Source organism: Trematomus bernacchii, unplaced genomic scaffold, assembly GCF_902827165.1.
Source record: "Trematomus bernacchii unplaced genomic scaffold, fTreBer1.1, whole genome shotgun sequence".
NCBI classification, from domain to species: domain Eukaryota; kingdom Metazoa; phylum Chordata; class Actinopteri; order Perciformes; family Nototheniidae; genus Trematomus; species Trematomus bernacchii.
The window spans coordinates 10291254-10342385 of record NW_022987313.1 but is presented as its reverse complement, the minus strand read 5'-3'; the positions used below and the strand labels follow the sequence as shown (position 1 = coordinate 10342385).

The following is a 51132-nucleotide window of genomic DNA, read 5'->3' as shown; positions in this document are numbered from 1 at the left end:
ACAAAAAACGTTTCATAACTTATTCAAACTCAACAGTGTTTTAAATCAGTATTTTGTTTTGAAGGCAAACTTCCGTATTTCCCGGTATTATTGAGCTTGCCGTTTTCTGACTTGAAGCTGTTTGTTAGGCAGCCAGTGGTTGTGGGCCCTCCACCCCCACACCCCATCCCATCAACTGGATCTGACCTCCCTTCTGGAGGGAAATTAACTAGGGTTCCCAGACTCTCCTAGTATCGTCCAAGATGCCCAGAGTTCAACCTATTAAAACTTACTTTTGAGTTAATGTAGGCTAGTTGAATGTTTAAATTAGAATCCAGGATCGAGACACCGGTCTCCAGATTGTGTAATCTTTCCCAAAGCACGTTTTGCGACATTACTTTATTGATAGAAGGGAATAAAGAGGTATAAGCCAATAGTTGCATACAGCAAAGACATACCAACACATAGAGCACAGAGAAAGAAAGACAATCTACAAATAGTAATTTTGTTTGGATCTGTAAGTATGTTGAGAATTTCAATTACTGTAGTAAGCGTACCGTTTTGTCATTTACCTGGTGACTAAGCAATGCTATTTAGCTTGCTAGAGTCTGACTGCTCCAGAGAAAGCGTAGCTATAATTTAATTGTATTGTTGCTCCACTTTAGATTCCTATTGCCATAGTGTCATCTTTTGTTTGTCCAGAGGAACATTTGGCTAATATCAGGAAGACCACTGAGAAATCAGCAGCATCCATACTCAAATTACAACACCAAAGAATATGCAGAGTGGTATGTATTTTCATGGGAATAATGGCCACCCACGAGACTGCTTTGTTTAATCAGTACAACAAAGCTATTGAGCAAATATCATGCTCTCATCAAAGTCAACAATTTTCTTGCTTGGCTAGTTAAACAGGATAATGTAATCAAGCTCGAACTAGCCTACACAGTACATTTCTCTGAGTAAAATTGACTCAAATTGAAGAAAATTTTACTCTAAAAATATAACATTTGGTCCCAACCTATATAGAGTAAAATGTACTCTTTGTTCAGAGTTGTATTTTTAGAGTTCATTTTACTCTATTATGTGCTTAGATTTGACTCTGCTTAATGGTTATTTACTCTATGTAGTGTATATTAAAAACAACTCTACTGCCATTTTACTCATAATAGAAGGTAATTTTACTCTCAATCGAACGTCATTACACTCCAAATAGAAGGTAATTTTACTCCCAATCGAACGTAATTTCACTCCAACTAGAAGGTAATTTTACTCAGAATAGAATAAATGAACCATAATGATCTTTACAATAAAAAAGGTCAATAAACCAAAGTGCTTAAGGAACATGAGTGGGCGTGTGTGAAGCTGACCATTGAGCGGCCCAACCAAGCAAGGAGGCAGAGGCAGAGAGTTCAAATACAACCCGGTGTGGGCATTTATTCCTCTTTGTGGTACAGGATACACAGCCTCAATATGACTGTCTCACGTGAACACAGTCACCAGTCACCAGTCACCAGCCACCAGGACCTCACACACACACACACACACTAACAGGAAAACAGAACCTAAATACACACAGGACTAATCAAACCAACAAGACACAGGTGAGGAGGGAGGAGAAAACACAGGGCACCAGGTGAACAGCAGACAAGACGGGAGGGGGAACACTTTTCAAACTAAAACAGGAAACAGAGACAGACAAACTAAAACATAGACAGATTGTGACAAATATATGCATAAATGACATATAATCACATGCTTCCTGTGCAATGTTTTAGCGTGGAACAAATGAATATACTTTGCCAATAATGAAGCTATATAATCCGTAACGGAGACCGAGATCTATGGCCCCGGAGATCACCTCCGTTACAGCGTGGTCATGGTTTAACTCCAATAGAATTGACTCTGCATTTTTGATCGCACTCTAGAAGCTATGAGTAATAAATACACTCCAAAATGATTAAATATCACTATTTCAGAGCAAAATAGTAATTACTCTGGAAAAAATACTCACCAATATTTCCTGTGTGAAAGCCAATAATATTTCCATGCATTTTCCTGTACACACATTCACAAATTAAAGCACAAATTGACTCTTGCAAAACCTTTTACCACATGGATCTCTATGAGGGTGTGTCAGTGATTATAGGATTTAGTTTTGTGTTTTACCAAGGTAAGGTCACACAGCCCCTTAGGATGAACATTTTGAGAAGAGGCAATTTTTTTTAGATACCCAGAAGTAGTAGTTTGCAAATAGCATGTAACTACATAACCTTTAATTAAATTTGATACATGGAAAGTTGTTCTAAGACTTGTCAGGACATGTTCCTGCGTCACTGTTAATCCCCCTGGCCCCTGCCAACAGGAAATGCTGCAACATTGGCTCAGTTATCACTAAATTACAGAGTCCCATATCCTGAAAACAAAAACACAAGTAAACTCTTTTGGATTGTCATCAGGGTTATTTAATTAAACAAATATTTGTTTTAAACAATTTGTCCCATGCAAGATACCAGATGTTGATGACATGCTTTTTATTGGCTCCAACACTGCTTTAATCCTTACCGCTGTTTTTCCACTTTGTTTTTTCACCACTGCTGTGAAGTGTTTGGGAAGGATGCTCTGATCAGAGCCGCTGTTTTCTTAAACCTTTCTTCTGTTTCATATTATATATATTATTCAACTAAGCATTCCTCATCTGATCCCCCGGTGCCCCACTTTCATCACTTACAGCGCCCTGTCTGCAGTACTCCAACGTACCCCTAGGGGTCCGCGTACCCCCATTTGACCCCCATTTGAACCACTGTCCTAGATAACCAGAGGTGGGAAGTAACTAAGTAGATTTACTCAAGTACTTAAGTACAATGTTTGAGAAACTTGTACTTTCCATTTCATGCTACTGTGTACTTCTACTGCACTACAGTTTGAAGTCATTTCCACAAGTTATCTGCTATCCAACAGTTTAAAGGATTACTTTGAAGTAGTGTGTAAATACCAGAGGTGTAAAGTAACTAAGTCCCCGTAATTCAAGTACTTTATTGTGTACTTCTACTCCTCTACAGTTCAGAGGTAAATGGTGTACTATTATACTATATATCCTAACGGACCCCTCAATAGTTCATGGTTCACAGTTTATACACCACACTATAGCCTACAAACTAAAAGTATCCCATAAAAGCAATTTTAATAACATTTAAAACATGGCTACAACAACTAAAATACCCAGATGAAATTGTCCTGGGTGAAGACATCCCCACAGTAGAGTTTTCTGTTTATATTTTAAAATTGATACAAGGTGTTGTCGGGGTAAATTAAGTAGGCTAATAGGTAATAGCAGACTTCACCATGATTCAAATGTAAACAAAGATGGATCACAGCAGTCCCGAAAAAAACAACAAAGGTGTAAACTTTTCCAATATATCCTGTAGAGCCTGACACAGGCTGATGTTATAAAGTGATTATTATCAAAGATATATAAGAATTTGTGTTTATGTTGGCAGACTTGCAATACATAATTGTAGTACATAATACATAATTTAGGCTACAGGAAAGAACTTGAGATAACTTTAAAGAAAGTGTTGCTGTTGTCCATCATTTGTCCATCTAAACGGATGACAGTAATCTGAAGCACCAGTGCAACTGAGCATGTTTTATTCATAAATAACATTTATTTAGTCCACTTATTTAACTTATGTACCTGTGTATATGTGGAAAAAAACAGCCAATACATAATTTTGTTTAGTTTTTACTCCAAACCTCAAAAGTCAATAGGGTTGTATAGAATTTGTTGACATAAAACATAAATATAATGGTTGAGAAACACAATGCAGTTCCACAAATTGATACACTTAATTAGGGCCATAAATAAAGCAAACATGTAGCTATTATGATCAAAAAATGCTGATTGGATCTTTAATGACAGAGGTGAAACAAATAGACAAGGCTAGTGTAAAACCATTACACACCTGGAATAAATGTAAAGTAATACCTTCCTATTTTATCACTTGTTAGCAGCCAAAACAAATGTAAACCCGAGTCAAAAAGGTTAGGACTTATACAACCTATTTTTCAATGTAAATGCTATGGTAAAAATGCACAAAATATCAACAGCAATTCAGAACAGAGCACAGCAGAGCAAAAACTACAATTCCCAGGTTGCAGTGCACATCCCAGTTGAAAGGTTAAAGACGTCAACCGCACGCTGCCAGGAACGAGGACAACAACAAACCCCTGAATTAGCCAAACGTTAGCATTGCGTTAAAATATCTTATTTTTCTGTGTTGATACTGTTTTTAATTTTTTGTGAAAATGTCGAAAATGGCTAAGGATATCCTAAAGATGGACCTTTATGGTTTACTCGGAATTGACATCACTGCTACACCAAAAGAGGTATGTATGTAAGCTAGCTGTTAAGCTAATTAGCTAGATAGAAATACGTTACTTTAGATCAGATGCATATCAGTCTGGAGGATGTCCTTTCGGTAGAACGTTTATCCGAGTGCTGGCTAACATTACATGTAAAAAGCGTTTGTACTTGCACAAGAACAGACTGTACGTGTGCTGCATTTCACTTCAGAAGGCTATTTTAGCTTCTGGTTACCATGCAGCTTGTAACTGTGGGTCTGTGGTTATATTTTCCATGCATGTGTACTAACGTAACATAAAATAGTATTTTCTTCTTTAAAGTGAAACACCAGGTAAGTGAAGCGAGGACTGAAATTGTAGGTCAAATGAGACCTCAAGTAGCAAAAGACACCGGCTAATGTTTGAATCGCAGAAGTGTCATACATCGTAAAGGCCACTTGGTGGCGACGTTGTTACATTTCGATACCAAATAATAAACTGTAATACAACAACTGCACGAGGTGCATTTTGAATGAGAGGTGGATTTACATTCTAGGGCTGCAACTATTTGGGAAATTGTGTTCATCTACAAGTTATTTTCACTGTTTAATAGTTTGGTTTTTGAAATGTCAAATTCAATAAATAAAAGTCAACCACAACATTGCACAGATTAGGGAGACGTCCTATGAGTTTATCATCTCAATGACACATCGAATAATAAACGAATTGTGTTAGTTTGGAACATTTACAAATAATATGGACATGAGATTTCATTAGTTTTTTCTTAATTTATTCTTAATGAATGAATTACATCTGATGAGGCCTGGTAAAATGTTGTAATACTACAGGAAGCCTTTATAAGACAAGGTTCAAGGCTTTTATTAGTCCTACGTACATAGCTATAGTGTAGTTATGACGATGAAAATCTTAGGTCACAGGCTAGATATGTATTAGTATTCAGTATCTTAAATCCACAAGCCCAAAGGGAAATTAAAAATTGTGGCAAAATGGAGGTAGGAAGTGTGTGTGTGTGTGTGTGTGTGTGTGTGTGTGTGTGTGTGTGGGTGTGTGTGTGTGTGTGTGTGTGTGTGTGTGTGTGTGTGTGTGTGTGTGTGTGTGTGTGTGTGTGTGTGTGTGTGTGTGTGTGTGTGTGTGTGTGTGTGTGTGTGTGTGTGTGTGTGTGTGTGTGTGTGTGTGTGTGTGTGTGTGTGTGTGTGTGTGTGTGTGTGGTGTGTGTGTGGTGTGTGTGGTGTGGTGTGTGTGTGTGTGTGTGTGTGTGTGTGTGTGATCAGATGGGCGATCAGATGGGCTACTTATCTCAGTCGTTTACCGCGCTTCTTCAACGCTATTATCATGCATGTTGTTTATCACAGACATGTGACGGAGCTCATCCCAGAGCCTGTGTGTGTGGGCTTAGCCACATCTTGTAAAACATGGCCTTGACGTAGGGGGATTTGCGTTCTGCTTCTCCTCCTGGTTCTATTTAGCATCTCTATTTTGTTCTGCTGTTGACCTTTTTTCTTCTAAGCTTGGCTGGCTGATAAATGCTGCGGAAACTGGCCTGTCAAAAGTCTAAGATTTAGTGACTATGAATGACTGGGGTTTGCATAATCCTTGTAGTGCTGAGGAAGACTGTTGCTAAGGCTAGCCTCCATTTAAAGAGTTATGATCTTGCATATCAGCGGGGCTTTGCTAATAATTGCCCAAGTGTGATTTACCTACCACAGATTGCCTGTTGAGACAATGTCAACAGCCAAAACCACACAAAATGTCCCATGGTCTATTCAGCTAGTCAAATTGTAGTGTACCTGTTGTGTTGCAGACTGTGACTAGATGCCTGGATGATTTACTTCCAGACGAAGCACCACAGAAAAGTGATTGCATTACACTGTAATTGCGCATTGTAAACTAATTTCTCCCAATAATGAGATTCTTCTGTTAGTTTCTGCTTTGTCAAACTCAGGATAGATTACAATTATTATTGCATTTTAAGGTACACTGCACTGGCAGGACACATCAAAATTAATGCAATTGGTGGTCATCCGGTTTTCTGGTCGTTCAACATCAGGCAGCATCGCCCAGGTGTTTTATGTTCAATGCATTGCTGCGTCTGTTATACACATAAAGTAAAGATATTACATTTATCAAACCCCTTGACATTATGAACAAAAACCTGAACAACTGATGTGTTATCAATCACAATTAGCTTGAAATCATTAATCAACATTATTTTGTAAAATGCACGTATCTTCTACTATTCCCTCAAACTTTAAAACACTATCATACTGAAAAAATCAGTCTCAGTTCGACTAGACTTAGGGATGCTCCGATCGCCAATGAATCTCCCGCCCCGGACACACAAGCACGCGGTTTGATTGGCTAGAGCTTGTACTGGCATATGATTTGATTGGCTGACGCTTCCGCCGAAGCTTCAAAAGTTGAACATTGCTCAACCTTTGAAGCGAGCAACGCGAGCAAAGCGAAGCAACGCTCCCACAATGCAGTTCGGCAAAGCGTGACGTCACCCCATTCAAAGTGAATGGGCAGAAGCGTTGAAGCTTCAACGCACGCCGCCGTGTGGACGGGCCGTGGGCTCAAGCTTGCCGTGTGTAGGGGCCGTAACGGCCCGTCCACACGGAGGCGTGCGTTGAAGCTTCAACGCTTCTGCCCATTCACTTTGAATGGGGGTGACGTAACACTTTGCCGAACTGCATTGTGGGCGCGTCGCTTCGCTGAATGGGGGTGACGTCACACTTTGCCGAACTGCATTGTGGGAGCGTCGCTTTGCTTTGCTTTGCTTTGCTTTGCTTTGCTTCGCTTCAAAAGTTGAGCAATGTTCAACTTTTGAAGCTTCGACGGAAGCGTCAGCCAATCGAATCATATGCCAGTACAAGCTCTAGCCAATCAAACCGTGGGCTTGTGTGTCCGGGGCGGGAGATTCATGTGATTGGTTGTTGGTCGAGTTTCAGACATGCCTGCCGGCAAGCTTCAACGCACGCCGCCGTATGGACGCTGCGTAACTGTCTGTTTTGCTCCGCTCACCGGTCCGTCACAGCGGGTGGAGCTGCAGGATTTCTGCTTCACACGCGTTGCATAGCCTACCACTATTTTATTGTCATTTTCGGACACCTTAAAATACTGCCAGACTGGTGAAGCCATTTTGGCAAGCTTGTTTTGCCGCGCACAGAGAAAAGTGTCAAGTATTTTAAGTCATAATATTACGTCATGCGATCGGCTCTCGCGATTGGCATTTTTAGAGAGCACCGATCGATCGGCAGAGAGTGAGTATCGGCCGATATCGATCGGCAGAGAGTGAGTATCGGCCGATATCGATCGCCGGCCGATCAATCGGAGCATCCCTAACTAGAGGTTTGGTCAGGTTCAAGCGCATAAGCACTTAGAAAGTTAATTACAGTGTTTTCTGTTTCTCTTCATTAAATCCGTTTTTTCTTCTTACTTTTAGTTCTTCTTTCCTGTGTGGTCATGCCCTCTGGCTCTGTGCCCCTCTCATTGCTCCTCTTCTTTACTTTTTCCTGTCGTGCCTTTTATTATTTTCCTCCAGCTGATAATGTCCCATAAATACAGAGCGTTGTAATTAAGGAGGATGGGCCCATGGCAGATCAGGCAGCTAATCAGCCTCACAGGCTAGGGGCCCCACCAGGGCTGTGACGAGGCTGCTCTAGGACCAGTTTGTCAACTGTAATTGGCACCAAAGCCTGGTGTAATGAGGACAAGATGTGGGCCTGCAGTTGCTGTGGCAGGCAGGGATCAGGGAGGCACACACAGTCTGTTTTTCGCCGGCACTAACCATTGGGGCTACTGTTTGACTGCTGCTGCACGATAGGAGTCTTTCCGTGATTTCTTGGTTCCTCTTTTTGCAAACTGAATCGTGTGAAATAGTTGAGATTGTTTGCCATTTAGTTTGTCTTGTGCTTAAGACAAGGAGACTGAGCATGTGACAGCCTAGAATAATTTAAAAAAAGCAAATGAAGACACAGCAAAAAAAAGTTTTCTAAGCACATGGGACAGCAGTTGGTTTCGGGCCAGGAGTTCTTCTGGGTTTCTCTTCACACAGTCTCACTCATAATTGATTTAGGAGCCAACATCTAAAAGGTCATGGTGAAATGCACACAGATAATTGCGACAGTAATTGACTGCATTAGTCCTGCAGGAGGATGCCACTCGATCTGAGAGCTCTTATCCGCACATGTGCTAGATTCTTCAAAAGTTGGCCCGCTTTGGCTTATATTTAGTAGGACCAAACGGCTTCAGGGTCTTCCAGCATCAATTAAGGCTTGCGTGTGACTGCATTGATGGGAGTAATCATGTATTATTTAACAAAACTGCTCTGGAGGCTCAGTAGAGACAAGATATCTTGGAGGACGCTAGACAAAGTGAAAAAGAAAAAGGAAAGAGGAGGAGATGGGGAGAAAAGGCGGTAGGATAATTAGCTGCAGTTTAGAGAAGCATGTGTGTTAACTACGTCTGTAAGTGAACTCAGTGAGACAAAGGTGATGACACGATACATCGCCGCTCTTCAACAAATCGATGACAGTATTTACTTGTCAAACAGCTCAGCTAACCAGAATTTTGTCCCGACAATGTCAAACATTTGCTCAGCTTTCAGCGGAGATGTGTTTTCCTTGTCAGCTGGCTGCAGGTGATAAATAACATGAGAAGTAGATGAAAGTGTGACATGAGGACACGGTATGAGGAGCTCTTAGAGGAACATAGCAGTGATATCTATGCCCCTTTTATCTCAAATCACGTCAACTTAACTTCACAGCTGCAAACTGTGTTGCTCTGTTTTGGAAATATGAATGTATCTTTCTACTATTTTACGCCTAACATTGGTTCTACCCTTTCTAAACTTGGTAACCTGTGTAATGCATAGAAGTTTGCATTGGGTTGCAGGCTTTGTCAAATTTGTATTTTGGTTGTGAGGTAACGAACTGTGGGCTTTTTGTATCAATATGCACTTAAACTGCACTGTGATGGACTACACAACTCAAGCAAGTTTTATGGAATAATAAGCAATACAATAAGGTGAAATAGATTTGAAATGAATGGAAACCAATAACTGCTTTGAGCAAGGGCAGAAAACACAATTTTAGTCAAAGACCTACAATTGTATAGTCCTTTTGTGAAGCAGACTTTCGTTCTCAAAGAACTGATTGGGCCGTATAAGGAATGGAGTTCTCCAACTGTTCTCACCACCTAGCCATTGCTCAGGATGCAATGGCTTTCATAATGACCATTCTTGCCTTTTTAACTTAATCTTGGTCCCAGAAATGAACACCATCATTCACCTGTATAGGGATGAATGATGTTACGTTTGAACTTAGGTTTAAGTTCTAATTTCCTGCAACAAGCCCCCGGTAAACTCCAAAGGGTTCACCGGGGGCTTGTTGCCTTCTTGTGATCAAGTGCAGTCTTACCTCTTGTACTTTGGAAAATTGGCATGCGGTGTAATATTCCTTAATTGACTGTCATGGAGACTCATTGGAGTTGCTGTTGAAGAATGCTTGGACACTGATGCATTACACCATTCTGTTCGGTTCCCTCACAGTTTTGTTCCCCCCCCCAGTTAAGTTAAGTCTGTATGTTTTGGCGTGCACTCTTAAGATAAAATTGTGCAAAACAACACTCAGGGAAACATTACATATGCCAGAGGACAAGGCGTCCAATGCAAACGTTTCCCAGACACGAAGAAAGTAGCTCCCAAGTTCTGGGGCCCGTAGAATGCTGGCGGGAGATTGATTTGCTCAAAGGGGGGTGTTTGAAAACGTGCAGAACGTTGGCATGGCTGATTAAAACTGGTGAGAAATGAATGTCAGTATGTGTGCTCGTGTCTGAGTTTGGATATAGGGGAGCTATATGTGCCAAGTTCTTAGCATGCAATGCATACATGCGAGCGTGTGTTTTTGAGGTTTTGAAAGCTTCAGCGCCGCGCTCTACAGCCCCCTCTGGTCTCCACGGAAAGTTTCCCTGCTTCCCTTCTGTCTCCAGAGGAGCAGTGATCTAATGAAAACCACCTTGTCATTAACGTGTCCCTAGAAGGACCAATGAATGGTTAAAATTCCAAGCAGTGACCCAGGGTTAAAAAATCAGCTATAACTAAAACCTCATATGACATTACAATACTCCGAAGTATTGTTTAGTTTTTCCACTTTGGTTCTCCGAACCCCCCAAAAGTTTTGGCTACCTGCCTAAGATATTAATGGCAGCTTTCTCAGATTTGTTATAGACAATGGCACTCTGTTTGTGTATGTTATTGTAACGTTTTTTTAAAGTTTGAATAAAGATGGTCTAATACTAGGCTGCAACTTAAGGCCACATTTATCTTGCACGCTGGCAATGTGCCTGGGAACAGTTTGGAATTCTTGTCCAAGTAATTGACTTTGTGTGCCGAGGTGGTTAGATTCCATTAACAACATGTCAGAAGGACACGAAGCAGAGGATCAGCTCAGGTGTTGATTTGATTCAAACAATACTATCGCAGATTTGTATTTGAACGCGGACCACATTCCAATCCCCAGTGCTTTCATGTCAGACTGTTACCACTTCTGCCATTATTTCAATGGGACCATCATTTCTTTTTAATTCAGACTTTGGTTTTCTGGGGCAAGGATGACAGGATAAAGATAATTGGTACTGAGAGTAAGAATGTAACTTTCACATGGCCAAAATCTGTGCTTAAGTGGATGATTCTTTCTCTTTGTGTCCTAATCAACGTTTTCCACTCTTCATAACTCTAGGGCTTCTTCTGTTTTTCACTTAGATCAAGAAAGCTTATCGACAGAAAGCCTTGACATGCCATCCAGACAAGAACCCAGACAACCCAAAAGCAGGTGAGTGCGGTAGTCATTGTGTTTATCTGTGTGTGTTTCTTTTCACCTCCTCACAATTCTGAGCCTCATCTCTCTGTCAGTCACCCTATTCAACTGGAACAAGAGCTATTAGAAGCTTATGCAATTTCTGCATTGTTTTCTAAAGAATTAGGGTTAATCGCCTGACCGACTGGCCACCATGCTTCAGAACCAAAAAACGAATGCTCCCTGAAGTAGTAATGCTCTCATCAAGTCGTACCCTGCCAGACGGCCTAGCCACAGCTCTCTGTGGGACGTCTAACCAGCGCCTGTCTCTCCCGCCGGCTTTCTAGCCAGACGGGACCAGCCAAACACCGGCAGCCCAACCATCACCACCAGCGTTTCCACACTCCATCCCTCTTTGGCTTGAGTCCTTCTGCACGCCTGTCGCCAACCAGCATGTCTACAATTAGACCAGGAAATCTCAGCGTAGCTTTTAGTCGAGAGGAAGGGGGAAAAAAAGGAAACCTTGGACAAAAGACTGATCACGAGGCATGTTTTCAAGTGCGGTTTATGCGGTTGCTGGATGGTTCAGACAATTCCTGATTATGTCAGGAGGAAGAAAAAAACTGGGAAATTGGTATGGTTTGTGGGGTTGAGAGGGATAATACAAAAGCAGGGGGTCGGTTTCCCAGAAATGTAAAAGAAGTGGTTTGGAGGGCCTCAGCGCTTGAACCCGCTCATGGACAAACTCTGTCTCTATCGCACGAAAAAGAGGCAAGACTCTGGATTTGCTGCTCGTCAGGGGGAAGCTTGTATGCATGTAAGAGGTGACTTAGGGGTCATGATTCCTCAGACTGCAGACAACCCCACACTATTTCTTCACTTTCCTCAACCCCCCATGTTGTGACACTCTAGCTGCCTAGTGGGCATGGCAGGTCTCCCCCAGTTGGATTTCTTTCCAGGCCATTATATGCGTGTAGGTAACCTGAGCGCCTCTCCTGGCAGCCTGATCTCCAGAGCCTCATGTTAGTGTGCACTGCCGCTCCCCAGAGGGAGTAACAGTATCGGCCCGTTAGGCCTCCCATCAGAGAATGATTAAGCCCGGCCAGTATAGTGCAGCAGTGTGGCGGTTGTATGATGGAGAGTGGGATTGTGGTCTCTCTGTGTGTGTGTGTGTGTGTGTTGGATGACAACTGGGGGAGGTGGAGTGTTGCGTGGTAGTGGTGATTGCGGCAGTGGCCCCTCGAGGTGCTCTAATGGAAGATAGATGGAGAGGCCTAGGATTTGTGTGGGAATGCACGTCCGTGTCATCGGAGGAAACTGGTTTCGTGAGACACACGGCACCTTTTTTAAAGGACAAAAATGTCTCCTTTTTTTTCAGGCCTTTGTCCCAGCTTCAGCTTTATGATGCAATGTTGAGCACATTAAGCCTCCTTTGGTATAAGCAACTTTCTTTATGTCAAATCACCTTATTTTTTATCCCTTTTTGTTTAAGGTGCAAAATGATCTAATTAACAAATGTTATATCTTAGTGTAATTTATTTAAATAAAAATATTTGCTTATTCCATGTTCGAAACTTTGGTTCCTGTGAAAATATACTAAAACCTTTGCCAGTAGCAGAATGTTTATGTTTTTACTTTTCCACTTTTTTCCAGTGGAGCTCTTCCACCAGTTGTCCCAGGCTCTCGAGGTGCTAACTGATGCTCCTGCCAAGGTAATACGGCGGATGCCTCTCACCTCGTCATCAATGCTTATTCACACTCACACAGAGACTTGATTTCATCCTGGTGTCTAACACTGTTTTCAGGCTGCCTATGACAAGATCTGCGCTGCCAAGAAACAAGCAGAAGAAAGACACAGGAAGCTAGATGATAAGAGGAAGAAAATAAAACTCGGTAAGTCCCTTTCCATATCCTGCATCATCTCAAGGCTCATGATTTACTTATTTTCTAACAGGGGATACTATATTTTAAAGTGCTGGGTAAGCTGCATGGATGTCAAGGATGAAATTCAACAAGAAGCTGCACAGTTTTGTCTACTTCGCTTGTTGTAAAAAGATACTTGAGTGTGTTTGTATTTTGCTTTGACAGACTTGGAGTCCAGAGAGCAACAAGCAGAAGCTCAGACTCAGGATGAGGCCTTTAACACTAGAACACTTGAAGAAGAGGTAAGAGAATGAAGAGAAACCATATGAGAGATGAACCAAATATCAATACACTTCAGTCCTTATCGTTGTAATGTGAAAAAGGTATCCAGTTCATCCAGGAAACTCTGAAGCACTCCTCCCAGGTGCTTTCTATTCTGTTTTTCGTCAAATACTCCCTTCGGATTGAGTTAATATCCTCCAAAGACTTGGGTCAGGAACAAAGGCTTTATCTGAGAGAGGCTTTTTTTTTTGCTGCCATATCATAATTATCAGTAAACCCATTGGGTGATATTGCATGACTTGATACACTTTGTTCGGGAAGCCAATAATAAATAAAAATGGTGTGCGTGCCTCCTAGGTGAGTCATGGCGTGTGCTCAATGTGTTAAGGCATGTAAATATGTGGCCACGTGCCATGTTGGGGGAAGAGGTAACCAGTAGGTGGCACTGTTCCATTTTCTGTGTTATCTCAAGAGGTCTTTGCTTTAACTGAAGAAATAAGGTCTGCACACCGTCCTGGAAATCTCAAATGAGCAGAAATGGTGTCTTAGAATGAGATAGACGGACAGGTGGTGACCTTTTTATATAATCAATTTATGGTGATAACTTATAAATCAGTGATTAATGAAAGAGCTAATTGACTGTCTCTCCAAAGCTGTATGTCTGTTCTTATTATGGTATGGTTTGTGTCTGTTTCTATCAGATAGCCCGTTTGAGAGAGGAGGGATCCAGGCAGCTTGAGGAGGAACAGAGGCTCATCAGAGAGCAGATCCAGAGAGAAAGAGAAACACAGCAGACAGGAAGCTTCACAAGTATGTGTACCTCCAAGATTTAACCTAGTCCAGTCAGTCCAGGTAATCCAAAACAGTTCAGTGCAGTCCTGTTTTTTCCCCTGGATGAATCTAGTTTGATCCAGTGAAGACTAGCCTGAATGAACCATAATACTCTCAATCCAACCTTAACGGTCACCAGCTTCCCGGTGGTTCTCCAAATATTATACACATAAAAATCTATATATATATTTGAATGGATGTTTCGCATTGTCAAGATGTCTATGTTTTTTGGCAGTAAGACAATATAGCATTGTGATAAAAGAATGCCAAACATCACGCACACACAATGTTTGTCCATCCAACTTTATGCCTCTTGGTTTTTGCTTTAAGCCTCAGTGAGACATGAAAAAAAAGTAAGAAGCTTGTAAAATAAGACGAATAGAAGTGTGGGTATTTAAGGGAATTACTGATTCTTGGCCCTAGACGTAGAGCTCTTTTTGTGGCTGGACAATTACTCGTGCATAGTCGGCACGTCTTTTGAGTCTCCTCTATTTGCACGCAGGCAGGCCTCCCAGCCCTCCGCTGGATAAGCGCTCTGGCTGGACCATCTCGAGAGGCACTCAGTGGATTATTAGACTGCACTAAGAGACATACATTTACCATAGGACAGCCAGTTTCCACATCTAAGTCAAAACAATTGTTTCCTTGTATTTTCACTTAACTGTCTCATCCCTTTGACCCTTATGTTTTCTTTTCAGTCTCAGGAGTGGTGAGATGTTCCAAAACCAATGTGACCCCCAAATTGAAGGTACGTTTTTCAACAATGGGCTTTAAGTCCGGGGAAGAGAGGTCAGGACGAGGTTTGCACTTCTTGGAGACTAACATATTAAAACGGAAAAGAGGAACAGCTCCATCTGAGTGAAAGCGCAGGCAGAACCTCAGCGGGGATTTTGATTTTGATTTCTGATATTCTGAACAAACTGTGCTGTTTGTATTTGCTGTAAAGTGTCTTTACTGTAGGGTATTTTTATTATATGTAGAGCACTTTGGCTCGACCAAAAATCGTTTAAAAATGTGCTATATAAATAAAACTTGATTTGATTTGATTTGATTTTGATAAAACCATTGACATTTGTAATTCATTATTTGGAGACCACATACGCTGTCTTAGCACTGAGCGCACACGTTGTTCTAACGCCCATTCTTCCAGAGTAGGCCTAAAGTCGTCCGGAGGCCTGTAACGATGCCAAGAGAGGGCTTATTATATTTCCTCCTGGAAACTGCCTAGCCCGGCATATTAACGGACACTCTGGGGACGTTAGCTAATGTGTTTAGACATTAAATCTGGTTTTCAAATTTGATAGCCATCTAGTGCAGCAGTGTATTCCCCAACATTGTGTATACAGTTAGAAAAACAAACATTAGCAGTATGAGGGACTACATCACGGGTCACATTCAAGAACATGGGAACATTACTGCATAAACATATCTCAGAGAATGTTGGCTCTTCTTATGTTGATGATTAAAAATAAGTCTTACATTTTCTGTTTTGCCTGCATGTTTTTTTGCAAAACAAATATTACATCTGATACAATATAATACTGATCCTTAAAGATTAAACATGATTTATAGATAAAAAAACACATCTGACTCTGTTAGACAATTGATGGTCAACCAAATGATTGTCATTCATTACTTAAAGCGAATCCCCAAAAACATTTGTCCCTATGATAGTTATTTGAGAAACAGCCATTTGGTTTCACTATAATCTCTCCTATCTGTATATTTGTTTACATTTGAAGTAATGAGTTGGTGTTATGTTGGAGTTTAAACCGCAGATATCCCATCATTCCCAAACGTAAACATCTTATTCAAAGATCAATGAGTAAATGGGTTATCAGTGGGTTCTGGAGACTGACTAATTGTTGGTTAAAAAGTCTACTTAGACAGGGTCATTCCCAGAAATCATGTTTCTCTGACAGTTAGCAGAATGCTGGAGCTGAATCAACACCTAGTGCTTGCCATTTATATCCCATTTGAAGCAGTTACACTCGTTATACGAGACGTTACACAATATCTCTGTATGGGAACTGATTTCAGTGTTAAGTGAAAGGACTCTAAACTAATAAAACAATTTGATGGATGATCTCATTGTCTTTTGTTAAGGCTGTTCATTGGAGTAGCAGAACATAGTTTCGAAATCAACATTTACACAGCACAATATAAATATAATCAAGACTTAGCTTAAGAGACATTGTTGCACAATCGAATAAGTGAACCACAGTTCAAATACAACAACCTTGTACCTACAGTAGGGCAAGCTGTTTTTGATTACGTAGCCATTATTGTGTCTGGTGTTGTGCTTCAGTCTGCGGCGCTATAGTTAAGAAACTGAGTCACCGTGTATTTTCTGGTCCAAGTCTTTGCGTGTTAATTTCCCCCATTTTAGCTGTCCGGCATGCTCGGTATGAATGGAAATTGACTGCAGGTCTCACAGGTGGTGCCAGAGAGATGTTCCAAGAGTTTAACAATGCGTGTGTCCTCCTAGTTATTGTAATCGGTGTGTCATCACAGCCAAGCCTACCTGGCAGACTTTGTCTTTTTCATCAGCTGAGTCCAATCAATTGAGCTGTAATGATTACACATTATCATGCACCTCTTTAATTCTTCAAAGTTCTGATGATTAACTTCTTCTTCTTCTTCTTCTTCTTCTTTCTAATTGCAGCTGAAGTGGAAGTGTAAAAAAGATGACCAAACGAACGGAGGCTACTCTCAAGACATTCTTTTCAGACTTCTACAAAAGGTACACCCTCTTAAAATCAAATTAGTGCTTCCACAATTTTCCAGCTTAAAACTTAATCTAGGTAATATAATGAAATATATATCTCGAGGCAACTGAGGTAACAATCCCATTTTAATATATTTGTACTAGTACTTTGCAGGCAATGTTGTAAATTAATGAGCATGACTGTTTTACAAGAACTTTGCATCATGCATGTGATGAAGTACTTAAAATGTGAGCCATTTATTTTACTGGATTAACCAAAAACAGATATTCCCATCGGAGTATTAAATAATATTATTTGAAGTAATTCAGTACTTATTTCTTAATCGCAATGCAAAATGAAATAGATTTTTAGAAATAATAGAATTTGATCCTTGAATTGATCCAAGCAGAGAAACAAACTCGCCTGCAGAGTCCGGCCATATCTGAGGCCTGCATGACCTCACCGCTGTAGATTGTTTTATTCTTCCCCTTAAACAAGGCCCATTAAGTTTTGTTGCAGTGAAAGTGCTGAGGGCAATGTTGGAGTGCCCTTTTAAAGCCATGCACGCTTGTGCCCCTCTTACCAGGTGATTAAGCAGTGCCAAGGGATAAATTAGGAAATGTGCTCTTCTCATGCAACGCAGTACCACCTTATGCCATGATTCATGACAGGGCCTTTTAGTGGGGGCATAGGTTGGCCTGGAATGAGGATAGGGCAAGTGTCACTGACGTAAAGCTGTTTGGAAAACGGGCGTATGAATTTCTCCTCTGCACGAACCCCATCAATACGGCTCCAGGCAGGAGGGCTGTGTCGTAATAAAGACTGTGGAAGTTGTTTCTTTTTAAATTCTCAAAAGCAAAGGAGAATACATTTTAGGAAAGGTTTTGTTTGGGATGGCAAGCTATAATGATTGACAGTTAATGTTTCAGGCAAGAAATAGCCGCCACTGTGTGGGAAAGTACGGTACGTGTGTACTTGTGCATGCGTACGTGTCCGGACTTGTGTATTTTGGCCGCTCCAAATAATAATTCTTAGTTTAACGGGGGGAAAAAAAACATTTAAAGATATTAATATTCTAAGAAACAGAGGCCTTTGAGAGTCTCCTTTGTCACTGTTGGCCTGCTCCAGTGTCTTTCGTAGACATTAGCATTCCTGGACTTTCCTGTTCCCAGAAAGCTTCATTTTTCCAGGACGAGATTCTCCAAGGCCATCCTCCTCTCTGCTCCCAAGCCCCTGCTTTAGGTTGGGAGAGGTTGGTTATAAGTGATCAGGGTTTTTACGGTCATTAAAAACCTGGAAATTCAAAATGCTAATTCCAGGCTCTGGAAAAGTGATGGAAAACAATATTTTTCCCAAAGTTTTGGTAAAGTCATGGAAATGTAACTAAAGTTGCATAAAATATAATTTATATTTTATCTAATCGCCGAAATAGTAATACTATAATGATAATAAATACTGTATCGTATAGTAATGAAACGTAAAATGGCATTTAACTGACAAGGTATTTTGCTGGTGAGAGATTTTAGTTGCTTTAGCGTGTACAAGCTAGTAAGCCTACTATTTGATTTGTTTTAGATAGGCACAACATGTTTCATATGCAGACCTTATTTTCCTGTTCCATGTTCAAATAAACCATTTTCAGTGGTACCGCTGAGAAAGAGTAATTTTTTTGGTCATGGAAAATTAGGTAAAGGTCATGGAGAAGTCATTGAAAATCATTGGTGAAAAAGTGTATGAACCCTGAGTGATACAATCCTGAGGAATAAAAAAATGGTGCTGCTCTGCTTATAGCATTTTTCAGTCGAGATCAGGCTTTTGTCTCCCTGCTAAGACATTTATATCCGTCCTCCTCCTCTCTCCATATCTCTCAGACAAATATCATGGAATGTCTGAGATGCTCTTTGCCCCGCTCATCTTTTTGACCTGCCTTTCCTCCCTGTTCTGATTTGTAGCATAAAACTGGATGAGAGCCACATCTAACTTCATGCCAAAAACATTGTTTATCAAATACAGTCGTTGCATAAGGAGTAGTTAAAATGATCCAATATAGCCTTTTGTCTCTTTTGAGAAGTGGCAGACGTCTCACTTTGTACACGATGTTCTGTAGAGTATTACTGGCTCGGCCCCAAACATGCAAAACCTATCATTAGAGATCAGTTCTAACAACCACACACATATTGAATCCTAACATTTATTCCAGAAGTCTGTTATATTTTCAGTCTGCATATGCTTTGTGTTTTCAGAGTTTGGGGTTTAGCCGTGAAAGGAAATACCGATTTGAATGTTTTGCATCTCCTCTTCCTCCGTTTGACCTCTTCTTTTATTCTCCCATTTCTAACCTCTAGTATGGGGACGTGTCGAATGTGATTGTATCGAGTAAGAAGAAAGGAAGCGCTGTGGTTGAATTTGCGACTGTGCGAGCAGCTGTAAGTACCTAACCCCTCCTGGGACATTGTCCTCATTCTGTTTGTTCAATAATGGAAATCTTCCCCTAAGCAGACATTTGCATAGAGCCACATTTGTTTACTACTCACTTGTCCCTCTCGAGTCACCTACTGAGTTTGAATATGACTAAATAAGACACCTGTCAAAGACTCCCCAGCCTCAGGACAGTGTCTGCAACCTCAACTTAATGTTTTAGTCATTCTGTAGCATAGAAACCTCTGCTGATGGGAACCACAGGACGGAAGAACTTGAGCCGCTTCATTGTTCTCCACACTGTCTGGATCCTAAGGCCCTTTGTCATGATGGTGTACTTTTTTGTTGTGGTTTCCTCCCCACAACATGTGGTTTCCTACAGAGAACATGTCTGCCAGTCTACAGGGATCTGGGCACAGGTTCTGCGGTCTCCGTCTGTCCATCTTCATGTCTCAGACTCGCAGTTACAATACACCTTTGTCTGTGTCTACATGTGTTCCTCGGATTTATATAATACCCAGGTGTAAGATAGACACATTTAACAGCTTTCAGAACAAGGAGAATAAAATAGTTGTACAGAAACAATCCGAAGATGCACTCACTGACTACTCTGTGTTTTTAGGAGCTGGCAGCTAAGAATGAAAGTGGCCTGAGTGAAAACCCCTTGAAGATTTCGTGGCTCGAGGGACAGCCCCAGGTTATTGCTCCAGCATCTCAACCTGGCCTGTTCATGTCTTCACAGGTACCGATATATAGAACCCAAAAATGCACTGTTTTTCCTCCCTCCCTCATCAAGCACGTCCGCCCTATGTTACAAAATCTTCCAATGTACACGGCTTCCAACACAAATGCTATTGCCTAAACACTGTCCCAGGAAGACAAAGTATGTAAACCTTCTGAGGTTTTACTTTTGTATCGGCGATTGGAAATATTACCCCAGTGCCTGCACTCCCCTAGTCTGGTGTAAAACAATGTGATTTGTTGAATGGGTCTCCGTTTATTTGCTTTGGAGTGGGTGAGGCGCTGGCCCTGCACTGGCCCGAAGCCCCCGGCCGGCCACTCATTAACACACCTAACCTGGGAGACCCCAGGAATGCAGAGTCACATGGCAACCCAAGAGAAGCAGAGTGAAATAATGGTAGCATGGCACGTCAGACTGACTGGATGTCTGCATGGGTGCCAAGTGAGCCTGTATTGCTGTTGATAATACAATATTTATTATTTTAGGTGTAATGTGTTTTATTTTTTTATTTGAAGGATTTACTTTCTGCAGGCCAAAGGTTTACTGCACAAACCCCAGATGCTTTATTCAGAAACTCTTAATACATTTTCCCTCTGATGTGTTGCCTCTCGTGACTTGGAAATCATGTAGTAGTTCGTGCTACAATCTCGACTTTTTGAAATTTGATTTTGCACGCCTAAAATGTTGTCTTTCGCTACAGCTCGCATGCACACACCAAAGGTACACTAACTCTTTTCCTGTCCAAGGATAATCTCATTTGAGCCATATCCACGGAGAAACTACAAAGGTTTTTTTTTGTCCTTTTTTAACTTGACATTACATTAGTATGAAGTAATGTCTTTTTTCAAACCCACTGTGTCCATTTCACTTCTTTCATGTTGTGATCCTTACCTGTGAGGGATTTTGGATCAGTAGACTCTCTCTATCTGCAGAGCTGCTGCTGAACTGGGCTTCACCTCTCCACTCTGTGTCGGACCCCCTTGTCAAGGCTAGCATGTGAGGCTCAGCCTGCACACTGGGACTTGTCACACTAATCTCTTTAAATGTTATTATGGTAACCCGTTTTGCGTTACATATATCCAAAACGGATTGCTTCATCTTTCTTTTTTTGTCCTGCACACTGGAATAAAAACATTACTATGACCGGGTAATTTTCACATTAGCCATCAGCGAGAAAAGTTCTCGCTAAAGAGGCCCCACCTGACATATTGGGTGAACCAGTGTAGATATTAGTAATGTTGTTCCACATCTGGCTCGGGGTCAGTGGACATGGGGGGGCATTTGAGAAAAAGAGATAGACGTAATAAGAAGCCAAAGCCTTGGAGGTCCTTCTCCCACGACTATCTGAAATCTAAAAATCTGATTCCTCTGCTGTCCTGTACTCTTGCATTGCAACCCCACACCAGCCAGCTGCACTCACAGAGCAGCAGCCTCGGTGAGGACCAGTGCTTCTTTAACCTCATCAATCCAAACACATCAGTCAGAGAGTCAGGGTCTCACTGCAGGGAGCTCGGAGACACAGACGTATGACTTCAGCCTCAGCTTCAGTTCCAGCTCTGCTGAATGAATTTGGGGCCAATGTGAAGGGCCTAATGGAGAGGGTGCACAATTCCCCTTGAATAGTCCTGAGACCTTGAATAATACTAACTATACCATGATGTGTTTTTGATTTTCACTGCTTTCACGGGACACCCAAATGAACTGTTTAACTCACCATGGATATTAAAAAGTGCAAAAATAAGGAAGGGGCGCATCTTCCGAACCATGTGCTCCCCTATTCCTGACTCAATTCAGACCCCTCTCTTGGGAATGGATGTTGTTGTGTCTTCACCCTTTGATATAATTTAGTAAGAGATTGGGAACTGGCCATGAATATGAAAGAAGTGCTTGGGAAATTCTCAGTAGCTATATTAGCATTGAATTAAACAGTTGCAAATCTCAGTGAATTCTGAATGAGTCACGTTGCCTGACTCAAATAAAGATAATAAACCGTTGTTTAAAGTGGTGAATAATTGTGGCCCGTGGGCTTACAGAAAGAGTGCATGCCTTACATACTGTACATTTAAATGTAGCGTTTAAAGAAAGCTGACACATCAAACTGTGATTTCACATGCGAGAATGTGACTTATGATTCATATCTAACCTTCGTGACTTTCTCGGCTATAGAATCCCTATCTAACTATTTTCTTTCTCTGCCAGACTTAATGCTCGTGTCTCCGGAGATATAATACCATCATAAATCACTGTGTCTTGATTCATGGTTCATAGCACAGTTTAGCGTACCATATTATTTAACATGAATCTATCGTAAAGCCTTTGAATTTGAGCTTCCTACGCCTGCTTCTTCCATCTAGAGCTGGAGAGCCATCGCGGGCTTGTCACGACAGAAACCAGATGCAGCAGATCTGCTATTCTCGGATTGTTTTTCCAACCCGCTGGTTTGCTCGTGCTTGAAAAGTGCACTCTCACCTAAAATAGCCCCTGAGTCTGGAAGAGATGCTCTGCATGTGGCACAGTCCACCGTGGCCTGACCCGCTCTCTGAGTAGAGATAAGGGACTTTAGGATTTACTAGAAGGAACAAATATCATTATAACTATAATTGTTTAGTACCTGATATTAATATTTATCATATTTGACTGGATCGGATGGTTTAGATTAGTTATTAAACATTGATGAAATCAAAAGTAACTTACAATACAATAAGCAACAGAGCATAGCTCAGCAAAGAGTTTAAATTAATGTTGCAGTAAAAAATAAGATGCAGTTAAGTGAGTAAGCTATAAAAAAAATGGGTTATAAGAGCAGTTTTTACTTCTGTAATGGAGTCCAGTGTAGTGAGTTCCAAAGGTTTAAATGCATCTTGGGAGAAGGCACTGGCACCCAATGTGGCGAGGCTGATGGCTGGTAGAGAGTGGACGTGCCAATGGAGCCCGTGGGGAGTGGGAGGAGGTGTGAGTCGAGAGAAACAAGACATTATATTCAAGGTTGGGGATATGTACCAAAACCCTCAAGGAACACAAGACCACACAGTTTACAGAAAATATACACTGGTTTAGGGAAGCCTAAAATACACAGATATGTTTTCTCATTAGACGCAGAATGAATTGTTTGATTATGGTTTGGTCACAAATGAATAATTATGGTACACTCAGTTAATTATACGTATCATAATTTACAAAAACTCCCCTCTTCAATCTGGCTTTTAATGTGTGATTGTTTTTGTATTGCTTGATTTTAATTTGACTTTAACTATATATATTTATTTGTTCTTTTCTTTTCACTATATCTGTAAAGTGTCTTTGAGCACCTGTAAAAGCGCTAACAAAATAAATCTATTATTATTATTATCATGAGAGGGGATAGCTGTTGTTTATCGCCGTTACCGTCTATAGCTTGTATGTTCCGACATACAGGCGGAATAAACAATATCAGTTTCACAAAATCCCCCGTTGTGTGTGTGAAACCATTGAGTACATTTCAGTAGCATCAGGTCGAGTAGGAGCTGTAATAACAGTATACGGACACCATCTTATATGCCAAAACAATATTTAAAGTTTTTTAGTTTGTACCTGACAAAATAAACAACTCATAAGAGCTTCTATTTAGTGAGATGACAAGATATCTCAGTATTCTGTATGACGGCACGTTGAGATTTCTGCAGGGAGAGAAGTGGTTCCAGATGTGATTGGGATACTTCACAGCTCGGCCAGTATGTGCTGTGCAGACAAGATCATTTGTCCTCAATTACAGGCTCTTTCTTCTCGCATCAGTCATGTGGCTAAACACTTGTTGAGCTTAAGTTTATGTGATTCTTAGAACTGAGAGCTTGTGTCGTCATGGCAGCCAAGGCCTTTTCAGCCAAGCCAAAACGAGATTTGAATTTGTAAAGAATTTTGGGATTTTCAAAAAACTTTTAAAATGTTTTTTTGAATATCAAGAATGGTTGTTGTGCATTGAATACCAATATGCTTTGATATTATGTTTTCTTTTATGTTGACGTTTTTAACCCCTACTTAGTTTCACAATATGTGGCGATCTTGACATTTCACAATTCTTCTGCCTCTTTCAAATCAATGAGACTTTGATCGTCTTTCATGATATCAGCCAGACACTGTCCAATATAAAGTCTTGGGAACTGAAATTCTCTTTCCCCTGCTTATCTGGAAAAGGTAGCCTGTAAAGAAAAGTCTGACAAACAATAGACACACCCTGGTTAGCTATTTAATGTCACCTCTTTATGATGCAGGTGTGCCTCAGACAGTTGCTTTAAAGTCCAGTTCACTGTAACACAGTATTTGAGTCTACATGAAATCCTGCTCGACATGCCTGTGTAATTTGGGCTTGTGTGTCTCCACCTTGAAATAATGTTGTGCTGCATGCTTTGTTGGATAATCCAAGGCTATCTGGAGAAACTGTTAGGCAAGGCTAATTGCCTGCTCAGTGACTTCTGACAGATGAAAAGCCAAATAAATGTCTGTCCATCAGGGTGTGTAAACAATCTCATATACGAGCTCTGTTAAAATGTTGACACGAGCAGCTCTATCCCACAAAACCACCAATCTTGGAATTCGAAAGATATTTTTCTTTACTTCTCAAAAATACAAAACAGTACATTCAATCCAGAAAAAAAAAACGTTCACAATGCGTTACTGTCAAATCATATAAAAGAAAAATGAACAGTGATATCCACTTTAAAATGGGAGATGGCAAAACAGATATACAGTGCAGACGTTGCTGTTTCTGTTTGGACATACATAGAATTCTAAATCTATTGCTCGAAGCGGGACACTTGTGGTTGGTATATTTTGCAGAATGCCCCGTTGGGAACTCAGGAATGCGACGGGTTCTGGGTTTGCCCCACAGGCTTTCCTGGCAACCCCCCACAAAGGCACAGACTGAGGCTCTGTCCCAGCTCTCCAGGCCTTAGCAAAGTGGACCTAGATTGTCTGCACAAATCTCAGTTTGACCATGCGTGCTTACATGAAGTACATGTGTGTTTCTCTATACTTGTGTGCCAACGTATGTGAGATTCAAGCGTGCGTTCTTCACGTGACGGGGGTCTGTTTTGTCAGAAGGTAGTGTTTAAACCCTCATCAGGACTTTTGCTGCAGTAATGGATGTCTCTGGTCCTCCTCCCTTGACACCCCCTGCATATGTGGAAGTATCACGTTACCCTTTACCACTTTCCTTCTCGTGCGCCACTCACCAGAGCATCGGACTCTGATTTGCAGCTAAGAAAACAGCCTACTCCAACTTTTTTTTTTTCATCTAAGGTCTTGGACCTGTGGCCCAACTTGGTCTGCAGCCCAACCTGCCACCACTGGCTGGCTTTTATTGGAAGCAGAGCTAAGTGTTTGTTTTCACTGCATTGTTGGGAATGAGAGATGGGGGGTACCTTGGTCTACCTATGAGTGGGGCCTCTGGGATGCGTGCGGAGGAAAAATTGCCCTCTGCACACAATAGATTGGCAAGCACGCCAAGAGCCAAGACATCACAGCTCGAGGACCTTGGATTCCAGCCGCAGCTTTTCTTTTCTTAAACACAACACTCTTAAGTCTTAACAGCCGTCGTCAGTGCTCTGCTTTGTGGTTTGAGGGATTACATAAGCAAAGGAGCAAAGTAAGAAGAGGTGAAAATGTCCAGCTCGGAGTTTGACATCCGTCAGAGTTCAATTATTAACTAAAACATTGTATCCACCTCTCCAAGGGGTAACTCTAGGAGAACATTACCTATGGGTTCTTGTCATTTCTAGGTTTCCCCTTTTACATTTTTTTTAAGGTTTAATGTTTAACAAATGTTGTGGACCAATGTGTGCAGACACAATGGTGCTCATATTCAAAAAGCAAAAATGTTTTCCTGAAATAGTCAAAAATAAATCAGCATTTTCATCCTGTAAATCAGTTTTGGTTTAAAATAGTAGTTTACATCCATTAAAGCAGGGTGAGTCAAGTTCTCCCGAAAGGATTGGGTCTTTACTTGGTTCCCAGGTATTATCAGAAATCTCCAGATTTATTTCAACAAGAACTGCTTTAGGGTATTGTTTTGTCCATAAAATCCGGATCATATCCCAATAGAAGGTTGCCGAATTGGATATTTTCTCCATATTCCAAACCTTAGTAAAGCCTTGCTGACGGCCTGGCTCCTATGCTGTCTATTTGTGGAGTTTGTCCATCACCTGGAGGACATCATCCAGGATTGAAGGGCCCAGGTCGAGGCTGAAAGAAAAGCCACTGTCCTCCTCCTTATGCTGCGGTCCAACAGTTTTGTCAAAAGTCTCTGTGGAGTCTTCATCTCTGTCTGAATTCAGACTGCCCCGTCCACCGCTGTGAGCCAGGTTGGGAGCAACATTATTCCCTCTTTTGTACCCATCCTCCTTTTCCATCTCTGCTTCCTCATTGTCCAGCAGCGGCATAGAGTTGCATATCTTTTTTTTCTGGGACATGTGCAGGCGGCCTACATGCCAGTCGGGGCTCTCGGAGCCCTCGGCCTCCTCCAGGTTCACACGAGGGGGCTTTGGCGGGGGAGAGCAGGCCAGGAAAAGATTCTGCTCGCTCTGGGAGCTCTGTAAAAGCAGATTGTGGCCCATCTTTAAGAACGACAGATCTCCAAAGCTGTCTGTGTGGGAATCGTTGCCAATATGTGAGAGGTGGCGGAAATCAGCCAGTGGGAGGCTGATCATGTTGACAGACAGCACCTCCCTGCGCTTGGTGTTCCTGTTGGGCCAACGACCGGAGGCTGGCTTTCTGTGCAACGATGTTCTGAGGGGCATCTTGGCAGATACTGTGAGAGAAACCTAAATGTTTATCTATCCTTTTTTTATATATCCTCAGTCTTTAAATCCTTTATCCTTCTTTGTTCGACAAGGATTCCTTAGGAAGTGATGAAGCTCATAATTCCATCTGCATCAAAACACAAGAGAAGAGAAATTATAATTCACCAAGTTAATAACTTGATTGCACTTCTTAGTAAGGATAACAAGTAAAAAACATATAAACCCAATTGTACAATTAAATGTTTTTCATGCATGACAGCCATTCTTGATATAAAAAAAACACTGACACGTATAGATCCGTTTTTGATCGCTCAGGCCTCCTTCACATCATGCGAAAATATGGCGCATGTCTGTGCTTGTGCTTGTAATTGTAGCACCAGTTGTACGTTTTGGACTGATTCAGTCGGCTTGATGTGAATCGGGAGCAATTGTTAAGAGATTGCACCTGCTCCACTTGATTTTCATTTAATATACTTGATATTATTTGGCAGTACAGAGTTGTTCGAACAATGCTTTGAAGCTTCCATTTCTAAATATTTACTTTTCAGATCCCTGTTTCTTCCCGTGAATGCAGGTGTGGTCTGCAGCCTATTCTCTTAAGGAAGTCTATTAGCCTTCTTATCACTTCCCGTAACAAAAGCAACACAAATGCATGTTCCCAAACGGTTGTTGTTATCCTGCATGTTAAAGTGAATCATATTTCTTCACATTTCGTTTTTGGAAGAACATGAGGTTTACCGTAACTTCTGACAGAAATCACGATAACACAAAATCACATTTGAACATATGTTTCTGATTTTGTAAAAAAAAATACAAATAGCTGTAGTTCAGTTGTTTTATTTTGCTGTAGTGTGAGAGATAGACTCTGGATGTGGAAGTGAATACAATTAGATATTTTTATTACATAAACAACACTGTAGGCAACACAGTTCAAACTAAGTTCTGTAATGTAGTTTGGCGTTATTATAAAAATGTTTATATCCACCATCAAAACTTAAAAGGAAACATTCATGGTCACATTTAACCAATACAATAACACTTAAAATTAAAGTCTTATTTTGTCCTAAAAACAACAACATAATTCTGCGTTCCGTGACCTATAATAATTTTATTGAGTAAAACAGAACTCGGTTCATCAACGCTGGCATGTCGATTAGATAATCTGCCCAGTGTCTGTGATTTTACGGTCTCCCAAACAGCTCGGCCCACATTAGATCTGCGTTCGTGACTTGAAACACTCACTCTGTACGTTTGTAAGCCACTACAGCAAACAGGTTTTGTTGGCCTGTAAAGGTTTTATCGGCACTTTAGTAGCAGCGGGAGATTGGAGAGCGTGGACACAACAGCATTCCTTTCCAAACATGTCAGTTTGGCCAAGGAGGAGTGTTAGGATTTCAGCCATGAGAATCTTGTTCGGGAAACACTTCATGATCAAGTAAAAAATTAAAGAAGCCCCATTAAAACAGATTGGCCAAGAAACGATTAAAAAAAAAAACTTCCTCAATGCTGCCATAAATCTCTGAAGCGGACAACAAATCTGTCTAATGTAAACTTTAACTACGGGTTAACACTAATTCCAGATTATTCCTTTAATGCAGTTTGTCTAGAAAACAATAGGATAAAGATGAATGTGTTCTTACCTGTCTTGCTGAGCAAATACAAGATATTTGAATCCAACAAATGCACACACGTCTCTGTCAGGAAAATGGGCAGCGTCTACCTGCACACCCTGACGAAATGATCCTCGACATGATGGGGCTTGTTCAACGGTTACAGAAGATCTCACTGAGCAGCCTAGACACACAACAACAGACTGAGTGACTTCTCCTCAGTCACATAATCACAGTCAACTTTTACAATAAACTGTAGCATTTAAATGCCTAAAGAGTGTCTCTTACCTTTGTCTAGTAAGCACGTTTTTTCAGCCCTTGGACATTTGATCCCTTTCTTATTTTAGCTAATCCTCTCCAGTGTAAACTCCCTCTCGCATTGAAGAGTGATTCAGGTGTGTTGCCGGTAAAAGTATTCTTTGCCTGAGAGATTAGCCAGGTGAGGTCAGAGTACAAGAGCGCTAAGCGGTCCGTCCAGGTAAAGGCTTTCCTTCCTTTTTTCCCCTCAAGGCTTTTAGTTTACGTTGTAGTCGTCCCGCTTTAGAATGGTTGCCAGCCGTCAGATGATATCATCCTAATTGCGGAGTGAGCTGGCTTTTTAGTCATAAGTGTTAAAGTAATTCCTGCGGTCAGATTGGCTGCACCCATTACCTGTGGGACAGTGGTGGGAGAAACAGAAAACGGAGAGCTTGAAGTCAAGTTGGAATGGGTTACTGAGTGTACGACAGTTTGCGTGTGGTTCATAGATTGAGTGCTTGTGTCTAAAAGGGAAGTCATCGTCAGTGAACAAACGGGTCAGCCACCCAGTGGAGGGGGTTAACTGATCTCTAATCTCCATGTCATTGTCCCTGAGCGCTGCTGGTTTGCTGATTTCCTGCCTGCTGCTGGCGTGTCTAAAGCCCGCTCCACAGGCCCTTCTGCCTGACTGGAGGCCTTTAGTTTCTCTGTGTAATCAAAGCACACTATGACACACAGACATGTATGTACAGGCACGCTGGGTTGCACAGGAGAGATAACTTGTTGCATTTCCAATTCTCACGCCCCCGGCATGTTGCCTTTGCCTTTATGAATGCTGTAGCAACAAAGGAATGGAAATTGTGTCAGAACAGCAAACCTTTTTCCCTGCTCTTTGGAATTTATTTGTGTTAAAAATGGCAGGGTTAAAGCCCTTTGTTGTGCTCTCACGAGGAGTAATTGTTACTTATGTTCATGCCATTTTGGTTGCATAATGGTTTGGAAAGTTAAAAAAAAAAAAAATATTATATTCTTCAACTCGAGTCCCAGTGTTTATAAGGAGAATATATTCAAACTTAGACACAGTCATGCTCTGGGTTCCCAACCAACTTCGACAGAACATAGTGTTCCAACCGAAAGGAGGACACGGCTGTGGATCCATTTATCCTTATTCATTAGACTTAAACATGCAGGATGTTAAGGAAATGGACAAATCATATCTTTCACTACTCCTCCTTTCCTTTCAAATGGATCCAATAAACAATAGGCAGGCCGTGTGATCATCTCTTCTCCCGCCCTGCACTCCAGCGCCAGACCAGTGTGTAAGAGCCGACACAATTACTTACGCAAATTAAATTATCATAACATTTACTCAAGATCGAAACGGAACATTTTAAAAACATCTTTCTTCTGAGAAACCCCATACTTTCTCCACCTATAATCACAAAGCTGCTTTAATGCTGGAAGACAATCAGGGTGAAGAGCTCAGGTTATCTGTAGTGCTGGGATGGCCTTATAAGACCTTCTGACTGACCAAGGTCGGCCTCACGCTGCAGTTATGTTTGCATGCTATGTAGTTTCAGGGCTGGTACGTTAAGCCTTAGCTGGACTTCTGTATAAGCCTCTTTTCTAAGGCCTGACCATAGCGGGCAGTGTGGTTGGATGCAGCTATGCTGGGCCTGAAATCTGGGATGCTGCATATTTTGTTGTTGTTGCAGGATAAAAAGTGCTTCCAGATATTGCTTTGACTGGCGCTAGAAACCCAAACTGAGGCTTTGGTGGATATTCTTCTGGCTCTTTGTTGTGTGTTCTTCAGCTTCCGCTGTATCGAGGCCCTCAGACTGCCAGCAGCATCTAGACGAGATTTACAAGAACTGTCAAATTGTTTTATATGAAAAACATTATCCAAATGACTGCAAACATCGGACAAACTATACTTGCGATACAATTTGATTGTAGTACATCTATGAATGGGTATGTCAAGAATGAGTCTAGACGGTCCATTCATTGCTCAATCTTGGGTCGTCCACGAAACCATCTGTCTCCAAATCAGTTCCCAGTAGCTACTCTTCGTCATGTCCTTTAATCCATTCTGGTGAAAGCATGCGTCATCATCCCAACCATTGTCGTCACTGTTTGTCTCCAAAGATATGACTCTGGTATGATCACTTTTGAATGTGCTCCAACAAAGGTCTGGCAGTCTGGCTGCTTAGAGGAAGTACTGCTTCTCATTTGCCACATGACAAAGATCTGACATCAGTCAAAGTCCAGGTGTTATCTTTTTGAATATCAAGTGCAGACTCATTATCACATGACAAAGCTTACAGTAGCCTCTAATCAAGTGAGGAACCAACATGATGACACATCTGGATGATTAAAGGAGATACATACATTTCTGGGAAGGTAATGTATATTGATGCCAAATACCACAAAAACACAAAGTAACTTAATTATTTACATGTAGGTTTTAGACATAAATACGTTGCGGTGCCTGTTTTTTCTTTCTAGCACCATCCCACATTTTTAACTATTTGCAAATGTGTTCAGGACTTCGTGTTAAATTGGACATAAAGCAGGAAATGCAGCATCTGTTTTTCCGTCAGAGAAATATGATTTTTACGGGAATTCTTGTGGACTTAGTATTCTCCCTCAAAGAAATGTTATAAAATGGTAATTTGGTGATATTCAATACAGAAATTCCGTACTTTTGTTGATCTTTATTTATGGGTTTGAACGTATACAATGTATAAAGCTTTCTATTTAGTGTTTTTCATGATTGAGCAAAAAAAAAGTAATGTACATATGCATAGCTCATTACATACTTATTCTGTCAGTGAAGGCTGGGAAAGTACTGCTGTGTCTCCTGGCACAGAATCATTAGTAATTATAAAATCATGATTGAGATATTTACATTACTTTGAAGACTGGAGGTATGATGTAAACAGTTACACAGCAGGATACATTCCACCGCTGGTTTGTTCTGCACGTAACACGACATAATATAGATAAGGACCCGTGCACAGACATTTTAAATGTTATGTTTGGAACCTTGATTTCATTTTATTTTTTTCCTCCCTTGACATCTCCAAGGTTCAGACTGCATTCTTACCAGTCCTGTGGCCACTTTTGAGAAGTCTGTTGCAATCAGAGGGCTTTTCCCGGAAGGCCAGGATGTGAAAGACATCATTTTGCTTTTACAACGATGTATTGTTGGATATTAAAGAGGCCAAACCCCCACATCTCCCTATTCTAGGATCCCTGAGCTCATCCATCATAAAGAGCAATGCCAGGGCACCGGGAGTTCAGGCCTTCGCTGCCATTTCTCTTTTCGCTGTTTATTTCTTTAACTTTAACAGCTTCCAAAAGGCTCTCTCCCTCCCCGTCCAACAGGGTTCTATTCTGTCTTAATACCGTGACCACCTACAACCACATGCCTACACGCACACACACAGACGCTCACACACTTCCATCGCACTTCAAATCCATTGACGTTTTTCTCCCTTGAATAACTTTTGAGTGTTATTGGCTATCTACAGTCCACACGCAGCTATCACTTCCTGTACAGCAGTTCATCCAGGAACTGTAGTGCCTCTAATCTAAAATCTTTTTAAAAAAATGTTTTATCCACTGCCGTTATTTTTGATTTAGTCTCAGAGAAAATAAGGAAATATGCATTGTCGCTTTTTATATTGCAGCACAACTTTACACAGTAAATACCTTGTAAATCTTTACAGTTTACATACACATTAATTGTCAGAGTCAATGATCAAAGGAAAGGAGGGCTTGCCTGGGAATTCCGTTCAAAAAACAGATGTTTGAACTACATGTGCATCCAAAGGGTTAAATACAGGAAGTACATTTGGGTCTTAATCTCTGTGTAGTGTTTGTCCTTCACTAACAAAAACATTATAATAGACCAGACCTTCAGGGTTTTATGTCTGCGAGTCTTATAATGAACGATGATTAATCCTCCACCATTTACAAAGCTTCAGTTTTGTCTGCGGAGGAATTTCACCTTGGCTCCAGCGTTGCATGTGCAGTACCCGACTGTTTGTTTGAGTTAGCAGGAGTGCTCGGGCCACCACCCCCCCCCCCCCCCACACACACACACACACACACACTCACACACTCCCACACAAAGACACACACACAAATGATTTCTAAATAAGTGTTCGCCTCTCATAAATCACCTACTCCATAGGTCCGTGACACACACACACACACACACCACGCCACCACACACGCTTCAGATAAATAGCTCCTTGATTAACTTCACCAGAGTGCATTAGAGGCAGGCATGTTAGCCGGCACCACAGAGCGGGGTTGTGAAGACGAAGCCATTTCTTCCCTTGGCAGCAAAGTCTGTGAAGTTCTTGGCTTTGAGATGTCTGATAGTTAGTGGTGTTAATGAGTAATCCAGTCATCTAACACAAATTGGTAACCTCTCAGGCTACAAAGTTAAGGGACAGTATAATGTTTAAAAGTTACTACAGTGTAATTTCAGTGGCTGGAGCAATACAATCCTCCAAGAAGTATATTTAAATTACATTTTCACAAAGCTTTTAATGTCCAGTTTATTACGTTGGTGGCTTAAATTGTGTATCAAGTAGCTGCACAAGCATGTTTATATAGTCTCTGTTTTTTTCTTAGTGTTCATTTACATTTACAATCATTTATAATGCTTGGGGTTGACGCACTGTTTACTGACAATGCATTACAAAATATTCATGAGCTTTATACTATCTGATTGTGAAGAAAACAAAATTGCGCTTATTGCATGTCAACTCTTTCCGTGTGGCAGTGAAGTTGTGTGGTCTCCCGTTTAGGTGCATCAATAGCACAGTAACAGGAAAGTGATGTCAGCTGTCGAGATCTTTGTGTATGCAACAAATTAAATACCTAACCAGAATAAATGAGTGAAGAAACATAATGGATGTAGGGCACGAGGGGATGGTTTTGATGAGAATGTAAATTATGTGAAGAATATGCAGAACAGCCACAAGATCTTAACCCTGATTTCGGAGATCTTTGTCCTGATGTTTTAGTTGGGAAATGCATAAGGGACATTTTTAAGAAGGAAAACATCATATACACAATTTGTGTTTTGTATTTTGGTGAAAGTAAACGTTTTAGTTGATGCACGTAATAGATAGATTATTGATATTTCTACCTTATTCTCCAAATGAGTCTTTTTCGTATATAAAGAAATAAATCCTTCTTTACCTCGCCTGGAAGTCTAAAAAAAAAAAAAATTAATCTTTCTCCTTTCATTCTTTCCCTTATGCCTGGCCTTTAAACTCCTCATACTGGATCTTAAATTTGTGTTCATATATATACGTTTGTCCGTAAAAAAACTACTTTTAGAGTCAGAAACTTCTTCTCATGCTAGTAAGAGTTGACAGAAAAACTTTTTCTTTTTTGTACTGATAGCGATATCTTACATCCACCCTAGTCCACACTCGTCCCTTCTCTAGGGCATTCACACACACTTGTTTCCTCAAGTACACATTGACTCGTGCTCACACGCTTCCACTCTCACACACATCTCACCCAAACACACATTGAGGAATGGTGTAATGTGCAGCTGATCTGACAACTCGTGCCGGGGGAACACAGTGGCCACCTGTGCTGAGAGATGCCTCCTGCTGTGTGTGGGAAGGAGTGTGAGAGTGTGTGTGTGTGTGTGTGTGTGTGTGTGTTACACTGCCTGACTCACAGCACTGGTGGTATTCATGATGTCATTTCTGGCCCGGGGTCAGGCTGGGGTGTGCTGGTTGGAGGCCTGGCCATGCGCTGATGTCACACAGCTAATCCTCAGCTTGTTTGTGTGCGTGTGTGTGTTTTACTACTATCCTACCTCTGCGGTGGCCTTGTGCCCCGCTCTCTTGGCTTTGTAAGGGGGCCCCCATTGTTTGTGTTCTGCGGTTTCCTCCTCACCCTGGGCCCCAGTGTTACTGCAACACACACGCACACACATATACGTACACAACCAAGTGTTTAGTTACAGGGTGATGCACTGGCTAAACATGTACATAAGCTAACAACACCTCAGGCAAGGAAACGGCCCTCATCCTGAGAAGAAATGCGTCACGCTGCCCATAAAGCACCTGCTAATGCTCAGAATTCCCCCTAAGTCATTAGCGTGGTACAGTCCGCCCTTGACCACATCGGGAAGAGAGTAGGTCAGTGACCAATCGTGACATTTCTCCCCCTGCACTTCAGCGTAGCGGCCACTAGAGGGCAGGGCAGAGTGGAGCTCCTGAAAAAGAGCTCAGCGGCTTGCATGTATATTTGCTTGTGTTTTGTTTAATTGGAAGATGCAAGACTTGTTTATTTACCTAATGGTGCTCGCGTGATATTTCAGAGTTACGTGTCAGACAAGGGCTTGAGCTCACATTACTGGAATGATAATCGCAGCTTTCCTCAATCCAGGGGTGGAGTGGGGGGGGGGGGGGGTGGTAACTTCCCCTCACCGACCCTCTCCTCTCTTCTTCCTCCATACTTACCCTCTTTCTCTCAGCACATAGATGCTGGAGTCCCCGTGATGTTTTCCAGATGCTCGGCTAGCGCACTGACAGGAACCTACCTCTCCTGCTCAAATCGCTCCTTCAGTCCTTCATGCACACACTCACTCTCTCTCTCTGCTGCAGCCCACTGTCTTGTTATAGAGACACTTCCTTGGCCGTGCAGACTTCATGGATATAATCCTACAAAACAATGGCCTACTCTGTGGATACATGGCCTCCCTCCACTTTAAAAATAGGAACGATGGCCTCTGTGAGTGTGTATGTTTGTGTTTTTTATGCATCATAATATTTAAAAAAGAGTCCATCTGTCTTGTTTCTGGATGTGTTACCGCATAGATCGTGACCTGTGTGTTTGTGTGTAAGACGTCTGGTGTTCCACCCTGCTTGATTAGCCATTAGCCAGTGGCTGCCCTCTCCGATTCCCCCCCCCCCCCACAGTAAGATAATCCGTCGCCATCGTCGGCCAAACTCAGGCCCTTCAAAGAAATCACACAAACACAGTAAGAGGCCGGGCGACTGCCAGGCTTAATCCAAGCCCTCATTTTGGGGTTTAATGACCTCAGGCAGCGGAATTACCCTGTCACAGTGGCTCTGCGGGCTGCTGTCTCATACATGTTCACCCTGCCGTCATGGCGATGGTTACAGAGATGAGAGCATCCATCGAGCCGGCCTCTCCTCCGCCGGGCGCCCACAGACCCTGTCGTGAAAGCAAACAGACAGCAGACGGTGACAGTGGTGTCATTCGTGTGCTGCCCCGAGTCGATGTTGTCATGATATAAAATACAGGCATGTTTCACTTTTCTCTGATTCCCTTCCAGTGAAATGCATCAGTGGAAATGTTGTTTAAATATTGATTAAAGGGCTACTGCGCAAAGTGTACACTCGTAGATCAATTTACACGTGGGCAGTTCTACACACCCTGTGAACACAGTTGATGTCATGTCTTCTGGGTTTTCTCGGCTTTGGCTCCGAGACAACAAATCAATATTTATCCTATAAAACCATGAATGCTTAGGCTACAATTGTTACATCACAGCCTCATTGTGTCTGAATTCACAGACAGAAATGAATCCAATTTTGACTATAATGTGTTCTTTCAGATGAAATATGGTCTTTATTACATTTTCCATGGTATAATAACCCCCCCCCTCCCTCTGTCTCCCTTCTACAGGGTCAACTGTCAAATGAGCGCGACTATGAGAGCGTGGTGATGATGAAGATGAGACAGGCGGCTGAGCGACAGAAGCTCATAGAACAAATGCAGAAGGAAGACGATGAGGAAGCCTAGTCACGGCACAGCTCGGTACCAGCCTGCAACAAATCCATCAATACCTGTTTTAGGCTTTAGTTTCATAAAGCCTTTTAATTGGTTTGTTATTGTTTTTTGTATGCAATACACTATGTTAAAAAATAAATATTTTTAATGACTAAAAAGAAACATTTTAAAATCTGTGGTTCTAATCGACGTGTCATGTTTTTTTCCTTTAATAAGAACGTAGGATGACAGAGAGACAGAGTAGAGAAGAAGTGAGAGCTGCTGCAGTGGTGACCCAGAGGTAGGATCATAATACTCAGGCTGCAGGGAGGACTCAGTACTGCACACTATTGCGTGTATATATTTTAATTGTAAATTTGACTTTTTGTTCAAAATAAAGAGTACAAGCCTGCAGCATGTATTGCGTTTGCGGTTCCATCTGTTTCAGATGGTTACAAAATCTAGTCTGTTGACTTTGCTGCAATAAACTGAGATGAACAGATGTTTCATCTAAATGTATTCCATTAAACCTCCACATACTCATATTTGTTTTTCTAAAGATTGTGGGGATATTCTTTCTAGTCATAAAAGTAATACATTCCAATGAAGCTTAACACACTACTAGAAGACATTAAGTTGAACTTAAAAACCTGCAAGCATGGAGAAACATTACATTACATGTCACTTGTTAGATGCTTTTATCCAAAGCGACTTACATACTCAATACTGTGGGCAATCCCCACAGGAGCAATTTGGGGTGAAGTGTCTTGCCCAGGGACACAACGACATGCTGACTGCAGTGGGGTTTGACCCCCTGATCCGAACACCAACGCACAACCCACTGCACCACACGCCTCCCACCAGACAGCTCGCTCAGGTCCGTTTGACAGTCAGAAAGAAAATAAGTTTAGTTTGTTTAATCTGTCCCAAAACCACACAATCAAAACAACACATTTGACACGGGGTTAGGTGCTGAACTCTTTCTTGGCAGGGAAAGGTGGTTTTTCTGGAGTCTTGTCACCGTGAGGTTGAAAGGCAACTACCAGAGAAGTCACTGCTCGCGGCCAAGCAATTGTCTGGCACATAACCCCCCCCCACACAACCACATGTGGCTCAGGATTCAAATCGAAAGGACAACCATGAGAGTAGTATCGATCTTCTCATCTAACTCAGCAAAGAGCCAAAGCTTTCGTTATGAATCCTGGAATGATCTCTGAAATTCTACCGTGTGATAACTGCTACAGGAATCATAAGCAGAACATGAGCATCCATTTTTCCATCATGCATATTATTGCAGGAAAATGTAAGGTCAAAACTTTTTTTGACCTTGGTGTCTTCACTTCGTACAAGTCCAATTACCAGATTGAATTGAAAACATGCCTCTTGCTTCAAAAACTGTTCCTTTCCTATGATATTTTCTCTAAGTTAAGTTATTAATTTATACGCTGTTTCATAATAGGCTTATGTAACCGATACCCAGAAGATACTCTATATTGCTTATTTATTCTCTCCGCAGTGACACTCTACCGCTCTGTGACCCACATTGAGTCAGACGTTTCAGTGCCAAACTGTTGCGGTCACCCCCAGTTTCGGTCTTCTGCCTGTGGAACAACTATCCATCCAAATCGTCTTATTTTCCTGTCCCTCGGGGGACTATGTTGTAATGCAGTGTCTGTATTTGTTGGGCCTGTGTGGCTGCGCTTTCTCTTGTCATTGTGTTATTTAGGGGAGCTCCATATGGCAGCTTTTCTTGCACCGATCCAACCCAGCTATTCATCTCTCCACCACTCCTGTTCTGCCTCGCCATGGCTGTGTTACACAATGTCCAGCTGTGGAGCGGTGTGGTCGGAGACATCTGCTCCTCTCCTCCTGCAAAATCCCCTCATCACATGGTTTTGTTTATGCGTGGCCTTTTTCAAATCTAGGCAATATGAAAAAAAATCCCAGAAACACACAAACTCTGTCCAAATGACAACAGAGGAAATACAATTACAGGAAACACATTCACCACCAACCCTGCCCTGAGCCCACAGTGGCTTGTGCTGCATGCAAAGCAGGATGGGAGGATGAGCCTGGTGTGTGCTCCGTCCTATCAACAATTACAGCACAGCCTGGGAATCTTCACAGCATCTCCTTCTGCCCCGTTTTCCCTCATATTGTCGAGGCTGTCACGCCGGCATCTGCACACAGCATCTGGATTCTCCGCCGTCACACAACTGGGAAGCACCAGCACATTTTTGATCTTCAGTGCGGAAGTTGAAGCTAAGTCATGTGTGAGGCAGCAGGACTGTTAAGAGTTTGGCTGGCAGAGTTTCTGGTTTGCGGGTTAGTGATCCGGGCTGGCCCCAGACATATGCCATCAGACCTGGAGGCTGTACTGAAACCACCCAGCGATATCTGGCTCCCACTAGCTGAATAACCCACACTGTGTGTTTCGCTGCAGAGCTAGTGCCTCATCTTTGGGCATGAAGCATCCCTGTAAGGTGTCGATAGCTCACAACGAGAGCGTCACTTTTTTATCTCATGTCTAAATTATCGTCAGAGGCATGTATCCTTTGCAACAGGATTGTTTTCTTTTATTCATAAGTTTACAATCAATATGCATCATTTTAATCATAAGCATATGATAAACTTACAAAAACATCTTTACACAGTGCTGCAAGTATAATCCTCTCTATCTGGAGTAGGGTTTAATTTATTGGACAGAAAACGGGGAGAACTGGGTGAGGTCTTTTGTACAGGCAGAAATTAGAGACATGCTTTATTAAGTTTTACTGCCATATGATTTAGCAAACACTTAAACTGGCCCTCACTCCCTAACAATCCCATTTGATCACCAGTAGTAAACAGCAAACAATAGGCAAAAGGTCTGGAATGTAGTTTAGTTTTACCCGGAAATTGTTCACCTCTTTAAGGTAATCTGAAACCTTACGCCTGAGATAAGGCAGATTTTGAGCTGTCGTTGTGTTCAATGTAGAGCCAACGTTTAAAAAAATAAGTTCTTCACATTTGTTCTTCTGGAGGCATTATGATACAGCCAACCCTCGCACCATGACCGATCACTCCGTCTCCTTGAGCAGGCACCACACCAGCGTCTGTCCCACCCCCGTCATGGCCTGCACGCGGAACCCCATCTTCTCCAGTTTGTCCAACACCAGGCGAGGCGGGTCGTCCACCTGGTACTCGGCACTAAATGAGCATAAACACAAAGTCATTCTACTTTTCACAGATGTGGGATTTCTCTGTCTTTTAGTAAACTTTGCTTGGAAAGTAGAACCGTGTTAATTGTTCTGGTGCTTGTTCACTTCCTTCCACACCTTGGTTCATTTCCCAGCAGAATTTGAATCAGATTGCCAATGACAACATTTCCCTGATCTGTATTCCATCAGCTTGAATGGTTTACTCTAAATCTGCAAAGCAGCAGCCTTCCTCAACCACATTGGGAGTTTTTTTTTCTCCTTCATGTGACCTGATCTCAGCTCTGTCGCCAATATGTACCCGTTAACTGCCAAAATGAGTGTTAAGTGCCTAAATATGGAAATATGGCCCAGTGTGAGTACATTCACAGTATCCCTGGGAGTTCCATTAGAGTTCTCTATTTCCTGTTTGTGGGATGTTAGTGGAGATATTGTCATAGAATCGAAATAGAAATTCTCCACCCTTTTGGTGCTTTTGTAAGACAAACAATGCCTGCAAATCTCCTTGCTTACTTTCTATCTTCAGATTTGACCCAATGTACTAGTTACCTGCCATTTTTACATCGTGTCAACCCATTAAAATGTCCTATTTTCAATACTCACAAATTGTTTCCCAGCATGGTCGTTTTCCTTGCTCCCAGGTAGTTCATGAGAGCTGGATCCGAATATTCATCCCCCACGTTAGTTGGACCAGTCTCCTGTAAGAAGAATTCAACAACATTAACTGTGCAGATTGAGAAACATTTTGCTTTGCTAAAACAATATCAGTTGTTTGTGCAGCTCTTGGTGCACCTGCAGCCCTCTGGCAGGTGCAGATCATAATCTCTAATAAATGGACGGACTAAAAATAGATCATCAGATTCTCAGAGGATTTAGAATTAGGCTGCTCGAGTCTTGCAGACAACAACATGAACATGCGCAACAAGAGGCCGAACCCTGGGCAACATGTGTTTTTCATTTAGTGCACCATGGCAGAAAATAACACAACCATATGCACTGTGCATGCTCAGCTTGTAGCCTTGACTGTTTGTTGTTTGCAGAACGGAACAGACGACTGCATAACTATATACACCCTGATTGATTAGCGCTACATTTCTCTGCAAAATAAACACATATAAAATAACGACACGAGTCATTTTACAGATGCGAGATACACACCAGTCTGATCTGCGTACTGATGAACATGTAAGGCATGTCTGCTTCCGGGCGATGGACCGCTATTCCTCTGGGAATCACTGGAGGAGGCTTTCTTCACGCGACGGTCCTCGCTCCGACTTCTGCCGACAGCTCTGCGCGGAATGCGGAAACACCCACCGCGACGGACCAATCACAGCCCTGCTCCTCTCAGCATCTGTCAACAGCAGCGCTCGCTCAGTCAGTGCCTAAAAGTATTGCTCAACTGATGCGATCAGTTGTTTGTTGACATTATAAATGTTGGCAGAGTTTAATATTCAGACGTGCTCAGTACAAAAGTCCCCTGTACAATCTTTGTTGTTCTGAAGAAAAGCAGATATTGTGTTTCACCAATCACCTGCACATGGATGTTAAGTTGTTTGTTAGTCAAGAGTCTATCATAAGGCTTTAGTTTACAAAACGAGAGTACTACAGTTATCCAAATGCATGAAACATTTTCCTTTTATTCCTTATTCCAAATTTGCTTTTTGCATACACTTTTACAAGGATACACTTTACGTGATACATGCTATAACAAGTACATTTATGTGCATGCATGTATTTCACTGAACCAACACTGTCTGGAGCTCTTATTTCCTCCTCGGGGATTTATTAATTTCCTCCTCAGCGCAACAATAATCATTTTGGATCATTGCAGTGACTGAGGGGGGAAATGAAAGACATAGACCGAAGGCAAACAACAATGGTGAGGACTTTGATAAAATCAGCAATATGAATGTAATGTCCCACTGATGCCAGAGGAAGGCACGGACATTCAGCTTGGGTTTGCATGTCATGCTTAGTGGTAAGGGGTACTTTAAAGCATCATAGCAGCTTGATATTGTGATGGTTAGCAGACATGAATCAGAGCAGCTCCTTCAGAGATGCACAATCATTGTTCCAATCCTCTCCACAGTGGTGAACCATATAAGATCTTTTTGTTTTTGTTCTGTTTTATGATATATTTCTGATACATTTGACACTGCTCTGCATTGTGATAATGCATTTTTGTTTACAGTCAAGTGTATCTGCTGTGACGGCATCATTAGAGCCCTCTGAAATGATCCAGAGCCTGTAATCTGTAACCCTCCATTCAGTGGGACACAGGTGCTTGGTGAGGGTTGCTCACAAGATTGCCACCTACTGGCTTCAAATATCATTATCATTTGTGTAGTTGTCTCTTGGATTTTCCCACCACATCTACATATTAGTCCTTTCAAACTGGACATTTAACTGAGTGAATGCTGACCCATTGCTTTCCCCTTTGGAAAAAAAACGACTTGTTTATTGTCGAGCTAGTGTTTTGGCTTTTTTAGAAGTCCATCAGATGAATGCGCTTCCATTTGAATCTTTTGCGGTGTGAAAAAATAAATGTGTGCTCCTCTGGAATGTCTCCTTTCCCCTGTTTTATCTGTCCCCGCTAACCTGAGACCTACTAAAGGAAAGAAAACAGGAAAACAGCAGGGATGTCGCCAAGGCCCCAAAAATAAACCAGAGACCCCCCTCCTGCCTAAAAGAACACTCTCTCCAAACATGTTCCTACCCGAGCCACTTCCTGGACTCCTGCCGTGTCTTCCTGCGCCGGCTCATCTGCTGCTGGTTATTGGAGTGAAGGGTCACCTGTTCTCTGACCTGTGGGGACAGTGGAGCACATCCCTGGTGGGTCCACGGGAAGCAGTTTGATCTTTTGATGAGGCCTTTGCCTTCACCTTCTCAGCTAAAGTGTGATGTCCTGATGCAGGAACGCTGCCGTCAAAGAGCTACTAGTGTAATATAAAGAATATAAAGAAAAACAACTTCATTAACATGTATTTTCTCTACGCTATATTCAAGAAAGTGGTATTACCATAGCATCTAATTACCATAACAGCTGTTATGCAGAGCCCTTAAAAATTGACCCCACTAAAAAGCAATATCTAATAAAAAATACTGCAGAATTCTTCGTAGTCATTATAATATACTTGGTGTCATGATTTCTGGAAAGAAACATGACTGCTGATTATCAAATGTATTTTTTGGCCATCATGTTCCATTATATCGGATAGAAGGCAGACATCTCTAGTAGGAAAATATGTATTTTTTATTGTTTTTGGGGCAAAACTTATCGCACGGAATTCAAATTACAAACTCATATCATTCTTTAATCAACACCATTTGAAATGCCCAATGCGTTAGAAATCCCACACACAGCATCAAGCTCTGTACGATAAATGCGTCTGACGGATTTACTTGCTGTGAATGTGTGTGGGTGAAGCCCTGCGCTGCTAAAGCAATCGCTTTAAATCACTGAGAGTGGACTGAACAGGAATGAATGATACAGCAGGCAGTGTGTGTATATGATGATTTACTGGAGGTGTATGCTGGAGTAATATTCCATTATTCAGCGCAGAGATTTAAACTGTGGGAGAGCGGAGACAACAGGCAGCTTTCTGATAGATTGGGTGTTAGGGTTACACTGTGTATAGGTTTACATCTGCTTAATTTTGATGAATCACCGTGTTGCAGAGCCATGTCTCTCATCTCCAGACTTTTGCATTTATGCTCGTGTGTATCTACATCTGTAGTTCCCCTCTGAGGAGCTTCACAGTCCCTCCTCTGCACGAAGATACATCATTGACCTTTCCTTTTTGCTGTTTTCCAGATTACACCCAGCAGTTTACATAAGGTGCCTTCAAGCCGTGGAGATATTACCCAACAGAAAGGTTATTCCTCCCCTCTCACTCTCTTTGTCTCTCCTTTTTCACCCCGCCTCACCTCTCTTCCCACTAATTCATGCTGCGCTCACTGATGGATGATACCGCTGGCTTTAGGAATTACACAACACAACACTGGGGTACGAGCATCGCTGTGAGGCATTACATGCGCTGTCACCAGGTTAACGTTCTGTTGAGAAACACCAGGATGCGGTTTCAGTGGTTGTGCATACTGGAAGGGTTTGTTTAGGGAGACTTTCTCTCAGTGATTAAGAATAATGTCATTAGAAGTTTGGAAGGACACGTTCTCACACACTGTGTCTTTTCTCTCATCGCTTCGTTTCGGAGCTTGATTTTGTGCTAGGAGCATGTGTCTATGGGCCAGAACAACTGGGACTGATTGGATTATTAGTAACAGGAAACAACATGATGCGTAATAAACACAAAGGAACAGAGGAGAGATTTAAGCCTGTTTGAAGGTATCCACAATGTAGTTGGTTGGTCAGCATTCCCGGTCATCATCTGTAATGCATCCCAGTGAGTTTGACCACAGTAATGTGCATTTAGAAAGACAAATTGTCAGTGCTCAGAAAAAGATTACTCTGAACGCTGTCGTCAGCCAGAGAAAAATAGACAGAGCAATTATCCTCTTTGTTGAATTTGAATTATCTTGACAGGGAGTCATTTTAGTTCATCCAAAAAGCTCCAGAAACAGATGTTTATATTCAAATCCCCTGCGATTTATTAGCAAATCAGTGGCTATAAACTTGGGATTGAAAAATCAGATGCAATTATACATTTACTTTTTGACAACATTTATTCAATCATCAGACTTTAGGGCATGCAGCCTAACTTTAGCCTTTCCCCCCAAACCTCTGAGTTAAAGGACTCTCAGAAATCGAGTAGGCTTTCTAAAACATACCTTTTTAAAGAACGAACCCCGACCACCACTTTTCAGCTCTTTCATTAACTTTTATTTCCTCTCATTACCAGATCATAAAAGTGTTTATTTCCATCTCTCCCCTCAAGTCAAACATTTGTTATTACATAAAAAAGAGAAATAGCTGTACCTAAATGAAACTGATAAAAATGTATTGCCTTGAAGGTTTATTTAAAACTATACATGAATTATGGCTTACATTTAATAACTTTTCCAGTAGTTATAGACACTTTTTTCCTAAACAGTTTTTTATAGACAATGTAGCTTGTTTTTTTATGATCTTCTTAGATTAAAGCATTATTTTTCAGCAATTCATTATGCCCTAATCCAGGGGTGCCAAACTATGGCCCGGGGGCCAACTGCGGCCCGTGGATTTGCCCGCAGCAAATCCTAAAAGTATAATTGAGTATGGCCCACACATGAAACTGAACTTGTCTCATATTGTACTTCTTAAATATAAATGTAAACATATATTACACAGAATAATGTTTTAATAAGCCCAATTTTCAAATAAATTCTGTCAATTAAAGCTGCCAACACTTTTTCAAACAAAAATAAATGAAAGCCTATTTATGGAAAGCATATTCAAATATCAATCAAAATCGACCTACATTTGATGGATTTTGCTTACTTATAACTTAATTTATGAGGAAATGTACCTCACCAGTGAGTGGCCCATCCCCTCGTATATTTTTCCTTATGTGGCCCTCAGTGAAACATTTTCGGACACCCCTGTTTTAATCACTGAGATTGTTGGTCGGTGGTTAAGTTAGGGCTCGGGGCCTTGAATCAGGGGCGGACTGGCCATCGGGACGTTCGGGACGAATCCCGATGGGCCGGTACTGAAGTGGGCCGGTCAGACGATGTGGGCCGGTCGGATAAGTCACTAGCACCCCCCCCCGTCGACAATTTACTAGCGGTATTTACTTGTGGTACCGAGGTGGGCCGGCGGTACCGAAGTGGGCCGGTCGAGAGTCCCGGGCTGATTTGTAGTCCCAGTCCGCCCCTGCCTTGAATACCAATAATATATAGTGATGCTATTTCCCTCACAGGAGTGTCAACATCAGAACACATAATGTCAGTGTATTGCGATGTCCTAACCCTAACAGAACATTCCGTTCTCACCCCAGTACTTTTGCATGAAACAACGAGACTGATGAATAGTCTGAAAGAGAGACGGAGAGGAATGACAGCATCCATTCATACAGACATGCCTGAGTCACATCATGATTCCCATCAGGCCTGTGGTTATTAATCATGTTTTTGTATTATATGTGGCAGCATGTGTTTGTTGTTTATGAAGTCCAGCAGAACTTCTTCTAGAAAAACAACAATTTCAATGAGCTTGGCAAGAGTGAAGGGAAGGCTTGTTTAAAACGTTAACAGCGGCTGCACAAAAGCTGCCCCGCCTTTTGTCCTTTAACATAAAGTGAGCTCGAAAAAGTGGTACACACTTAAACAATGACACTGAATATACACACACAGTGGTAAAATGAATCTCGGTACTCATTTACCTAAGTATTTCTATTTAATGGCAATTTCTTCTTCTACTAAACTACATATTTGTGGTTACTTTGCAGATTTAGATTATAAATACAAATCATAATAAACAAATACATTTTGATGTATTATTACAGGTTTAACTACCCTAGAAAAAACATTATTAAATAGAGCTCCACCATTATCAGCTACAACACTAAAGTGATGAACACATTAATGCATCATTAATTTTATATCACTTGTTTTATATTCAGCAATATAATATACACAGTACTGAAATGGACCTTTCTGTACTAAGCAATACATTTTGATTATATTTTGATGTGAACACTTTTACTGTTAAAAGACATTAGCCTACATCAGGTTTTTTACGTCACATGCTCACTGTTATTGTCTCCTGATTATCTTCACTTGTCGCCATAGTTACTTTGCTATCTAATGCTAAACTCGGCTGAAGTGTTTGTGATTTATTAGGACTGTTAAAATCCTTAAAGAGCCTGCGTCAGCTACAGAAGCAGACATTACCCTGTCCAATTTAAAGCCCTCACGTGATTTTCCATTAATAAATCAGGAGATCCTTGAAAAGAGCCTGACTGTCTGCTAAATATCCGGTCGGGTAAAATAACTGTATGAACAGAATATCCAGATGCATCGTGGGTCTTTAATATCACAGTCAACAGTATAATCCCGTAAAAGAGGAAAACTTCAATAGCTGCGACCTTCACTTGCCCCGACAACAAAGAAAGCAAGAAAACGGCGGACGATGCGAGTCAATTACGTGACAATGAGGTCATGGTAGTACTGGCTCTGATCAGCCCCACATGTCTTATGGGGTTCCCTCGCTATACTTCATGCCCTGCATCCTTCACATCATAAACCGTGATTGAAAGTACAGGTGACGTGTGCAAATCCTGTACAAACAATTTTCGCAAACCCCAGACACATCAGTGAAAACAATATTAGAAAACGAGCCAGCACCGCAATCATGCAAAACACCACTTCAGTGCAGGAAGACAACAAATGACCATCTGGCAGTGTGATTCTATTGTCTTGTTGTGACAGATAACAAGTTAATTGGCGTCCCCGGTCTGGATCCATGAAGCGAATGCATCCGGAATCTGACCATTTGACACGATTCCTGGGTTCTTGGGTGCATTAAGGCTGCCCCGACTATCGTGAGCAGCTCAGTGGGAAGTGGGAATGTTATGGTTTTACAAGATGATATATTGGGCTGAGGGCAGAAAGTCACATTCTTAAATGTAGTGTGGTTGGGATGGTTGCTGTGTTCCCAGACCAACAGCTCTCTGACATTTATTTAATTTATAATTTGCTGCTTTCATATAAACACGGGGTAACTGGGGGGGCATGGACACCCACACTGCCTTACACACACAAACAATATTATACTTTTTGTGATATTTTTGTTTGCGTTTTCACTCCATTTCTCCATGTGTCTCTATCTCTCAATGTATTAAACTGAGTGGGAGGTTGAGTAATGAGGCTTAGCATATAATCCAGACTTCCCTTTCTTATCTTCGCTTGTTCTCATCTTCGTTTATACTCACCCCGCCCCCCTACTTTTTACCCTATCTAGAAACATTTGCTTTATCTTAAACACTCCTCTCTTCAACCAAATAGCATTCCACATAAGTCAAACCATCCTTATCACCTTTCAGCACTCATGTTACTGGGTCTCTTCAGGAAGTTGGGATGTCGATGGAGTATTTTGATGTGTTCTTTGTGAATGTTGTACACTTGTAGATGAGAGACTGAAATGATAATCTTTTGCAGGATTAATGTTGCTTTCAAGTCAAGAGCAGTGAATTAGTTGAATGCTGGAACATCTTGATTAATGGCAGTTGCCTCGATTTGGCTTCCCAGAACTGTATGTTCCAAGAAACTCTGATATGACACAGAATGTTGTTTTATTGATCTTTTCTTAGAAAGAGCTATTTGTCAACCACAATTTCACTGACACTCGGACATGGAGATAGAGAGCTCATGGGGGGAAGTCTCTTCCTATAATAAATCATGCAAAACAACATACAATTATTATGAAAAAACTAAAACGTTGACTTTAATTAAATGTATTATGTCAACACATTTCTTGAACCTATTTAAACTTAATATTTTTGCTTTCAATTAACCTAATAAAGTTATGTGAAATCTGTTGACATAATACATTTAATTAAAGTAAACGTTTCCGTTTTTTCAGTGTAGGAAATATATTGTTTGTGGTTTTTGCCTTTAATTTAACAACCTTTTGTCTCTTCTTTGTCAGATACAAATATACACAACCTCATACATGTGGCCTACCTAACCATCTTCGGAAATGTTTTGTTTATTTTTGACTTTTGCTTTGTTTAGTTCTTTCTTGTTTAGTTGCTTTGATTATTTGTGTTATGTCTATAGTCCTGTTGTTGTCCAAGTATTGTAGTATGTTATTTACGTGTACCTCTGCTTTGTGTTCTGTCTTTGCACCAACAGCAAAAAGAGAGGGAAAGAAAAGGATGATGTGCAGCGAAGAGAACTTCAAGTTGGACTGGAAGCCGGTCTCTTCAGTAAGTACTCAACATTTGTTCATGTACCGTCAGCTATACCACAGGAGCTACTGTCATGTTTTGCCTTTTCTGACACATTTGAATCTCACGCAAGCACATACATCTCAATTTTGGTAGATACGTTTTACCCCAAATTCTGCAAATAATAACTAACCTCAGTTAGAGAGGCCAAGCCTTCACAATCAATGTTGGTCACGTTGACATAATGGTGTTTGAAGGATTTCCCTATGCTCAAGTAGTCTGTGTTGTTGATTTTGATATCTATATATCCAGATATCAAAAGTTGATCCCTTGCACAAAACAAACCAACAGACACAGTGGCACACAGGGCAGAGACCTTTGTGAAAAGCAACAAGTGGTTTTGACCTGTTGAAATACTTTGTTTATTTACATTTGTTGCATTATCACGAATCTATGCATATTCACAAGTTTGTTATTCGTTAAACTTAAACATTACCTCGGTTAGGAGGCGCAGCTGTTGCATGGTAGTTTCTTATACATCGGATGCTGAGGATCACATGCTGAGGATCACAGAGGTAAAAGGGTCAGAAATTGCGTTGGGGGAAACTTCGACTTGAAATGAACCGCTCTGTGATATTCAAGATTCTGATTAGTAACGTTGAGTTAAAGGGCCACGCTAAGTTTTCCTGGGTTTGATTATGAGCTTTTATATATATGGAATGCAAGAAAAGACCATTTACAGTTACACAGTGTTCTTAAATCAGCTGATAAATGATTGAACAGTGACAAAGTGACACAATAGAAAAAAAACTGGAAAGATGAATGTGAATTATAACAGTACAGCCAACATTTTTAAGGCAGCGGCTGCACTTCTGCTTAGTATTTTCAAATGTAATACTGTATCAAGCCCCAGTGTTTCATCTGCAGTAGACTGTGTTGGCATTAGTGCTTTATTGTGAGTCAGGATATGCAAACAATTGAACAAGATGTGCGCCAGATGACCTCAGAAATATTAGTACAAGGCATTATTCTCTCTTTCGTGCTGAGTGCTTCTGTGGTGTTCCAGGAAAGAAGAGCTGGTCTGGGAGCTGTTGTACTGTTGACTCAAAGCCACAGATACTCCATCTCCTCCCCTGTCTCCTTCATTCCAACCCTCCTCTCCTCCAGCTCCATCTCCCCCCCCCCCCCCCCCCCCCCCCCCCCCCCCCCCCCCTTCCTCCTGTCCCGGCCTTCATGGGCTGCTTCCCATCTTCCCCTTCGTCTCGGTGCACACTCCGAATGCACTGGCCTGGGGTGAGTGGCTGCTTCTTATTCCATGTCAGAGCCACATCCTAATGAATCATTTCCTCAAAGATACGGTGAGAAAATCACTTTCAGAGTTTTGAGCGAGCAATCGATGCAACATGAGGCTCGCATGCCCTCTTTCCTCTCTGTCGTGGATCCAGGCACAGTTTTTATGTGTGCATAAGAGCAGTCACACACACACACACACACACACACACACACACACACACACACACACACACACACACACACACACACACACACACACACACACACACACACACACACACACACACACACACACACACACACACACACACACACACACACTAAGGAAGACCTGATGTTCTGTGCCTGTTGTTGTTTTCTTTATATCAGTCAGCTACTAGCTCCACACACTTGATTACATTCTAAACCAAAAAACATATGGAAATCAGATGTGGTGCCCTCTGTCTTACTGTGCCGTATTTTCTATCCTTTAACCAGAGGTGGGAGAAGTACTCAGACCTTGTACTTAAGTAAAAGTATAAGTACCAGAGTGTAGGAATACTCTGTAACAAGTAAAAGTCCTGCATTCAAAATGTTAGTTAAGTTAAAGTACACAAGTATTTGCCATCAAAATATACTTAAAGTACCAAAAGTAGAAGTACTCATTATGCAGATTATTCAGAATAACATATATTATATGTCTCTATCATATTTATTGATGCATGAATGTGGTTATCACAGCTCGTGAAGGTAGAGCTAGTTATAATTCCTTTGTGTACTGCAGGGTAGCTTGTGAATTGTACTCCAGGTGTAAGTAAAGTCTGATTTAATTGCTGTTTATATTTCACAATATTAATCCAATCTGCAAATTGATATTAAATAAATGCAGTGGAGTAAAAGTATACTTTTACTTGTAGTGGGGTTAAAGTACAAGGTACGAAGAAATTGAAATACTCAAGTAAAGTACAAGTCTCTTGAAATTGTACCTAAGTACAGTAACTGAGTTAATGTACGTCATGTCCCTTTACACCACTGCCTTTCACTTCCACGAAACAAATTGGGCACGAACGTGATTGTCAAACATGCTGCCACTCATCACATTTATACCTTCATTCAAGCGTGCACAGATTTTCTGAAGATCGTTCACTAAATATCCATTTTGGCTTCTCCAACCTGACACACACACACACACACACACACACACACACACACACACACACACACACACACACACACACACACACACACACACCCGCACACACACACACACACACACACACACACACACACACACACACACACACACACACACACACACACACAGCCTGCTCTCTGTCACGTACAATCTCCCTCTGGGTTTCTGGACCTCCCTGCAGCTCAGGCTGTGTGACTTGGCTGTACATACCGTGGCGCAGAAAACACAGAGCCCAAGAGGTTATTGGGTGTGTGTGTGT

At 41.5% G+C, this 51132-nt stretch overlaps 3 protein-coding genes across 5 annotated transcripts; 1 reads left to right on the top strand and 2 right to left on the bottom strand.

Moving 5' to 3' along the window:
- Nucleotides 1–4165: 4165 nt before the first annotated feature.
- Nucleotides 4166–36872, top strand: dnajc17 (DnaJ (Hsp40) homolog, subfamily C, member 17). Of its 2 annotated transcripts, XR_004555259.1 has the most exons (12): nucleotides 4166–4368; nucleotides 11105–11174; nucleotides 12792–12850; nucleotides 12944–13031; nucleotides 13227–13303; nucleotides 13985–14093; nucleotides 14813–14862; nucleotides 16780–16857; nucleotides 19168–19248; nucleotides 19863–19982; nucleotides 36298–36495; nucleotides 36619–36872. XR_004555259.1 is itself a non-coding variant. In XM_034122562.1 (11 exons), the coding sequence occupies exons 1-11, from the start codon at nucleotides 4288–4290 to the stop codon at nucleotides 36412–36414; spliced, it is 930 nt and encodes a 309-aa protein (XP_033978453.1). In that variant the 5' UTR covers nucleotides 4166–4287; the 3' UTR covers nucleotides 36415–36577. The 2 variants fall into 2 exon arrangements, 1 of the variants encoding a protein (XP_033978453.1); XM_034122562.1 differs by lacking the exon at nucleotides 36619–36872 and having other exon boundaries at nucleotides 36298–36577.
- Nucleotides 24545–29195, bottom strand: LOC117476201 (cdc42 effector protein 3). Of its 2 annotated transcripts, XM_034122579.1 has the most exons (3): nucleotides 28654–29195; nucleotides 28396–28549; nucleotides 24545–26882 (listed from the first exon to the last, which is right to left on the bottom strand). In XM_034122579.1, the coding sequence occupies exon 3, from the start codon at nucleotides 26750–26752 to the stop codon at nucleotides 26135–26137; it is 618 nt and encodes a 205-aa protein (XP_033978470.1). In that variant the 5' UTR covers nucleotides 26753–26882; nucleotides 28396–28549; nucleotides 28654–29195; the 3' UTR covers nucleotides 24545–26134. The 2 variants fall into 2 exon arrangements, with proteins under 2 accessions (XP_033978470.1, XP_033978476.1); XM_034122585.1 differs by lacking the exons at nucleotides 28396–28549; nucleotides 28654–29195 and adding an exon at nucleotides 27998–28384.
- A 2058-nt stretch (nucleotides 36873–38930) lies between the features above and the next one.
- Nucleotides 38931–40917, bottom strand: gchfr (GTP cyclohydrolase I feedback regulator). The gene is made up of 3 exons (XM_034122719.1): nucleotides 40737–40917; nucleotides 40182–40276; nucleotides 38931–39570 (listed from the first exon to the last, which is right to left on the bottom strand). Exons 1-3 carry the CDS (start codon nucleotides 40770–40772, stop codon nucleotides 39441–39443), a joined length of 261 nt encoding a protein of 86 aa, XP_033978610.1. The 5' UTR covers nucleotides 40773–40917; the 3' UTR covers nucleotides 38931–39440.
- Between the last annotated feature and the right edge of the window lie 10215 nt (nucleotides 40918–51132).

Bases quoted from the DNA above. Each gene is read 5' to 3' on its own strand.
- dnajc17 (XM_034122562.1), top strand. From the start codon at position 4,288: ATGTCGAAAATGGCTAAGGATATCCTAAAGATGGACCTTTATGGTTTA. The intron at 11,175-12,791 runs GTGAGTGCGGTA...ACTTTTTTCCAG, and splicing joins CCCAGACAACCCAAAAGCAG to TGGAGCTCTTCCACCAGTTG. The intron at 13,304-13,984 runs GTAAGAGAATGA...TGTTTCTATCAG, and splicing joins CTAGAACACTTGAAGAAGAG to ATAGCCCGTTTGAGAGAGGA.
- LOC117476201 (XM_034122579.1), bottom strand. From the start codon at position 26,752: ATGCCCCTCAGAACATCGTTGCACAGAAAGCCAGCCTCCGGTCGTTGG.
- gchfr (XM_034122719.1), bottom strand. From the start codon at position 40,772: ATGCCTTACATGTTCATCAGTACGCAGATCAGACTG. The intron at 40,277-40,736 runs GTGTGTATCTCG...TTCTTCTTACAG, and splicing joins TCAGTACGCAGATCAGACTG to GAGACTGGTCCAACTAACGT. The intron at 39,571-40,181 runs GTGAGTATTGAA...ATGCTCATTTAG, and splicing joins ACCATGCTGGGAAACAATTT to TGCCGAGTACCAGGTGGACG.